The following is a 71,942-nucleotide window of genomic DNA, read 5'->3' as shown; positions in this document are numbered from 1 at the left end:
AGGTTTGAAACTCAGATGGGCAATCTAGCCTAAAAATCTAAAATTGGAAGTCATTAGAATCAAGAGAGTAAATAAAGCCATAAGAGTATATAACATTCTAAGAGAGAACTTGTAGAGTGAGAAAGGGTCAAAGAAAATATTTTTAAAACCGGAGGAACAACATTCAATAGAATAACAGAGCTCAAGCAGCCCTTAAAAGAGACTAAGAAAGAACATCCAGGAAGACAAGAAGAGAACCAGTGAAATTTGATGTGACAGAACAAAGGGACATGATCTAGTCAGGGTCAAGAATTTCAAACAATTAAGAAATGTCTACTGTAATAAAGATCAAAGCAGAGATAGAGCCGGGACACATTTACTGTTGCCCTTCTTGACAGCAGCTCTGATAAAATGGTGAAGGTAGGAGCAAAACAAACATGAACAAGAGGTAAGGAAGTGGACAGAGTAAGTGCAGACAATCTATGAAGGAATTTGCGTAGTAAGATAATTGCGGGAGGCCGGTAGAGGGAGGTTTTGTTTCATCTTTCTTCCTTCCTTCCTTCCTTCCTTCCTTCCTTCTTCTTCCCTTCCTCCCTCCCTCTCTCCCTGCCCTCCCTCCCCCCTCCCTCCCTCCCTCCTTCCCCTCTTCTTTCCTTCCTTCTTTCCTTCTTTCTTTCCTTCCTTCCTTCCTCTCTTCTTCCTCCCTTTCTTTCAAGTTAAGAGATATTTAATCATTAAATATTACCTAGAAATAAACAATAATCTAATTTTAATAAATCACCAGGAATTGACTTCTTCAGATGATTTCCATAAGTTTTATCCCTTTAGAAAAAAAATTAGTAACTCAACATGTTCTCTTTTTGTGTTTATTTTCCGAGAAGCCTAGTATCAAATTCAGTTCCCCCTAGATAACTGGTAGTATTTACTGCCACTTCCTTCACCTGTTTTCTGTTCTGTTTTATATCTCAATGTCTTATTTAGATATAATAATTATCATGATCAGTTAACAAGGACTTTCACACTGCTCTCTCACAGCAACCATCCTTCATTCAGTGCATATTTAATGAGTGCCCACTGTGGTCACACACTTTGCTCTGTGCAGCAGATACAACGGTAAGAAAGCAACACAGTTGCTGGTTTTACAGTCTAGTTGAGGAGACTGACGTTAACTGGACCATTATCTTAACAATGACAAACTGTGGTAAGTGGAGCAAAGGAGAGTCCTGGAAGCCATAAGAATCTCAGAGGTCAGGAAAAGCATCCTTGAGATCTGAAGGATAAACAGAGACTTGGAAATGGCAAGGGTAACCTTCAGTCAGAATGAATCTCCTCTATGGAAACCCCGTAAATGATTCAGTTCCTGCGTGGACACCTGCAGTGAAGGGAACCAAAGCTGCATTTCTAGACGGTGCTTATAGTCAATAAGGGGCAGAATTTGGCTCATGTAACCTCTATCTAGAGGTATGTACCTTGAGCCCACATAGAATAAGCTTAACTTCTCTCTAGCACAGACTTCACAACTGGATAACAACAGCAATTAATCTCCATGTATACATAGGTATAGACTTATCTGTTCTCTCATGGTAAAATGCATAGGTTTTCCAATGTTCTCTGTTTCCAAATAATGTCATGTTTATAGAGACTTCTAATTGTTTGCAAATATCTATTTTTAGCTTCTTCTATAGAAGTACGACCTGTTGCTCCTAAATACAGAATTGTTAGCTAGATATCTAGCTATCCGAAAAAAACAACAACGACTCTATGTTTCTACTTATTTTGTAGCTAGGTGAAGTGGATTGCTGATAGATGTTTAACAACCAGCTCTCATGGAAGAAAAATAAGATGTAGCACTTGCCAATTCTATGGTGTTAATTCTCCCATGGCAGATTTCAAGCTATCACATGACTCACAATCCACTCTCACACAACCCTAGGACAGGGCTCCAGCACACCACTGGGTAGGCAGGACCATAAGACAAAGTTCTCCATGGAATGTGAGTGGAAGCAATGCACACAACTGCCCAGTTGTGCCTGAAGTAGAAATAGGAGGCTCCACTTCCGCTTGTCCTCCTTCCAATGGACCGGAACACAGACATGGTGGAGAGTCCACTTTGTATCATGTAGATCATATAGGGCAACAAGTTAGGAGGAATTTCGCTTCCCCACACCTCAGAGCTACTCTATGAGCCCTTGTCTCCTTGTGGGTAATTTTTTAATGTAAACAGGAAAGAAATATCTAACTTGTTTCAGCCATTTTTATTTTGGGCCTCTGTTAGAACAGGTGAATCTGTTTTCTAACGGATAGAGTAATCTATCACAGAATGGCATCCTGACCACTGATCTAACATCACGCAAAAACCTGCTACTTACAAGGCGTAGTCCTAGCAGGTGAAGGAGACACGCTGCCAGCTCTCAGGGAGCCCAGCCCAGGGCAAAAGATGGCAAATACACAAATTGTTATTGCAAGGAAAGAGGTGATGAGTGCTCTGAGGCAGGCCAGATGGTCAACCACACAGACTTAAAGAAGAGACTCATTATTATTATTATGAATGAGGTAATATTAGAATTCGACCATCAAAGATGGTTAGAATTTTGACACGTAGAAATGAACAACAAAGCATTTCACTGGAGGGATTCTACTTTTCATTCAGATTTTGGATTCCAATCATTCTGAAAATGTGATCCTTCAGAAAGTTTCTAGACTTTTTTTAAAACACTTTTCTTCTATAATAGGACAAATTAATATTGTGAAACTATGACAAAAATGTTTCAAATATTTAAGAGAATCAATTGTTTTCCAAGTCTCTGATCCCTCCCATTTACAAAGAAGCCCTTGATTTGTTCATTTCAAAGAATTTCAGTGGATTAATTAAAGCATTCCTCTAAGTGCTTTCCTAAGCAGTGCTTTGTGGGCTTATTTTGAATTACTAAAAGTGCACAAAGACACTAAAACTGCATTTTTATAAAAAACTATAATGTCAACTTTTCACTAATGCAAACAGTTCTCTCTTTCCAATTAGTTTTTCTTAAGGGAAGAAATGATGTCTTATGTTTCTTTTTTATTGCTTCACTGTGCCCAGGACTTCTCAATGCTGAGAAGCAATAAAAGGAAATATTTATTGGTCAGTAAATATGTATTGATCTGAATGGGAATTGCAGAATTTGAGACTATAAAGGAGGGTGTTGGAATTGTAGGATGAAGAAGGGACTAGAAAAGGACCTGAGGTCGTGAAAAAAAGATCTGGTATGGGAATGAGCCTTTGAGATTCCCCATCAGATCCTGGCAGTAGGGCCCTCATCTCCTGTTTCCTTCATTTCACAGGTTAGAAAGCAGAGACTCTGAAGGAAAATGGCCTTGATGGAGGTGACAAGGCCACTGAGCTTTAGGGCTGGGTCTAGCTTGCACTAGCAAGCTTTTCAAAGCACCTGATCCTTGTTTTCATGCTTTTTATTTCAGAGTTGTGCTATCATAGACAAAAGAAAGAATCCTTTGAATTTTTAACATTTGAATATATACTGTATTCCTGCTTCAGTAAATAAATGCATGAGAAAATATAAAGTAATAGGAATAAAGTCACATTTGGAAATTCCAGGATTTGAAAATGGAACTCTTTTTTGTGAAGGAAATAAAACATTACAATTTGGGGGTCCTCCTGACCCATTAGAACATCGAGAAATTATTTGCTTAGCTTCTCCGTTTCTAGGAAGTGAGGGGATAAAACTATCAGGCAGAGTCCCAAAGAAAGAGCAGACAGAGGCAGGGCGCAATGGCTCACACCTGTAATCCCAGCACTCTGGGAGGCCGAGGCAGGCGGATCACAAGGTCAGGAGATTGAGACCATCCTGGCCAACATGGTGAAACCCCATCTCTACTAAAAATAATAATAAAAAAAAATAGCTGGGCATGGTGGCATATGCCTGTAGTCCCAGCTACTCGGGAGGCTGAGGCAGGAGAATCACTTGAACCCAGGAGGTGGAGGCTGCAGTGAGCCGAGATTGCATCACTGCACTCCAGCCTGGGTGACAGAGGGAGACTCCATCCCAAAAAAAAAAAAAAAAGAAGATAAAAGAAAGAGCAGACAGAGAAGAGCTTCCATTCCCACGGGGCTGTGTGAGGCAAAGTGTGAGACAGAGAGGAGTGCAAGGAAACAGGATGGTGAGACCAGACTAGGGTGCATGAGGAGTCCTTGTTAGGTGCTAAACAAATGGAGAAGATTGTGATTCTTAATGCCAGCAGCTCTAAATGATATACTTGAAACCCTCTAATATATCAGAAACAAAGCACATGTTGAGTATTTCTTATCCAAAATGCTTGGGACCAGAAGTGTTTCGGATTTCAATTTTTTTTTCTTCAGATTTTGAAATAGTTGCATATACATAATGAGCTATCTTGGGGATGGGACCCAAGTATAAATGCAAAATTCATTTATGTTTATACACATAACCTAAAGGTAATTTACACAATATATTCAGTAATTTTGCACATGAAACAAAGTTTTTGTTAAACACTTACGTGTTGGATTTTCCACTCACGGCATCATGTCAGTGCTCAAAAACTTTTGGATTTTGGAGCATTTCAGATTTCAGATTTTCAGATTAGGGCTGTTCAACTTGTGTATTTATGAAGAAAACTTCTAATGGAGAAGGCAAATCTGAAACTGAGAATCAGATTCTGGTCCAAACTCAATAACTTTCATGTAACTTGGACAGTTTATCTCCCTTGTGTGTCTCAGTTTCTTCACCTACAAAGTGGGATCTCTTCCAAGTTTAACAACCTCTGCTTCTTTCATAGGTTAAGATCATAATATTGATGTGGCTGAGAGAATTTCAGCTTTTCTGATTGTAACGTACTCTACCATTAACTTCTGTGAAGTCCTAAGGATTTTTTCTTTTGCTTCTCTTAACACTTAAGAATCAGCTAAATTATTTAGCTTACCTCTCACTTAATGATTCAAATCATTAAGAACTAAGAGAAGCTGGCTGGGTGCAGTGGCTCATGCCTGTAATCCCAGCACTTTAGAAGACCAAGGATGGAGGATTGCTTGAGCCCAGGAATTCAAAACCAGCCTGGACAGCAAAGCAAGACCCTGTCTCCACAAAAAGTAGAAAAAAAAAAAATTAGCTGAGTATGGTGGCGCACACTGGCTGAAGGGGGAGGATCCTTGAGCTCGAGAGTTCAAGACTGCAGTGAATTGTGATTGCACCTCAGCAACAGAGCGAGACCCCATCTCAAAATAAATAAATAAATAAAGGAAACAAAACAAAACAAAAAACTAAGAGACGTTATATGGAACATTATTTTCCACAGCTGGAAGGAAAAATTGCCTATATATTTATCAAAGATAATATTTATTTGTATTACTCTAGAGAGGTAGAAGCAACCACATAACTAAATTGAGTTTAAACTTCCATAAACTCTCTCTCTCATGAGTCAAGCCTTTAAGTTATCCCTAAACATATCCCAATGATTTCTCTTTACTTGGCGCCAACAGTATAGACTATTATGGTCCAATCCGCAGTCATTTCCAGCTTAAACTCTTGGACTGGCCTATTAATCCATCTCCCTTCTACTCACCCCATCCCACCCTCCTCCTCTGATCACTCCTGCAAGTCTGTTCTCCACAGAGCAGCCCGGGTGATCAGATTGAAACCCTCCAGTGCTCCCCACCTCCCTGAGAGTCAGAGCCACAGTCCCATCTAGATCCGTGAGGCCTGACAGGCCCTTTTGCTGCCTCCAGCCTCTCACCTCCCACTCTCTGCTCCAGTCACCCTGACCTCCTTTCTGTTCTAAAGACACCCCAAGCCTGGCCAGGCACAGTGGCTCACACCTGTAATCCCAGCACTCTGGGAGGCCGAGGCGGGCAGATCACGAGGTCAGGAGATCAAGACCATCCTGGCTAACACAGGGAAACCCCGTCTCTACTAAAAAATACAAAAACTTAGCCGGGCGTAGTGGCGGGCCCCTGTAGTCCCAGCTACTCGGAGAGGCTGAGGCAGGAGAATGGCGTGAACCCGGGAGGCGGAGCTTGCAGTGAGCAGAGATCGCGCCACTGCACTCCAGCCTGGGCGACAGAGCAAGACTCTGTCTCAAAAAAAAAAAAAAGACACCCAAGCCTACTCCAACCACAAGACCTTTTCAAACCATGTTCCCTCTGTCTGGGACACTTATTCCCAGATAGCCACAGGTGTGCTCCATCCTTCAGATCTCAACTCAAATATCACATATACTAAATATCACCCCCTCTGTCCCTTAGCTCTTTATCTCCTTTTCCTAAACTATTCTGCACAGCATTTAGCAGACCCTGTTCTATTTCCTATTCATGTCTTTCTTGTGTTTCCTCCCACTAGGATTAAGCTTTGTGAGTTCAGAGATTTTGTCCGTTTTTTGTCTCTAGTGCTTAGAAGTATGTGTGACATATCATAGGCATTCAATAAATATTTATTGAACGAATATTCAGAGTGAGATGCTTTTCTCACAGGATGACTCTATTTTTGAAATGTATCTTTTGTCCACTTTAACATTTATTTTTTAAAGGCAAATACTGCATATTTTTATACATAATTATTTTATTTTGGGAGGCAACATGTATGTTCTCTGATGGAATAACTCAAATTAGGAAACATTTATTGTTTTCTCAGATATAAAAATCATGACTTTAAAAATCAACTATCCCTTTGAGATCATAGTCAACATGGCACATTTCTGGGCACTGCCAAAGGGTCGACAGAGCAGTCAACTGGAAAAAGTACAGTAGACTTGAGGAGTCTTATCCTGTCACACCCTCATGGGGCCATTTCTACCAAGTTGTAGAGTCCAAATGACTTATGCTTTCTTTTTCTCCTGAGAAACTTAAACAATTCTACAGACAGAGGTGTTGAGTAACTATGTCATCCAACAGTAACTATACTCATGTAAAGCATTTTCTTTAGATTGTAAGGCTGTTATATTATCCCGACTCTATGAGTGTTAACAATACCAGATGGCTTGAGCTCAGGCAGGCAGCATTTCTATTTAGCTGGCTGAGATATTAGGAGGTGCCAGAGATGTACACAGACTAAGAACTCTGGGAACAGGGCCCAGAGCCTCGGTGGAAGATTTCAAATCCAGGCTCAACCACTCCACACTGGGTGAGCTCAAACAAGCCACTTAATTTCCTCAGACCACAGTCTTCTCTTCTGCAAAATATGAGTCACAAACAATTCCTGCTTAACCACCTCATGGCATAAGATAATCGGTTTGAGAGTTTCTCAAAGTGTATACAATTCCATGAAATTGCTCAATAAATGACTAAAAGCCTTTATCTGACTTCTTAGACTGATTCCTGAAAAGATGAGTGGTCATGTCTGGGTAGACAGTCCCAGCTACATCCTGCCCATCACCAAAAGAATGAAATCAGGGGAGAAAGAATTCCAGCTCTATAACATCTGACTTTAAGATATATTCTGGGACTGGACACGGTGGCTCATACCTGTAATCCCAGCAATTTGGGAGGCCGAGGCAGGTGGATCACCTGAGGTCAGGAGTTCAAGACCAGCCTGATCAACATGGAGAAACCCCATCTCTACTAAAAATATAAAAAATTAGCCAGGCATGGTGGCACATGCCTGTGATCCCAGCTACTTGGGAGGCTGAGGCAAAAGAATCGCTTGAACCCAGAAGGTGGAGGGTGCAGTGAGCTGAGATCATACCACTGTACTCCAGCCTGGGTGACAGAGTGAAACTTTATCTTAAAAAATAAAAAATCTATTTCTGCAGATATGCTCATTTGTCCAAAACACATCTACTGAGCACCTACTATGTGCAAGATTTTGAACCTCAGATTCTGCAGAGAGAAGAGGCCTGAATGTAACCCAGGTCTTATCCTCAGAGACCATCCACATGAACTCTTTTACAATACAGAAGGTGATATGTGAAAAGAAAATGAGTCAATTCATTTAGCCTATGGCAATCACTTCGGTTCTCTGGGCTTTTGTTTCCTCCTCTGCAATCGTGTAATAATTATGAGGTGTTTACAGGGATTAAGATGGGATACATTATTTCGCTTAGGTGCTTTGTTAATCATGAATTGCCATCCACGTCAATTCCTTCTTCCCTTTTTCTGTCTACTTTTTCTTCCTTCACCCCCTCCTCTCTTTTCCTTCTTGCTCCTTCTCTTCCTTTTCGCTCTTTGTTTTGATAGGAGCCCTGCTGTCTATCACTGAGACATTCTCATAATTAGCTGATCTAGTCTGATCATTAAAGTGACAGCACAGCTGGAAATCTTTTGATCCAACTTGTTCCCTTATTATGGCACAGGAAGGCTGAGAGTTGCTGGTAAATCCAACTCTTGCCTGATTTAGATGACATTTTTTCCAGTTTGTTGCTATACATAAGATATAGAATAGAATCAAGGTGAATAATAATGTTTATTTTCTTAGGGTTTGAATATAACTAAGGGGAAAAGTTGTTTAGACACAAAATTAAAGTATTTGATATTTCAAATCAATTAGCATTTATGAGCCAAAATAGACACACCCACAACTTCTGGGTTCAGCCCTTTTATGTCCCTAGCCAAACCTTGGTTTCCGGGAACCTGCGATAGAATATAAAGCCTGAAAGAAACCTTAGAGGTCAGATTCTCTGAGGCCCCCACCTTTTTTTTGGACGGTAAACTGAGGCTCAGAAAGCAGAGAAATCTGCTGTCACATGATTGAATTAGCAACACTATATCTAGAACTCATATCTCCTGATTCCCATTCTATTCTTCTCTCATACTCTGTGGTCTACTTTCCAGGTCCAATGGGCTGGCAAGCCACAGACTCCGATTCCTTCCATAAGCTCTCCTTCTTTCTGTTTACCTTGGTTTTCCTCCTTTCGAACATCCCTCTCTCCCAAAACACATACCTTCTTTCTGCATTGTACCTTCTGACAGTCACGACTCTTTAGCCCCAGGGCCATCAAAGCCACAGTCGGACTTGTAAACAGCCCAACATGCACAAGTGCCCAGTGTGCTACATGTCTGTCCACATAGTAAGCACTGTCTTGTTTAAACTTCACAATAATCAGTGAAGTGTCATTGTTCTATCTTATAGACTAGTCAGCTAAAGCTCAGAGAACTGTGTGACTTGCCTCAGGTCATGACACCTAGACAGCAGTAGGGCTAGGATTTAAATCAGCCCTATCTAGTGCCAGAGCTGGTTATTGCCTTATTCCCTCTTCAGCATAGCCTTGACCTTAGAAAAGAGAACTCAGTGGTTTAAGTGAATACCAAGAGGTAATTGAGTCCTAGCTCTTTTATTTGAGAGAGATAACACAGTGACCCTGGGCTCCTGAACATTTCTGCATCCCTTAACCACATATAAGCAGTGAGAAGTAGGAAAAGTCACTTCATTCCCTCTCAGATAGGATAAATGATAATACCTCCCTAATGTAGTTGTTGTGAAAATTAAGAATTAAAATAGATAATGTTTGGAAATACCTCAGGTAGTCTGTAAATGACTATATAAATATTAAGTTTCCATAATTGGCTTATGTTTTTACTAATCCAAATGTTGACTATAATATTGTTTATACTATTTTATTGTAAGCCTTCTCAACTATTTTAGTTAAATAAATAATCTATGTATAATAAATGCATGAATAATTAAAACATTTTGTTGGATTTTTATATCTGATCTCTTACCACAAGAGAGGAAGTTAATTTACAGCTTATAGTATTATCACATCATTTCTTTCATCTAGACAAAAAAGAATCACTATTGTCATCTTAACAAACATTTACTGAGCACTTGCCAGAGACTGGATAAGTATTTTATTTCTCATGATCTCATGTTAATTCTTCATTATTATCTCCATTTTAGAGATGAAGAAACTAAAGCCCAAAGCATCTGAGAAACTTGACTAAGATCTCATAACCGTTAAGTGAAAAATACAAATTTTTAGCATGTGTGATGTTCCTGCTATTTTATAGCACCTCTGTAAAAATAAAACTTTCAAAAGGTCTTAAATGGCCTTCAATCAAGGTATTCGGCACAATACAACACAGGCAAAATGTGAAAGCTAATGAGTGGATGTGTGTATATGTGTGTCTGTGTGTTTGTGTGTGTGTAGGGGGCAGAAGGTCAGAGGAGAACAGGCAGGAATGCATAAGAAAATTTAAGCTAAAGAAAACCATTGTAAGGGATCACAGCCTGTAGCTCTACACTTCATATAGAGAAACACATGCACAATTATTAACTGATTCATTTACCAAAAATGATTGGTCGCTTAATTTGTGCAAGAACTACTGTTCACACTTTAGACAACACAGAACACATAGTCACAGAGCCTCCTTTGTAGACCTCACAAATTTCCAGATAAATTGTTAGATAATTACCTATATATTTAAATTATTTTATGTAAATAATTTACACTCGAACAACTTGCCTGTGGGGGTATGCTTAAAAACTGGTTCTTATCCAAACTGCTCTTTTATGTAACTGCTTAAGGAGAGGAATAAGGAGAATGTCCAGCTTCAGGGGATATGAAATTAGGAGTTGGAGCAGAGGAAGATAAATTACTTAAATTGGTCAAGACACTGGGACATAGGATACTTTTACCTTCAGCAGAACTTTGAGCTCTTCACACACAAAAAAGTCTAGTGTCCTGAAATCTAAATAAAGCAAACTGGACCTCTGATTTCCCAAGGTTCACATTAAGAGCCCAGCTCATCCATGGAGGACAAAAGAAGTGAGAGACTGGATTTTCATCATAGCTAACTCCAAAGTTTAGTCAATAACAATTTCTTTTGAAGCCCTTTAAGAAACCTGGGTTATGGCCAGAGGAAAGGTACCCAGTAGGCCAACCAGGAGAGGAAGGAAATATCTATAGCTAATTTCATTTTGCATAGCACTCATTGCTGCAAATCGCAGCACAAGAGAGTAGCCAGTGGTGGCAGAAGCAACCCCAAGCTGGAGGGCCCTGTTGTCAAAATTTCTCTTCTTGGCACTAAGGAAACATGGCCTCAGCTTCCCTCTCTCAGTGGGCTTGCATCCCTCCACCTCAGAAATCAGAAAGGGTCTTAGAATCAAGAGCCATGAAATTCACACCCCAACGCATTCAAGTAACAGCTGTTGGCACAGATGGGTTATCTCACCTCTCCATGTGAGTTTCTTCATTGGTAAAATGGGCTCATCTCCACCATGAGCCTTCTTCATAGGGCTACTAATCGCTCAAGTGACATGATGGATGGTTAAACACATTGGGAGGTGATCAAATTCCCCAAACGTGAAGGAATAGATTACTTAAAATCTAAAGGTGAGAATACAGGTGTCACACCCATCCACAGTTGAAAACAAAAAAGAAACTAGTGAATAATGCACATAAATGTACAGCTACACACCTGGCCCATTTTGTATGGAACCCAAATTGCTCAACTAGTTTTCCTGGTGCTCACCAAGAGATTTCCAGCTCTTTTCTCTAGGATTGGCACAGTCTATCCCCTTTATGTCTCCTATACTTTTGTCAAATTAATCACCCAGTGACTCAGGAGTTCAGAACATGAACTTACTCTTTAATACCTCCACTTGTTTGCTGGGGCATCTTCACCTCCTGGAATGCCTGTCGTCTCCATGTCTGTGTGTGCAGACCTGCTCAAACGCAGCCTCCTTCTAAAAGGAAGTCTTCCTTGATTTTCTCTGTTGTAAGTCACCTCAACCTTAATCTGAGCATCACTTATCATTCTAAAAAAATCATTTATTTATTTATTTATTTATTTATTTATTTTAGAGACAGGTCTCACCCTGTCACCCAGGCTGGAGTGCAGTGGCATGATCATGGCTCACTGCTGCCTCAAACTCCTGGTCTCAAGTGATCCTCCCATCTCAGACTCCTGAGCATGTGAGACTATAGACATGCACCATCACGCTTGGCTAACATATATATATATATTTTAGAGATAGGGTCTCACTATGTTTCTCAGGCTGGTTTTAAACTCTTGGTCTCAAGCAATCCTCCCACCTCAGTCTCCCAAAGTTGAGATTACAGGTGTGAGTTACTGTGCCCAGCCCCTTATCATTTTTATTTGTACTTCATATTCTAATAATTTGTCTTCTCCTGAGTTTGTTGTTTCCTTGAGAACAAGGATTATGCCTGATACCTAATGGATGACATCTATCAAACACTTAACGTGTGTGATCTCTTTTAACCATCACAGCTAACTAAGGCTGTTGATACTGGTAGTTTTCATTTTGGAAATGAGGTAACAGGGGCCCAGAGAGGTTAAGAAAGTTGCCTGAGTTCACAGGTATTAGGTGAAGTCAAATTGGAAACCAGGGATTTCCAGTGTAAATCCTTAATTCTTAACATCCATGCCTCCACTTATTATAGGTGTTTGGCACAGGAAGTGCTTAATAAATGCTTCTTAATTGAGTGAATGAACAAATAGATGAATGAAGAAAGTGTGAATCTTCCAGTATGAATGTTCTCACTCCATGTGCAGGACCTCACATCCTCTTTCGATAGTGACTGCATAATGAATGTCTGCTGAGTTCAATGACTGAAAGGATCTATACTAGGGCAGATGTCTAGGGGACTGCTGAGACAAGGAAGGCTGCAGAGGTGAGTCATTTTTCAAAAGACGTGAGTCCTGTTCTTTGGGGGCTTACATTTTGGGAAGATGAGCATTGACTGGTATTTTTCAAGTTTAGGGAAGAGTAGATGTTGGCAGAGAAAAAATTATTCAACCTCAGGGAGTGATCAACAGAATATTCAGAGGTAACCAGTAAGACAAGTCTAATTCTGAGCATGAATAAGCTTCTCCTTAAAGAGGAAATTGAACTGAAGATCACGAAGAATAACTAGATGACTCACCCATCAAAATAGGAAGTTCTCTCTGGTAAGGAAGATGGTGGCATTGAGGTGGCAGAAACCACAAAGATCCTCCTCAAACACTTACCACATAGTAGACTTCACTCTTGCTACTTGGGCTACTGTCTCTGGAGTGGAAGAACTGTCCGCTGACCAGGACTTGATAGAGGCAGTGAAGCATTTTGTTAAAAGGACCCAGGGCCCTGGAGCCGCTGCCTCGCTCTGAACAAAGACTCCCTCATGTAGCAGCTGTACAAACTTGGGCATTTGTAAAAGTAGATATAATAACAGTTCCTTATGCACCGACTTATTATGAAGACTGAGCGTTAATAGCTGTAAGTGCATACAACAGTGCCTGGCTTGTACTAAGCACTCACTGGAGGTTAGCTATTTTTATTGTGCTTCTATTGCTGACTCTAATTGTATATTTGAACTGAAGAATTCTCAGCGAGTTTTAGAAGGAAGAGAAGATGCTTACATATCACTTGGGTATGAAACAAGAGTATAAATCATACATCTTACATCTCACAACAGCTTTATTCACAAGATGACCTTCTTTCATCAGCCCAAGGACTGGCTTCTCTAAACTGCCACATAACTGTCCTCTGCAGTAGAACTCCCCATGGACCATTATGTTTTATGTTTATGGACTTTCACCCAAGACTTTAACAGCAGCAATAGAAGGATTCTGCTAAAATCATATGTTTCATTTTCTTTTACTTTCAGACCATTGGAACTATTAGAACCCATGATCTATTGTTCGTATATAAATATTACTCTAACCTGGAAAGTAGCTCTTTCTTTATTAAGGCAAATATTTATTTAATCCATGTTTTCTATTTAAAACATCAAAATATATATTTTTAAAATATATACATTAAAGAAGAAAATTTATGCAAAGAATTTATAACCAAATGCTGGACTTAGCATTACTGCAAAAAACCCCACAAGTTCTGACTTTCAATTTTGCAAATAGTCTTTATTATAAACATGTTTAAGTATAAACAATTTTAAAAATTATGACCGGTAAATAAATATTTCAGGATGTTATTTACTTATTTAAGTTTATATATCAAACATTGCTGCTTAACACCAGATGCTACAGTTTTAATTTGCATTAATATTATTAACTTAATACATTAATAATATGCATTAAATATGAGGAACACACCAATAAATAAAGGAGATACTTCCTTAATTGACTGATGAGATAATTAAACTAATAGCCATGGAATTTTTAAAAAGTGTCAAGTTTTTTCCATACCAGCACTAGCCATATAAAATGTGTGGGCTTTGTTGGTGGATGGGACACAGAATGGGTTTGAGAAATCTAGAGAAGATGGTGGACATGGTGAAAAATAGCACAGATTTTAAGGCCAGAAGACTGGCCTCTAAATCTTATCTCTGCTACATTGGCGATCGGTCTTCTGAGCCTCAGTTTACTCACCTGAAAAACAAGCGTAATAACACCAATCTTACAGAGTCATTGGCAAGATTAGCGCTAATAATGTACGTAAAGTGGCTAGATCACAGTAGATGCTTAATAACTAGCATCTTATCGGGGGATCATTTTGATTTATTTGCATGCAGATACAATCAGACAGTGTTTGCATGTGTTTATTTGTTGTGTTTTGATCATGTAAAAGGCCTGTTAGCAATCCTCACTCCACAAGGTTGCCACCTGGGGAGACTACAGGGTTGACTCATTCCTCTCTTCCACAAAACTTTCTATAGTTCCTGCTCCAAAGCACATTAGAGAAACCATCACACCCTGTACATACTCAACATACTATCGTTGATAATAAGAGTAAAGCACTCCACTAGGAGCTGGGAGACTTATTTTAGTTCTGGCTTCATCTCAAAAGGGCTCTGTGAACTCAGGCTAGCTGCCTACCTTTTCCAGGCCCCAATTTTCTAGTTTCAGATAAGAAAATCAGATAAGACTTCTTCTGGGAAAATTTCAGTTCCAAAACTGTATTAGGAATTTAATTCTACGATTTTCTGACCTAGGGCATGGGTTCAAGACAAAAGAGAAGAGGAAAAAACCTGTAAAAATGACTAAGGAGCCAGGACATAATAACTGTCTATCTCATTTCCAAGAATGTGATATTGGCCTGGTTTTCACATGATCCCCTACAAGCCAGAATCAAAGTAGACCAGATCTAGCTTCCTTCTCTGTGACCAAGGAAAGATTCCCATATAAGCCTTTATCATCAATACCTAAATCTATGATTTATAAATATTCCTCTAGTCCTGTCAATAGATATGTACTATGTGCAGCATATAATTTTGTCTATCCATTTTGCTGACCAAAGACTTACATGTAAGTTGAGAGTGTGAGTATATTCTGTGGTCATAGACCCTGTTTGCATCCATTGAGGTCAGCAGCCACACCCATAGACCCCAGATACCATTGGTAAGTGCTAATTTGCTGTGGTAAATTTCTTCCTAAAATTGAACGAATAAATAAGTCCAGATTTAAACTGTTCAACTTCCAAATATGATCAACCATGGTATGAGCCACCTTGGAAGGTGGAGAGTTCTTTGCCCTGAGATATCTAAGAAAAATCTGGATAGACACTTTGGTAGGGGCATTATAAGTTGGAGATTCAGATATGGAGTAATCCAAAAATTTTATGGTTCTTTGGTTGCATTTACTTTTACCAGGCCAACTCTGGGAATGTGAGTAATGAGTTTTATTTTTGGATGTATTAAAAAACAACAAAAACAACAAGTTGTCCTACCCTTTTGGGGAAGAGAGAGAAGCCTGCTGTGCACATGGGCTAATTTAGTCTTTTAATACTAAAGACACTAATATTCCAGAATTCTGAGCCATGGAGTTCTGCATAATGCAATTTGATTAAATACAGATGGCAGCACTGGGGAAAAAAAAAAAAAGTGTAATAGAGGTAACTGACATGCCCAAACCTGGACCTGGCAAACAGGAGGGGCCAAGACCACCTTACTGGTATTTGCTGTGGTACCTGACAATTACCTGCTGGCTCTCTTCTCCTTGGATCCTCTGCGAATCTGTGAACCCTGCTTATTTTGTGCTCAATTCAGTGCCCACGGCTGAACGGATTGTTCTATGACTAGTCCAGTCCTTCTCTTGGCATGCTGCCTACTCCATGTCAGAAGTTAAAAGGTTGCACTTCCTTAAAATGCAGTATTTTCTAACAGAACCTGCATCAATCAGCCAATTAGTATAACTACGCATGCACTGCTCAAGGCTGCATACTGGCTAATGATCACTGGCTTTGTCTTATGCAAGGCTGGTCTTTCCTCGATCCAGCTAAGAAACAACCACTTGAAAGGAAGTGCATGGAGAGACTACAAATACAACAGGAAGAACATCGTGTCAAATTGCCATAGTCATACAAAAGGCAGCATTTGCAGCATCTGTCTATACCTGGTAAGAGCGATCGTTCTCAGTTTGAATGCTGGGGTGTGGAGGGTGACTCAGGAGTAAAAGAATGGCCCGGTGAAGGAGTGACTGAAGAGGCTTTCTGCCCTAACTCTCACTTCTTGGGCTCCTTAGCAGGCTCTGTACCTTCCTCATTTTCCCGATTTCTATGACTTACCCTGGGTCCATGCTGATTTGCTGCCTGGATGAAGGAGTAGCACAGACCAACATCGGTAGGCCTGAGAGTTGGGTCTGTGCACATAAAGAAGGGTTCAGAATCTGTACAGGACTCACCCTGGCTTCCGGCAGAACCTAAGACGGGGGAGAGAGGCCCATCCCTGGTGTACCTGAAAGGCCAGGTCCATGCTTGTTAATTAATGCAAGGCACAGTGCGAAGGCCTGGCTTGCCCCACTGTTCTCTCTCAGGAGCCACAAATGGATGATAACACCACTAGTTAGAGAACAGGGTTCACGTTTCTGCTCCTGCCTGCTCCTGTCTGGGTTTGCTATGACCGTCTCTGTTGGAAGAAAACTATTTGGCTCTAAACTAAAGTAAGTCTCATTAACCATCATCCTTTCAACGAACACAATTGTATCGCTCTCTTTCTACCCTCTCTCCTCTTGCTTTGTCTTTCTTTTGGTTGTTTCGGCTCTGGTACTTGTTTAAGTGGGGGATTTAAATGTTTGGCGTGGTCACTAGAGAAGCCCAGACGTAAGATCTTTGAAGCGGTTGGTGAAAAAAGGGAAGTGATACTATTGGGTGAGGGGTGACATCAAAGAGAAGCCTATGTTCTGTTCCCTACAGCGTGGCTGGGATTTTTTACTCCAAGAAAAGAGTTAAACAACAACGCTTTCCAGGAAAAGAGTGACTTTCCTTTTTTTGCTCCTCCCATCTTCTTTTCCTGATCCATTCAGACATACAAGCAATTTTGTTTTAAGGAGAAGCCTAATGCAGTTGAGCACTAATACTATAATTATAATTAATGAAAATAATAATACTCGAATATCTCATACCCTTCCTGTTTACCTTTGAACAACACAGTAGTAGTTACAAATGACAAATATGAATATTATCCCAGTTTTTCATGGAGGAAACCAGGGCCAGAAAGTCAAATGCCTTGCCAGGGTCATACACCTGATATTTAGCATCAAAATATAGTCTCCACTTTTTCGACTTTGGGCTCAGCATGTTTTTATCTACACCTTGCTGCCTCTTCCCACATAATCTTTTAAGATTAAGTCTTCAGATTCCAGAGTTGGGGCCATGGAGTTACTAAAAGGCTTAAGAAAAATGGGGCTTTGAAAAGGTCATATTCTCATCCTTCTTACTGTGCACTGTGCCTGAGTATTAAAAGGCTGCTTTGAAAATTCACTGGCCCATGATTACTTGACTAATGCCAGTAATAAAATGCATATATCAAAACTACACACTTTTATTTGATTTTTCTCGGCCCATTACTTGTCTTAGCTGAGTGGCCAGCTATGTGTAAGCCTGAATGGTAGGAAGATTTTCTGGGAGCAATGACCAGTTATGAAGTTTCTGTTGAGATCCAGGGAGCAACTTTAGGCCAGCATATGTTTGTTACCATTCAGAGGGACAAGAGATAGACCTTACATCCAGTTCATCAATGCCAGAAGGGAGCTTTGCCAACAGGGTCTCCTCTTTGATCACCACCTGGATTACCTCTGGAATCCTGGGAAGGAAAGTGATGGATGTTGATCAGAATGCTGCTGTGGGCAGGGTTTTGAAGAAAACTAACCAATTGAGTGTGCCTGGCTCTGGGAGAAATTTTGCAGTTCCTACAAATAAGGCCAAAATTATGGGACCATTTGTCTCCTCTTTCCTCCTCTTGATCATTATCAGCATCATAAAATCAACCATGGGTGTGACTCTAGAGAGATGGAAGTATGGCGAAGAGGGAACACTCAGCCAAGGGGTGTAGAGTCCCTGGTTCTCTCCAGGCTCTTTGTGGTCTTGGACAACAATTTGACTTTGTGCTGTTTAATGTTCCCATTTATTAAATGATGAGTTGGACGCTACTGCCTTTGACACTTCCAGGCCTGATATTCTCCTATTCCTATCTACCTTGTCTCTCTCCCATAATTAACTTTATAATTACAAGTGCCTGTAATACATTATTTTGAGTTTTCTAGAGGGAAAAAAATGCAAGGCAGATTAAGAAGTAAATTAACAATAAATATTAACAAATAATTTCTAGTTTGAGTACTTGCCTTTTTTTATTTTTATTTATTTATTTATTTGAGACAGAGTTTCACTCTTGTCACCCAGGCTGGAGTGCAGTGGCGCTATCTCAGCTCACTGCAACCTCCACCTCCCAGGTTCAAGTAATTCTCCTGCCTCAGCCTCCTGAGTAGCTGGGATTACAGGTGTGCGACACCACACCTGGCTAATTTTTGTATTTTTAGTAGACATAGAATTTCACCATGTTGGCCAGGCTGGTCTTGAACTCCTGACCTAAGGTGATTCACCCGCTTAGGCCCCCAAAGTTTTGGGATTACAGGCATGAGCCACTGCACCCAGCCTGAATACTTGTTTAGTGTACAAAATTAGAAAGCAAGTAAATGAAAATGAAAATAAAACCTCTCATTATCCCATCAATTGGAGATGTCCACTGTAAAGATTTTGGTAAGCTTTCTTCCAGTGTCTTTATATGTATATACATATATATATATGTATATATATACACATATACACATGCATTTTATATATAGATATACACATATATCTATGTGTATACATTTTGTATATAAAAATATTTTTCTTTTTTTTAAATCAAGAAAAGAGAATTTATTGTCTTATGTAAGTAAACAGACCAGGTAAGACTTGATCCAGGATTCAAACCATGTCCCAAGGAGCCAAATTTTTTTGTTCTCCAGTTTGAGACTCCACTTTCCCAGAGAGAGTCCAAATTTTACTCTGATTTGTTCTTCTTACACCATAAGTATATATAAAAATATTTTTCATTGAGATTTCAAGAGATTTTTTAGGACTTACTCTCACTATATACCTTTGGCCTCATATCAATTGTATAAGATCTAATTCCTATAATAAATCCATTGTTCTGTATTACTTGTGGTTCTGCCTTCCTGATTGAACCCTGCTGGTACAAAGAATGGTTGAAACTCCTAAGCCTTGACACGTCTGGGTTTTGGTATTGGGTTCTCCACCTAGACATTCTCCAAGAAAGGAGTTTGAAGCACTGAACAGTGTGTTCCAAAACAGCTACAGGGTTTAAAAGAATCAGCCGTTTCCTATTACATTTAACATTTATTGAACATATACTATACATGTCAGACCTGTGCTAAGTGATTTATTAGTACATGTATTATATTACTTAATCCTAACTCCCTGGGGGTAAGTACATCATTCCTAGTTACGGATAAAGAAACTGGGGTTCAGGGATGAGGCAAAGTTGCACAGCTAATAAGTGGCAAGGTCATGATTCAAACCTAGGCAGTTTGTTTATGAAGTCCACACTCTGTCTTCAAAGTTAAGTCATTCACTGACATACCAGGCTAGAGAGGCCTAATCTATTGGTGGGATGGCAGGGTATTGGTTAGTTGCTTGCACTGTGAGAGTGCATGAGCTTGTGAAATGAGTCCTGGTGAGGAAGGTAGCAGGTGTGCTGGAATAAGCACTAGACATGAAATCCAACAGACATGGGATTTTCCCATCACTTTCTTGTCTCAGCATCAATGCTTTCATCTGTAATAGAGAGATAATCATATCAGTCTTACAGGTGCAGATTGTGGTGAGGATAGAGAATAACATGTAAAAGCACCTGGCATGTTTCCAGGCATATAGTAAATGCTAGTAGCGTTTAATTGATTCTGAATCTGAGCAGAAAATTTTAAGTTGAGACCTGGTTTTTTAATCTTGGGTGGAGCACACTTGATATGTGACTTTGAATAAAATAAAAGGCCTTTCTAGGCTCAAGTTCCTCATCTTCCTAGGAGGTGATTAAACTGGATGATGGCTACCGTCCTGCCTAGGATTCTAGGCTTTTAGTTGGTATTAAGAGGAAGGAATGTGGCAGATGGTATTTTCCCTTCTCACATCAGCCTGAAATGAGGCCAAATTCTCAGAGTACAGTGTGTTTCTCCTTTGGCCCCTCTGCCCTGTAGATATTCTTGACTAGATCCAAGCCCTTGGAACTTTCTGAAAGGTTTGAGGTCTAATGAAAATCACAACCGTTTCTTAGAAGGAAGAGGCGAGGCCTGCATCTTTGACTGCCTGGATGCTGTTGCTTTTATTAGCTCTTCTAGGAAAGGAATGTCACAGCTTTATAGGTTTCCCAATGAAGAAAGAAAATAAGTCCTTTGACTTGCTCCAAAGAATTCGGTCAGGAAATCACAAATACAGATGATTTATTGGGTCCCTTATACTCTATTATTTTGTGATTCAGCTGTCAATTAACACATTAATTGAATGTAACTGAAGAGCTCTTGGACACTAAGCACTATGCAGCATAGAGAAGGGGCATGATTCTCCCTCTAAAGATACCTCTCTCTAATCTGCCTCCTTTAAGGAAATATAAACCAATAGTTGAAGAGGAGGTGCAAATTTTGGTCAGATTTTCCAGAAAGGATGGTGAAGATTTTCTCCTATCTCCCTGGCAATTTCTCATTCGCCTGTGCTAGTGCCTTCTCCTCTCCCAAACCTCTGAACAAGGAGTGGCCCAGGGCTTAGCCATTGAACCTCTTCTTGTTCTGTGCTCACTTCCTTGGAGATTTTATTCAGTTTCACAGGTTTAATAAAATCTTAGACCCTGAGAACTCCTAAATTTCTATCTCCAGCTTAGATTTCTCTTCAGAACTCTAGATTCAGAAATCCATGTGCCTGCTGAGTTATCTGCCTTTGAATGTCTATTAGGCCTCTCTAACTGAACATATACAAATGGGAGTTCCTGATATGCCCCTAACTCCTTCAAATCTGCTCTACCTAAAGTCTTTCCTATGTTAGTAAATAACAAGCCCATTTGTTACAATTGCTCAGGTCCAAGTACTGGGAGCCGTCTTTGACTCCTGTTTCTCCATAACCCACTTCAAATCTATCAGTAATACTATTGTCTCTGACTTGAAAATATGTGCAGGAATTCAAGCATTTCTCACTACCTCCCAGTCCAAGCCACCATTGTCTCTCTCCAGGATTATGATAATTTCTTCCTAAACAGCCTCTATGCTTCCACCTTGCCCTTCTCAACAGAGCACCCAGAGGGATTCTGTGAAAGTAAAATTTAAATGTTGTCTAAACCTTCAGTGGCTTTCCACCTCATCCAAATTGATAGGGCTTCCAAAGCCATATGAGGTGTCTTTTTTTTTTCTCTCCATCTTCATCTCCCCCTGCTCTGCCCTCCCTCACTGCCCCCACCACATCAGCCTTTCCGAACCCTCCAGGTATAATCTGGCCCAGGACCCGCGCACTCACACTTCCCTCTGCCTGATATTCTTACCTCGATATCCAAATGGTTCTCACCTTCACCTCTTCTCAGTCTTTAATCCAGTGTCCAATGCTCAGTGAAGCCTTTCCCAGCCATCTTATTTAGATTGCATTTGTCCCTTCATATATGTCTTATCCCCCTTTCCCTGCTTTTTTTTTTTTCCTTTTCAACATTTATTACCATCAAAAATATACAAGCCAGGCGTGGTGGCTCCTGACTGTAGTCCCAACACTTTGATCTCCTATGTTGCCCAGGTTGGTCTCACGCTTGAGCTCAGGAGTTCAAGACCAACCAACATAGGAAACTCCATTTTACAAAAAAAAATCAAGAAAATTAGCAGGGCATGGTGGCACACACCTGTAGTCCCAGCTACTTGGGAGGCTGAGGTGAGAGGATCGCTTGAGCCTGGGAGGGCGAGGCTGCAGTGAGCAGTGATTGTGCCACTGCACTCCAGTCTGGGTGACAGAGTGAGACCCCATTCTCAGAAACAAAACAAAACCAAACCATACATATTTACTATTGAGTTTATTGATTATTTCCTTCCACTAGAACAAAACTCCACATGGGCAGTGGAGCACAGTGGAGGGTATTCAGTAAATATTAATTGAAGAACTGGGTTGGATGGTTGGCCAACAGCTTCATGGAGAAACCTGGGTTTGAGCTATGTTACTGGCCATGGAGAGGATCTGAGCAAACAAATAGCCTGAGAAAGAAGTGCTTGGGAGAGAGGGACACTCAGCAAAGGCCTGGGTGGGAGCCCAGTGGGGATGGCTAGGGCTGGACTAACTAACCTGTTCTCCATCAGCCTTCACCTTCCTGGTTTTGTTTCTTCCAGAATATCTAGTGTCTTTTAGGATGTGGTAACAATCCTGTGGCTGCTTGGTATAATAGAAAGCTCATGGATGGAATTCAGAGTCATAGACCTGAATCTAGAAATCTAACAAGCCGCTTTACCTCTCTAACCCTCTGCTTGCCCATCTGTCAAAGAAGGATAACAACACTGGCTTGTGTTTCTCTTGGGGCTGTTGTGAAGATCAAATGAGTCAACAAATGGAAAAATGCTTCACACAGTGAAAGTTGGATGATTATAACGGGGATTAGTAAAACGCATCTGCGTATGGCTGAAATAATTACTCAGAGTCATGTACAGATTATTCACCATAGTGGTAAGGAAAGGGCTAGAGGATTCCAATTGGTGACTAGTTCAGAAATCCTTCATCATTCAGCTTTCATATATGGGAACTACATGGGAGGAGGAATTGGAAGGTGTACCTTCCTGGGGATGTGTCAGTGTGCAAATGAGATATTTATTCCTCGTGCACCAGGTTCTAGTGATTAATTCTTCTCCTTTCACCCTTATAAAAAATTTATGAGTTAAATATTAGTATCTCACTCCTCAGAAGTAGGAAAACCATGCTCAGAAAGGTTAAGTAACTTGCTTATTGTCATACAAGTATTTGGTGTCAGAGTCAGAAGAAACCATTTTGTCTCAAGAGCCTTGCTCTTTCAGTAGGCTACCTTTTCAGACACCTTGGTGCAAATAATTAAGCAGCAGCAGCAGCAGCAGCAGCGGCAGCACTATCCCAGTTACCTATATTTGGGCAAGTGAATAATACATAAGTCTAACATTGGGGGGCCCAAGCAGATAACAGACTGAGCTATTAAACACGATTCCGAAAGTGAAAAGGAAGGTCAGTGTGCATCTAAACCCGTGAATCCTAACCCTTGTCTAGGTCACTGCCTTGTGCTATGAATGCTTCCCTTCAGCAGTACCTGGTAACAATTTAGAAGAAACGAAGATTTTGAGTTAAAGTTTTAGTAAGAGTGTAAGAATAATGAAGCTGGATCAATGTCCACTGGTCTTTCTAAGCATCAGAATCTTTTTTTTTTTTAAGCGGTGGTATAAAGGCCAGGCATGGTGGCTCATATCTGTAATTCCAGCACTTTGGGAGGCCGAGGCGGGTGGATCACTTGAGGTCAGGAGTTTGAGGCCAGTCTGACCAACATGGTGAAACTCCATCTCTACCAAAAATACAAAAATTAGCCGGGCGTGGTGGCGGGCACCTGTCATCTCAACTACTCGGGAGGCTGAGGCAGAGAATCACTTGAAGCCGGGAGGTGGAGCTTGCAGTGAGCAGAGATCAAGCCATTGCACTCCAGCAGTCTGGGCAACAGAGTGAGACTCTGTCAAAAAAAAAAAAAAAAAAAGCAGTGGTATAAGAAATATGATTATTTTGAATGATTAGTAAACCTAGTCTAGATTTTAACTAGCAACACTTTTGCAGCAAGTTACCTGCTGTCTGTCACATAATGGGGCTTAATAGGCTGGGCGCGGTGGCTCACGCCTGTAATCCCAGCACTTTGGGAGGCCGAGGCGGGCGGATCACGAGGTCAGGAGATCGAGACCATCCTGGCTAACATGGTGAAACCCCATCTCTACTAAAAAATACAAAAAATTAGCCGGGCCTGGTTGCAGGTGCCTGTAGTCCCAGCTACTCGGGAGGCTGAGGCAGGAGAATGGCCTGAACCCGGGAGGCGGAGCTTGTGGTGAGCCGAGATCGCGCCACTGCACTCCAGCCTGGGCGACAGAGCAAGACTCAGTCTCAAAAAATAAATAAAATAAAATAAAATAAAATAAAATAAAAGTTCACTGAATATATGCATATATCTGTATGTATATATATAGCATGTATAGTAACAGTATTGTTTTGATAATTATGTATGTAAGTTCGTTTGTATAGATGATGAATGTACAGATGGATGGATACAGGGCCCAGATGTCAGAGAAATGTCTCCCAAAATAGCCTGTAATCATGTATAGGATGCTGACAGAATGCTTACTTTGAAAATGAATGCACCAGAAAATTTACAGGGTACCTACTGGGTGCTGATGAAAGGAAATAGAAGGCATATCTCTTTGCACTTGCCTCAGATAACCACAAAAGGCATATATACAATTTTAAATAAATCATTTGTATAGTTTAGAATTGCTCAAATTTGGAGGCAAAGGAGGACCATTTTCCCTTTGGTGTGACTCAACAATCACAGGATGTGAGGGGTGAAGGAGGCCTGGGTCATCTGGTGCATTTAGCCATTTTAGATTGAAGACTGAACTGCATAAAGGAAAGTTACACAGTGATTCATAGGCAGATGTTTAAAAAAAATAGAAATAAAAAACTCCCTCTCTAGCCGCCACTGTTTTCTGTAGGTGCTATGGACACCCTCAGAAATAGGTATTGGCAAAGATGCAGAAAATTTGGTAGGATGGTATAAAGTCAATTGCGTGCGCTCTGGAATTATTTCAACCTGGGTTTGAACCTCCTTCATCTGCTTATTGGCTCTTCATCTCAGGGAGTCTATTTGCATTTTGAACCTCTGGCTCCTGACTTATGAAATGAAGATACCTGACCTGCATGTCTCCTGTCGGGATGAAATGAGATTACACTGGAAGGGGCTCAGCAGGCTGAGTACCAGCTCACACTGTTTCTCAGTATTTCATTCTTCCTCATACCTACAAATTCTCCCTTTGTCTCTAACGTCCTGGGTACCCTTGGGCCAGGCACAGACTGCTTCCTCCCATCCTCATCTGCCACATTCAGGTGTTGGATCAGACAATATCTAAGATTCCATTCAATAAGTCTAACTGTCTAGTCCCATTTTTTTACCAGAAAGCTGGGATAGCTGGACAGTATATAAAACAGTCTACTTTGTACACATTTATGTTTACAAGACATTTACTATGCTTTGCCGCATTTAATCCTTAATACCTGCAAGGCAGTAGTTGCTTTCACCTTTTACAAATGAGCAAACCAAGGCAAGAGGCATAGAGGAAATAATCCCATACCTCTGGCTGTCAATTAGCACACAGGGAAGACTTTTAAAGGCTTGACAACAGCGTTCAAAAACGAGGCTCTTCATGATACACTTGGCCTTAAAAATCAAGTGTAAACTTCCCAAATTCACTCTGTCCCTTCTCCCTCCTCTTGAACTAAGAGCTTTAGTCGTCTTATCTTTCTTTTTTGTTGTCTCTTTTAAATATTGCCATTCCAGGCTGAGGTCATGACTCTCTCTCCTAAGAACCCTAATCAAATTCGGAAGACAACAGGATTGAACAGAGAGCCTTCCATACTTTGTTCCCCAACATGCATAAACAAAGCCGATGGTTGGGAATTCAGCCCTTGTTGCCTGAGGCTGTGGGGCTGGCTGTGAATTTTTACCCAGCTCCTACCTGACTGTCTTTCTTTAGCATTTGACGTGCTTGCTGCTGGATCCATGATAGAGCCATTCTCTCAAGACACTGATTTATATTCTCCCTTGGGGGCCTAGAACTATGCCCTACACAATGGGTGCTCACTGAGCTGGAGATGGTATTGCCGCCAGTGCAGTCCAGAATTGTGTCAAGTATTTTAGTAATTGCACCAAATTATCATCCAGTCTGAATCGTAGCCCTTCCCACATAGATTCATGAAGCCCACTTTCAGAAACTAGTTCCTAATAATGCAATCAGTTTTTGGAAACTGAAGCCAAGTTTCACATTTGAATGTTGACTTTCACCATGCAGGAAAGTTGGCCACATGCAGGAGTGACTGGAAGATTTTGGCAAAGACATTAATTGGGATTTTCCATTTTCAGAGAAGCTGCATGTGCTAATGCACAGGTAATACTCCATTCTCAGGGTTCCCAGTAGACGCAGAATTGAACTGTTTCCCCTTTTGAAACGCAATAACATCTACTTCTCAGGGCTATCATGGGAACGAAATTAGAAGATACAGGAAAAGGTTAGCACAGAGCTTTGCTCAGAGCATTGAGCAAATGCATTAGTTGTTGGGACTCTTGTTTGAAGTAAAAGGACCGGGTTTTGATCCTCATTCTGCTGCTCACTAGCCCAGTGCCTTCCCCATTCTGGGTCCAAATTCTCTTATCTTCTAATGAGAGTAACAATTGCCACATACTTCACAGAGTCATGATGAGAAACAATTAACAAATGGCTGAGAAAGTCCTTTGAAAACTAGATAGCTCAAACAAAATAAAACATTATTAGGTGTATGTCTAATCCCTGTGCCATGGTTTCAGCCCTTCTTTTTGTATGGAAAGGCTTCCCTCCCCATATTTCCTCTCTTTAACCTGCCTGTTGAAGTTCTATCCTTCATTCATAAGGCAGTAAAACATTAATAGCTAAGATTAAAGTCTTCTGATTGCTAGGGTTCAAATCCCAGCACTGCTTTTTATTAGTTGCTTGACTTTGGGCAAGCTACTTCACCTTGCTGTGCTTCAGTTTCCAGTCTGTAAAATGGGGATAAAACAATACCCATTTCATACGATTGTTGTAAGGATTAAATTAACAAGTGTAAAGTACTTAGAACAGTATATACTCCATACTATATAAAATGCTAGCCATAATTATTTCAAGGCTATGCTTATTGTTTTGATGTCTATTATTTCAAGAATATGTTTATCACTTTGCATTATTTTATTATTATGTTCAAATCCCACCCCTCCAAGAAACTTTCTTGTATCTCTGAAGCAATCACGTTCTCGCATTCAACCAAAGTATATTGATTGTAGCTCAGCGGTAGCTCTGGTCATTGCTTGTGTGTTTGTTTATATCTCCCTCCCCCACCAGCTTTGGGGCCCTAAGTGACAGAGGTTTGCTCTTTTACCTCTGTACACACGGTCAGTGTACATTAAATATTTGTTGAATTGGATGGAAGGTATGCCAAGCAAATGTATACACATGAATAAGCCTAAATATATTGTATAACAGCTAATAACACCCTCTACATAATAACTACATTTTCAAGACTGAACAAAATTACAACCTTTTGCACTCTCCCTGACACACAGTGTGTGCTAACTAAGTGTATTTACTTGAAAATATGGGAAGATAAATAAAGGTGCATAAACTCCAATAAAAGTCTCAGTCCATTGGGTCCCCTTCCTTCAACACATGTATGAGATGGGTAAGTTGCTTATCTCAGGCACCAGGTGAGGATTAAGATAACAAGGAGAAGAAACAAATAGCTACCGGCTTCCAGGCACTCACATTCAAGAGGAGAGACAGTGCAATTACTAAATAGTCACAGGGGGTCGTAGGTGCTAAGCTGAGTAGGATGAAACAGCACAGGGATGTGTGTTCAGCAGCTCAGTCATCTCTCTAAGATTTGGACCCTCTCAACATCAAATTGCCAAGGGATGTTCATTTGGGATGATTGTACCTTCTTTTTCAATAAGTAAGGAACCAGGGAAAAAGGTTCCAAGTTGACTAAAGGCAGAGGGGAACAAGTCAGTTATAAGAGTGTGGTAGTTCGCAATACAGCAGGTGAGAATATAAATGAGGAGGTAAAACCATAAGCCACGTCTCTAGAATGTATCTCATAGAAAGTGCTTCTCAGTCTCAACCATTTTGATGTCAAATGTGGTGAAAATATTGTGAAACAACAACAACTCTCCTGGGCCAGGAGAAGGGAGAGCTAGTTTCTTACCAACCCCATTTCCACCAGTGACTTTCCTCCCCAAAGCCCCAATTTCACTATCAATCAAGAAATGAGTTTGAACTTGAGTATTTCTAAGGACCATTCCACTTTCCCTGCTTTTTGGGTCTATTTTTTAACACCTGGTCTGTTATGAAAGCCAACTCTTTCTTCTAGCTTCAAATACTACCTCTATTTTGATGAATCGCAAATGCGTATCTCAAAGCCAGACATCTCTTTTGAATCCAAGTCTTGAATATCACCTTGCCTACTTTGACATCTACCTCAGTTGTTCAAAACAGAGTTTTCACCAATTTCTCCACCTCCAAAAGATTTCATTTTACAGTGGTTTTTTTTTTTTTTTTTTTTTTTTTTTTAACTCAGTAAGTGGAAACACGTTCGCCCAGCTGCCCAATTCAGAAACTTGGGATTCATTCTTGATACCTCTCTTTCTTTTACCACACACTCTGGCTCAATCTGATTCATTGTTAAATTTTGCCAGTTCTAACTTCAAAGTGTCTCTCAAATATTTCTACACCTCACCACCTATGTGTCAAAGATGTGTAGTCCAAGCTACCTTCATCTTTCACTAGGACTGCTACAATAGTCACTTAGAAAATTGCCTCTTGTCCATTTCTAATTCATCTTCTACACAATAGCTGGGATCGTTTTCCTTCTTATTTATTTATTTATTTATTGAGAGGGAGTTTCGCTCTTGTTGCCCAGGCTGGAGTGCAATGATGCGATCTCGGCTCACCACAGCCTCCGCCTCCCGGGTTCAAGCGATTCTCCTGCCTCAGCCTCCTGAGTAGCTGGTATTATAGGCATGTGTTACCACGCCCAGCTAATTTTGTATTTTTAGTAGAGATCGGGGTTTCTCCATGTTGGTCAGGCTGGTTTCAAATTCCTGACCTCAAGTGATCTGCCTGCCTCGGCCTCCCAAATTACAGGCGTGAACCACCTCACCCAGACTGATCCTTTTCTTAAAATGTAAAACAGATCATGTCAATCATGTCACCATCCTGCAAAAAACTCTTAAATGACTTCTTGATACACTTAAACTATAAATTCCTGACCATGGTCTATGAAGGTCTAAATGATCTTGATTCTCCCTCCAACTTCGTCTTCCACCGTGCTGGCCTCTTTCAGGTCTCTGAACATGTCACAATTTTACTCACTTTAGTGTTGTCTGGTCTCTGTTTCCTCTGCCTGGCACACTTTCCCCTCACTCTTGGCCTGACTAACCCATCTTCCTTTTTCAAATCCCAGTTTAAAGTTTACTAGAGAGCTCTGTACATGTAAGTAAATTATCTCCTTCCCCTGTCTTTTGTTTTGTTTTATTTTTTGAGATGGAATCTTGCTGTATCACCCAGGCTGGAGCGCAGTGGCATGATCCCGGCTCACTGCAACCTCCGCCTCCCAGATTCAAGCAATTCTCCTACCTCAGCCCCCTGAGTAGCTGAGATTACAGGTGCGCACCACCAGACCCAGCTAATTTTTGTATTTTTAGTAGAGACAAGGTTTCACCATGTTGGCCAGTATGGTCTCGATTTCCTGACCTCAGGTGATCCGCCTGCCTCAGCCTCCCAAAGTGCTGGGATTATGGGTGTGAGACACTACGCCCGGCCCTTCCCTTATCTTATAGCACCCGATTTCCTGTATCTCAGTTATCATACTTCATAATAAAATACTCACCTGTGGATTTGCTTGTGTAACGCTTGTCTACTCAACTATATTCAGAGCTCCCCTAGGAATGGGTCTGCATTGTTCTTTGCATCTGCAAAGTCTATCCCAGTGCTTAGCATAGAGTAGGTGCTCAATTCATGATCGGTGGTTAAGTTTGTAACCTTTGTGCCTGCATATTAGTAAGATCTAATGATATGAATACATGTTTATTCCATGCTGAAAAAGTGCAATCAAGTGGGCAATGAATGAGGAAATAGAGTTGACTATGTCCCGTTTCTCTAATTTTTTCAGTTCTTAACTCCTAGTATCTTGTAGCACTCCTCCATTCTCTTACTGAACCTTCCAGGCTTTCAGGGTTGAGTAGGGAAGTTTGGTATGATGTTCCCTGTGCTTTGCTCCCCCCAGCTATATTTAGCTTTGTGAAGGAATGTGGCTTCCACAGGTATGTTTGGGTGAGAGGTGTTGGGAACAGAATGGGTGGAAAAACGAAAAAAAAAAAAAGAAAAGAAAGAAACCATATAGAGGAGGTGCCTAGCCTCACTCAGCATGAACGTTACCCATGAACGTTCCTGATTTTGTCCCAGCTCATCCACTTTGGAATTTTTATGTTTATTTAAAAAAAGTTTTCATTAATTTATTTTAATCTTTAAGATTGCAGTTTTTATGCCATATACATCAGCATTCTCTCCCTCCCACCTCTAGGAATCCAAAAATAAATAAGCATGGGCTTGGTGCTGGCAAAATTGGCAAGTATGAGCAGACAGCTCCTGATTCCAGGAGTTTTCCTGTGCTACCACCACCCGCCGTGCCTGGTCTCTGTGGAAGTTGTCATGTACCTATTCCTGTTGAGTCTACTGGACTTCTTATTCCATTTAGTTACCTACTGTTACAGACTACAGAAAGTAGGAAATGGGTTTTGAGTAGTTTTTCTCTTGTTATTTTTTTCTTAAAACACTAATAAACGTATGTTGCTTCATCTGCCTGTTGGTTGCCTGATTCAGTTACTGGAATGAAAAGTCCTTACTACTTCTCTCCAGTCCCTATGCTCATCATTTTGGGTTTGCTGTCATTGTTTGAAGACAGGGTTTCATTCTGTCATTCAGGCTGAAGTGCAGTGGCATGATCATAGCTCACAGCAGCCTTGAACTTCAGGCCTCAAGAGATCCTCCCATCTCAGCCTCCTGAGTCACTGGAACTACAGGCGTGAGCCACCGTTGTCTGGCTTGTGCTCGTATTTTCTTTCATTCCTATCAAAACCAACTTGCTCCAAATCCCTTCTTATATTCACCTTGACATTCATGGGATCCACTCTGCATTTGTTGCAGAGGTTGAAAGAACAGATTTAGGAATTCTCTTAGCAGGACCAGGGCATTTCCTGTCTTTTAGGCTTTTGATAAGAAATTACCTAACTCTTTGTTTTGATAACTCACTCATCAACTCAATTGCTTAAGCAATTTATAAATAACCACCTTGTTGATCTTAGAAAACAGCCCTAATAAATTTGGCTTTTGCTTATACCTTTATCTAACACTGAAGTTAGCTCAAAACAACTGATTTTTTTTCCATTTGGGTAGAGGAGAGGGATGGGGAGGAGCTAAGGTAAAAAGAGGGGGAAGAAAGAGGAAGAAGGTACCAAAAAGGAGGATCTAATACTGGATTTCAGTTCCCACTACTGGGAAATGGTTCATTTCCAATTCTGCATTTCAAGAACAAGCAGGCTTTCTGGTGGTTTGTTTTTTTTTATTCTCTTTGGATCAGTATGAATCCTTAGTAGCAATATATGTCTTCCTATACTTAAAGGGTTAAAAGATTTTGGGAAGTGAAGTAATTGTATTTGAGGATGGTTACAAAGTCAAGACAGGACACTTTAAATACATTGTTCTCCAGATACAATCCAAGCCTCAGAATCTGTTACTTAATAATCTGATGGCTTTACTTAACTGCAATAGTTCACTCATTATTAGTCCATCCATTCATTCATCAGTCACTTAGAACTGTGCATTATGATTTTCAAAGTATTTTCTCCTCCATTGTGCTTGGTTCCCATGAAGATCCTGTAATGTACACCCTTTACAGAAAGTACCATTTTAGAGAACAAGAAACTGAGACCCACAAGAGTTAGTCAGTTGTGGAGATTTAACTGAAACCCGGATTCTCAGATCCCACATTGAATTCTATTTCAGTTTTACCTACTTTAGTTGAATCAACATTTTCTAAGTGAGCACCATGTAATGAACACAATTCTAAGAAAACGAAAACAAAGTATCTGTCCTTGAGAAGCTTATAGCTTAGCAAAGAAAGCCAGAGAGCAAGACTTGGGTTGGAGAGGAGAAAAGTGCATGGATCCTTGGAAAATGCTGAGGAATCTGGTGTAGAAAATTGTAGTAGGAGATAAGACTGGAAAGAAGTGAGAGGACCTGAAGGGCTTGATTGATTATCACCAAATCATCAAGTCTTCTTCATATGCCTTCCCAAATTGTGGCCTTCATTAGCATCATTACTAATATTTTTTCTGTCCCATTTCCTACTGAGCAGTTTGCTGGCATTTTAGTGCCAGTGCCTCCAAAGGGCAAGGTTGGTCTGAACAACTTGATGTTTAGATATTGAAAGCTGCTTGACTTCAGCTAATTGTAACATTGCTTAAATCTTGTCTGGTGGCATTATGCATGTGCCATTATGTCATCTTGCTCTTGCCTGGCCACAGAAAATAAGTGGTTACAACTTCTGGCAGACAGACCCAACCCTGAGGCAGGATGGGCCATGGAAATTAGGATGCTGTGGAAATTGGTCTGGGTGCAGACCTGGCACCTGGAGGTATTACCTGTTGTCAGTCTATCACCCAAAGGTGTGGAATGCCCAGAAGGCTGAGGTGAAGTTGGTTTCCGTTGGTAGGCATCAGGATCTACTATGTGTCAAGTCCCTACTAGGGGTGGTGTTTGGTTCTGGAGTCCAGACTGTGGACATTAATTGAGGTTGTGTGCTTTGGAATAGCATAATGCTGGGTGATCTGTCTGTTCATGGTAGAACCTGATGGGTACCAAACACAAGAAGCTATCGAAATCAGGACCAGGCTCTCCAATGAGAGGGCTGACAAAAGTTAAGCAGGAGTAGAGGCCTGCAGTCCAGTACAGGGCTCTAGTCTCACTGGGGGAATGAGCATTCTTGCAGTAAGGCTCTGGCCCGAAGGCTGAGACAACATGGTGATGATGGTGTAGAGAAAGCTGAGGTTCTGTTGTGTCCCAGGCTTTTGCAGATCTTCCTGCGTTAGGTGCTGGTCGCCATTCAATGGTATGTTGATGTGGCTGGGTTATCCATCATTCCAATAAATGCTAGATGAAGCACTCAAAGTGGCTGAACCTGCACAGGGAAGGACTCAATGCTTCACCCTGACGGGGGATTGGGGTCAGGGAACTGCCTCTGAGAAGGGGCTGTAGAGTTTTACTGGGAGCAGAATCCGGACATTTGGAGGCCAATCCTGGCTCAAGGACTACCTTTTGCATAACCTAAAGCAAGTTTCAGAACCTTTCTGGGCTGTTGTTTCCTCAGTAGACTATGTGCCCTGTGGAGTCAGGGGCCTGTATTTTATTCATATTTGTTTCACTAGCATCTAGCACAGTGTCTACCTCACAAGAAAGAGTCAGTGAAATGCATGTTGTTTGAAGGAGTGAATGTGAGAGTGAAGAGAATGAGCTGAGCATGCAGAATCCCATCAGCAGTTGAAGGGAGAAGGGCCTTATCAGGCCCATATGCTTCTTACCCTCACCCTTAGATTCTTTTGCCCTCTCCTCTCCTCTCCTCTCCTCTCCTCTCCTCTCCTCTCCTCTCTTCTCCTCCTCTTCCCTCTCCTCTCGTCCCCTCCCCTCTTCTTTTCTTTTCCTTTCGTTTTTTTCTTTTTCTTGCTCACACTTTTCTTTTACCATAGCCTTTAGATTCTGATGCCTACCCTTATGCCCTTCTTTAAGACCAGAGACCCAATGAATGGGTCTTCTTATCAGATCTGTGATTCTCTGATGAAAAAAACATTGAGATAGTTCATTTGAAATTTTTTTCCTCAGCATTCACTGGCCAAACATTATAAAAATGTTAAATAGTCACCTATAGTCCCCCAAAAAGTTCTATCTATAAGGAGAGCTCATGAGTGGCCTCATATAATAACCAGGAGAACCTTTAACATTTGCAAATGCCATGAAACACCAAAAAACAAGATAATCACAGTATGATCAAGGGTGCAAGACCTACAGAGTCTACTGCATCTTATTATGGTCAATGTGTTCAGAAAGAGTGACATTTTGTTGGCATGGAGACAAATGTCTCCTAAAGTGAAAGGTCTTCTCCAAGAGTGTGTGGATACTTTTGACTTTTGCTGCACTCACTAAAGATGTAGGTGGCTTCAACTTTAAGTCAGATATTCAAACCTGTGAATAACGGGACTAATTGCTTGCATTTAAAATACTTCAATTAGGGCTTTTTATTTCTTGAGTGTGTGTTTGTGGGATAGATAGATAGATAGATAGATAGGCAGATAATAGATATTAAGCATTTTGGAAGATAAAGAAAAGAATAAAGGCGAGAAAATCGTTAATAATCCTACTACTCTAAAAGAATTACTGTACATATTTTTGTCAATTGTGTACTATTATTTACATCCAGTCTATTTTCCACAAAGAATATATTTTTAAAAATTGATGTGAACATACTGTATACAAATATTATATAGATATATAATATGCATATATCTCTATATACATATTCTATTTCTTTCCACTTTACATATTACCATAAGTATTTTTCAGTTCTAATTTTTTGAAATTAGTTGTATTGTAATTTACTTAATCATTCTTCACCCAACATTCTTTCTTCCAACCTAGTCATGATAGGACATGTAGGCTGTTCAAATTTTTTGTTGTTAGATACTGCGCTAGGATGCATATACTCATTCATTGATTTTTCCTGTATGTTGAATAATGCATTAAAGATAGATTCCTAGAAGTGGAATCTCTGGGTCAAAGGGTCTGACTATATTTATGATTCTTGGTATATGTGGCCAATATATCTGAAAAAGTCATACTAATCAACACAGTAGGACCTAGTCTCACTGCACTTCACCAAGAGTTATTTAAATGTTGGCTTTCATAGTGAATATAAGTGTTAGTTCAAAGATCTTACAACTACTTGGCAGAGAGGCCGATAGATGTCAGAAAACATGAAGGGAAGAAGAGAAGAGACACTTAAAACTCAAGTGCAGCATTAGAACTAAAAGCCATTGATAACTGACAATTGGTTAGAAATTAAAAAAGCACTTTTGAAGTCATAATGTACATCAATACAATAACAGGCCTCAGTTTACCAAAGTGGATACTGCAACAAAATAAATGATTTGGGGTAAACTGGTGATGGGAATCAGCTCTACCACTAATTTGCTAAGTGGTCTTTGCAAATTGCTTTCCTCTCTGGACCTTTCTCAACTGTAGAACTGGTAAGCTGAAAGATGAAGATAGATGCTTTCAGAATTTAGAGTATTGGGTTGTACTCAGATAATGCAGACAAACTCATAGGGTTAAGAGGTCTGATAGGTGCTTCTCCTCTGTAGACACCCAGACTCACAACTCTGATGAGATCCACAGTTCTACTGGAGTTGTGCCATGAAATAGCAGACACTCTTGGAATCTCTTGGGGCTCCCCCAACTTCCTGAATGAATCTCTAAGTTCTATATGCCCCATATAAACTGATGACAAGATCTTTGAGAGCACTGTTTCCTTAGTGTGTTTCCACAGAGAAATTTTGAATACGGGGGTCCATGAAGTGGCTTGAGCCATCTACCCCAACAACATTTGGCCTTTGGTGCCTGTCTAGTATTCTCCAGTTAGTTATACAGATGGTGGCATACAGAAATTGAGTAAATTAGTAAACTAAAAGAATAAATGAGGTGCCCCATTTCTCTGACTCTATTCTAGGAAAATGAGTGAGAAGCAGGATCTCTCAGATTTCAGGAGAGATCTGGGTCACTTTTTGGAGGTTTCTGGTATATCCTCCAGGTGTGTATATATATATGATATGTATCTCTATAGATATATAGATAGATACATATATCATATATCTATGTGATATATAGTGATATAGATATAGATATCTCCTCCAGGTAATAGACTTAATTTTTAAGAACATGTTTCAATTAACAGAAAAATTGAGCAGATAGTACAGAGAATAACCCTGTGCCCAGTTTCCCCTATGATTAACATAATACATTATATGGTACACGTGTAACAGTGAAACAATATCAGTACATTATTATTAACTAAAGTTCATCATTGATTCAGATTTGTTTAGATTTATCTTATGTCTTTTTGTGGCCAATGATTCCATCTAAGATTCGACATTACATTATGTTGTCATGTCTCCTTATGCCAATCCTTGTCTGTGACAATTTCTCAGACTTTCCTTATTTCTGATGACCTTGATGGGTTTGAGGATTGCTGGCTTTTTGTAGGACGCCCCTCTACTAGAATTTGTCTGATGTTTTTCTTATGATTAGACTAGCATTATGAGAGCAGGACCACAGAGAGAAAGAACAATTTTCATCACATCATATCAAGAGTATATGCTATCAAGATGATTTATCATTGTTGATGTTGGACTTTTTTTTTTTTTTTTTTTGAGACGGAGTCTCGCTCTTTCACCCAGGCTGGAGTGCAGTGGCGCGATCTCGGCTCACTGCAGGCTCCGTCCCCCGGGGTTCACGCCATTCTCCTGCCTCAGCCTCCTGCGTAGCTGGGACTACAGGCACCCACCACCACACCCGGCTAATTTTTTGTATTTTTAGTAGAGACGGGGTTTCACCGTGTTAGCCAGGATGGTCTCGATCTCCTGACCTCGTGATCCGCCAGCCTCGGCCTCCCAAAGTGCTGGGATTACAGGCGTGAGCCACCGCGCCCGGCCTGATGTTGGTCTTAATCCCCTGGCTGAGAGAGTGTTTGTCAGGCTTCTCTTAAGCTATTTTCCCCTGACTACCTTTCCATACAGAATGTACTCCCAGGAGGAAGTTACTGTCTACAGCCCACAATTAAAGAGTGGCGGTTTCTGTTTCTCCTCCTTAAGGCTGGCACATGTGTATCAATTATTTGGAATCCCTGTGCACATCTATATAAATAAATTTGGAATTACAGGATGTTTGTCTTTTCTCTCTGGTTTATTAATTTACTTAATAATTTATTTATATTAGTATGGACTCATTACTTTTTTTTTTTTTTTTCGAAACGGAGCCTCACTCTGTTGCCCAGGCTGGAGTGCAGTGGCACGATCTCGGCTCACTGAACCTCCGCCTCCCGGGTTCAAGGGATTCTCTTGTCTCAGTCTCCCGAGTAGCTGGGATTACAGGCACATGACACCATGCCCAGATAATTTCTGTATTTTCAGTAGAGACGGGGTTTCACTATGTTGGCCAGGCTGGTCTCGAACTCCTGACCTCAAGTGATTTGCCCACCTCGGCCTCCCAAAGTGCTGGGATTACAGGTGTAAGCCACTGCACCCAGCCCTGGACTCATTAATATTTATTTTACACTTTGGGTTATAATGCAAAATACTATTCTATTTTGTTGCTCAAAGTGTTGCAGCTTTGGCCACTGGGAGCTCTTCAAGTAGCTCCTGTGTCTTTTTGAAATATCTCTCACCAATGTAGTTTTGTTTTTGAATAATTCCTTACTTTAAGGTGCTACAAGATCTTCCATTCTCATTTGTGTATTTCCTGCCCCAGTTTTAGAACTCAACCCTTTCTCCAAGAAGCCTTGGTTCCAGCTGCTGAGAGATGGAATTAAAACTGAGACCAGCCTGGCCAACATGGTGAAACACCATCTCTACTGAAAATACAAAAACTAGTCGGGCGTGGTGGCGCACAGCTGTAATCCCAGCTACTCGGGAGGCTGCGGCAAGAGAATCGCTTGAACCCGGGAGGCGGAGGTTACAGTGAGCTGAGATCGTGCCACTGCACTCCAGCCTGGGCAACAGAGTGAGGCTCTGTGTCAAAAACAAAAACAAACACAAAAACAAAACAAAACTGAGATCTGAACACCAGGTATACTTGTTGCTATGACAAATATATTTTAAATCTTATATTTTTAACACCAGCACCCACACAACTACAATACAATTGCACTATTCATAAAACAATTGTAGATTATTAACAACATTCAATCATGGTATCTTAGGAGCCTGTGGTCCTACACTGGATCCCACACACAAAACTTGCATATGATGGTTATCTTCTTTCAGTCCTGTTAGGATTGAAAGAGAGATGTATATAGCCTCAGTGGAGATAATATCAAATGTCTAATTTTATTTATTTATTTATTTATTTTGAGACAGGGTCTTACCCTGTGGCCCAGGCTGGAGTGTTGCCATCAAAGCTCACTGCAGCCTCAAACTCCTGGGTTCAAGCAATCCTCCTGCCTCAGCCTCCCAAGTGGCTATTATTACAAGTATGTGCCATCATGCCTGGCTATTTTTTTTTTCCTTTTTTTTAGAGACAGGGTCTATGTTGCCCAAGCTGGTCTTGAACCCCTGGTCTCAAGTGATCTTCCCACCTCAGCCTCACAAAGTATTGGGACTATAGTTGTGAGTCATTGTGTCTGGCCCAAAAGTCCAAATTTGAGGCCTTCTTTGGATGTGTGGCCACAACAAATGGCTCTTGCAAGGCTGCCAACCCCATACACTCTTTCCATAATATGCCATAAGAAAAGCATACCAGATTTAGAAATAGGGCATGAAAGTTCTGAATCCAGCTGTGTTAGTGTTATAGCATACATAGCAAGTGGATTCTGTCTGGGCCTCAATTTCCAATGATATAAAATCAGGAACATCAGATTGGATAATGGCTAAAGGCCCTCCCAGTTCTAGCACACTATAATTTTCAATAGACTTACACTGGGGAAATAGAATTGGCTCCACTAGTCTTTGTATACAGGCCTAATATTCCAGAAAGTCTAAACCAGTGGAGGCGTGGGGGTGCGGAGGTCACTGCTAATAAATCAGAGTCATTTTATTATTTTTGGGGAATGCCAAGGCCTGTTAAAGGCTTTAGATTGTCTAGACAATCGGGCCTGAGAAACTTTAGACCTTTCTTTTTAAAGAATGAAGATCAAAAAAGTATAAAAAATATTGATGGAAAGTATCTCTTTCATTGGTTTCATATTCTGATAGATCAAGACTTCTTCCTCTTTTTTTTTCCTTTAGTAAGGGAAAACTCCTCATCTGCTTTTTCCTCTGACTTCAAATAATTACCTTTAATGCAGTGATGGCTGAGCCACCTCTAAGTTTCTTACCAGGAATCTCTCTCTAGGTTTTTATTTTTTTCTTTTTCTCTTCCTTCCTTCTCTCCTCTCTCCCTCCCTCTCTTATGCTCTCCCTCCCTCCCTTCCTTCTCTTGAATGTTATGATGTGTTTTTTACATCCATATACTACCCAGTGTACAAATGTCATCTCCTTTCTATCATTGATGGGGACACTTTCCAAGAACAAATGGAAGGAAAATAGAAAAGGAAATACAGGGCAGAAAAGACACTTGGGAACTGTCACATTTGATTATGAATGCTGGAGATCAAAGGTGCAAGGTCTTATAACCTACTTCCTCCACCTCTTAACGTTTAAAATCTTCAATTGGCTTTTGAACTCATTCAGCAAAATCCCAGACTTTGGTCTACAATTGGTTAAAAATTGATAGAGTGAGGATTCTGGGACTGCCTTCTTTACTTAGAAGTTTACATTTTAACTCCTTCCCTAGCCCCAGGTACACATATACACACAGCTCCTTTCCACTCCTCTCGCACAGTTCTGTAAATATGTATTGAAATGTAAAGGTACAGAACTAAGCGCAGACCGGCATCCCGCAAATCATCGGGGCTATTCCTTCACACAGCTGAGGAAACGGAGTCCCCTCACAAGTGGCTTTGCTCAATGTCCCATAAAGAGTTTCAGGCAGAGCTGTAATTAGAAACCAAGGGTGTGTGCGTGTGCGTGTGTGTTTGCAACAAATACAGTGGTTTTTTTTTTCTTTCTCCCCACACTGTGCCTCCGTGGAGTCCCATTTGTGTGTCTGTGTCTCTGTACGTACATAAGTCACACAGACACTGACATGTAGGAAACGTGCACCAAAGTGTCTGTCGTCTGACCTCAGGTAACAGTATAATGACTTGAATTTCAGGCAGCTGAAAGGTTTCTGCCGGTGGAGGTTGAAATAAACAAGAAAATTCACCGTGGAGATGTGAATGGAAAAGTACCGAGCCCTCCCTCCCTCCGCACATTCTTCCGCTCTCCAGCTCTCCCTGCCATCGAGCTGGCTTCAGATAGGCTTCTGCATGGTCAGGTGTACAAGAGGGCGGTGGGGAGAAGAAAAAAAAATGCAGGCACAACACGCAAATCAAGTTTTTCCACTTCTAGCCTTAGGTAGTAGAGACAGCTAAGTACAGCAACCAGCAGCCCGGCAACGGCAGCGGGTGGACCAGCCACCCTGAGTTTACAAACATTCAAAGTGCTTTCCTTCCCTCATCCCTCTCAGAGTCCAGCTGCTGCTTTCCTTCATGCTAAGGTTTCATAGGAAGTGAAAACTCTGCTATTCAAAACAGCGATCGAATGCAATAAACAAATCATTTCACACCCCCTAACCCCCATCACTTCTCTATTTTAAGCTCCTGATATTTATTTCCATTTTAAATAAGTGAGAAAAGTGTGGAAAATTAGTATTTGGGGGTAAATTCTGAGCCAGGCTGAAAAGGTTTCTAAGGGGAAAAAAAAATCTCAGAACAATAAAGGCTAAAAGCGGGCAGCATATGGATGAAAATTAAACACTGATACTTCCTTTTCAGAAGGCTGGAAATTATACATATTTTTAATGTCTCAAAACTTTCTGCTCATCTTGCTATGTTAAAAACGCCTTTCTTTCTCCAAGGATACTACAAGAAGCTTGTTTACAACAGTTCTAAATGAAGGGTTTGAAATAAAATGAACAGGTAAAATTTAACAAGTCTGATAGATAATATCTCCCAAATCTATCAAAAGTAGTGCCAAGAACTTCAATGTAGCTGAGAGGCATAAATAAACCAAAATGACCATCAAAACTCATCATGACTTGGAGTTGGCTCTGAGTTTTGCAGTTTACAAAGAGACCATGGCAGCCTTGCTTCTCTCAGTTCTACAAGGACACAAGATACCCACCTACAGACTCAAGTTGTCAGATTACCCTGACCCTCTAAATCATGCAGACCCATTTTCAGTTGTGTTCCTGGGGTCACACATGCGCCTAGTGAAGACCCAGCCTGTAATCCTGAAAGAAGAAAGCCTAGAGAAGGTGATTGATTTGAAAAAGTCTTTCCAGTTTTAAAATCTATAGTCCTATGATGTGGTATCTTAAAGACCTACCAAGGTGCCAGAGGTTCCTGACAGGTGAAACCAACTTCCTCGTGTGAGCCCTCTTAGAAAGAGGACAGAACCATGTTTATTCCAAGGATAGGTTCTTTTTCGGCTATGACTGAATGGTGGGAAAGGTTTTGCAAGGGGGAATTGGATGTGAAGTCTGTTCTTTTCCTTAAGTAGATGTAATATTAGGACCAGGCTATTTTATTTTGTAGTAAAGCGTACATTTACCCAGCAGCAATGATCAGGGATCGATTCTTATGCCCAGTCCATGAGGCAAAGAGGTTGGCCTGGTCCTCTATTGAGTATTAGCAGCCAGTAACCATTAAATCATGGGACTAGTTGATATGTAGTGCCCCCAAGTCTGCAGAAATTATTCATACGACCCCAGACATCGAATCACTCTTTAGAGCTTCTTAAGGATGATTTAAAAGAATCAGAATACATTCAAGTCAGCCCTTTCTTTAATCCTGTAACACGGCACTGCGGGAGTGAGGGAGGCCCACATAGTGATGCCAACTGGATACTGAGGAGAGGTCAAGAATGAAAGAAGAAATGACATTCTGGAAGAAATTCAACTGGTATAATATTTGACAAAGTTACTTTCCTAGGAATTGAAAAGAGATTGAGAGGCGGGTGCACAATTTTCCTCACCTTTCATTCAGTTCAAAGTAAAAGAGACTCACTGAAAAGTAAGTGTCTATCTTTAGAAAATTTTCAATAATCATTTTCTCTTTCTTTCTAACTGATCTTCTGTTCCGGTCAATTTCTTTCAGTGTAAACACATTGATTTGGCAAAAAGCAGTAGGAAAATGTGGCACTCTGGCACTTGGTCCCAGAAATAATATGCTGGGAAGATTTGAGGTCCCTGGTGATGAGGTTAATTATATATGAACCAGCCCTGGTGGGTTCTCCCTCTAGGGGCTCACTGCAGAGAATTAAAGAGGGCTGAGGTATGAGAAGGGTGAATTCCTTCCCAGCCCCCACTCTGGCTGGTTCTACTACTGCCTTAGGGAGCAGATTTCCCTTTGCTCTGCAGCGCCCCCATGGGGCTAAGAGTGGAGTGGCAAAGGGAACACAGGAGGGACAAGCTGTGTTTCAGGTTGTGGGGAGCGGTGGATGAGGCTGAATGGCAGTTTTGACAAAGAAAAAAGTGACCAAAAATCATAAAAATAATCTTTTGAAGGACCAATAGTAGGGCAGAGCCATAGAATTCACATTCCAAACCATATAGATACATCTGAGAAATCCTAAAGTGCTAACTACTCATAAAAGAAAAAATTATCACACATATAAACACACAAAGAAAATCCCTTCCGCAAAATCGGGGTGTCATTTTGCATCCAGTGGGAATCATTTTAATTTCTTTGAAAATGAGAAGGAAGGAGACTCAAATGAAAAAGCAGATAGTCTGCCTTCTGGCAGAATAAATCCGAACTTGACAATATCATGTGTCTTTGGGGGTAAAATGTACATTTCAACAACAGTGACAGGATTAGGCCTATGTATATTTTTCAAAAACCCTTCACAAGACAGGCTTTTCTGCAGAGGCTGCAGTAATCCATCTGTCAATAAGTATTAAAATATTCAGATTTCACAGGGACAGACACTTTAACGCATATTTCCTAAGCTCCAGCCCTTGTGGAAAATAATCAACCTCTTTGCACCTTTCTGGGCTTTAAAACCTAAAATACAGCCTTTAAAAATGTGTGTGTGTTGTGGGGTAGGGGGGTGCATTGCCAACAACATTTTCAGTGATAGATGGAACTTCTTACGGGACTCTCAATGAAAGAGATTTTCCAAATATCCCAGCAAACAGCAATCTTTCACAGCTCTGATCACTGCTCCATTATAAACTCAAATTTTGGGTTGAGATAGGTAGATTATTTTAGACATATCTTTATTAGAAATTAACAAGTGACGAGATTTTGTGGAACCTTTAAGAATTCATCTGTAATTTAATAAGTCGCTTGAAGGACTCTCATAGCCAAGGCACAGAACAGCCTGACCTTTGAAAGCTGCTTCTGGTCCAAACATTTTGGGCTAATTCTTGAGGAATCTGAAATATTATTTTCCCCTCACACCCTTCTTTTAAGAGAGAGACATAAAAGAAACAAGAGTCTCCCTTATTCAGGGATGAGTAGGAGGGGAAAAAACCCGAACCAACATTTAAATAAGGAAACTAGCAGCTCTGAACAAACAAACTAGGACCCACAATGAAATGATTCTGCACTGCAATTGCCTTTAAAAAGAAAGTAATAGAGAAAAAGAGAAGGAAAGATTTTTCCCTTCTTCTCTCCCCCCCCTCCCACCCCGCCCCCCAACTCAGCTTCAAAGCTAAGAAGACTGTGCTGCGTGTAGTGCGTTGTAGTTGTGGCAGTCTGTTCTAAATACAGGCAGTATCTGTGATACTGGCACGGCAGGCCTTTAGAATTCCCTCCGGCTGATCTCTTAAACACAGGCTGAAGAGATTTTTTTACAACGACCTTGAAACGAGCCTCGAAAAAATAATCTCAAGACCTTAAGAGAAAACAAAACACAAACAGGTATTTGGCTCACAGAATTTTGTAGAAAACACACACATACCACCCCCACCCCCACCCTCCCCCCCCCACACGTTTCTTGCAACAAGAAATTTCCTAAGAGTCAACAATAACAGATTAAACCCACCACTTGCTGTCCTGGAAAGAAACAAACCAAACCAAAACAAATCCTTTGAACATTTCTCTCCAGTGCAGGAGAGACACACTTCAGCAAAAGTCCAAGGGGAAAAAGAAAATTGCACCAAAGGAAAAAAAAAAAAAAAAGTGGGGGCTGGGATTGTTACATATGGCCAAAAATTTAAGCTTCTTTCAATAGTATTAGTATTGAAATAATACATCTTTAAAACGCTTGAGGGATTAGATAGGGAAAGAAAAGGCACGTACAAAAAAATCCAACCGATGCCGATCCTGTGATTTACGTAACACCACAAACTTGCAAAAGGCAAAAAATCAGAAGCAAAAATCCATAAACCATCAAAATACAGAAACCAAAAATCCCAAGCCACCACACCAGAAAGAAAAAAAACCCAGAACAACAGGAAAAACCCCTATCCTAAATAAAAATAAAACAAATGAACCCACCGAAAACTGCTTGGCAAATATTTTTCTCGTGGTGCCTAATATTCTAGTTGGAAAGAGCTGTGGTGTTTATTTTTTTTTTCTCTTACTCGCCTCTCTAACCCTACTATATATAACATACTTTTCCCTGTGGCTCAAACCTCTCGCTCCCTTTTGTACATTTAGCTCGATCTGCTGAGTTTATGGGTAAGAAAGGAGGAATTAGCCCCAGACCCCGGGAAAGCAAAGCGCACTCCCCCTCTTATGTCACCGAATAGCAAATTAGTTCTCAGAATTCCAGAGGCCGAGCTTTGCTACAGCGAAGGCGCCGACGTCACAGAGGAGGAGCCCACGTGACGGTGGCGGAGCAGGCCATACCATCGTCATGGGCTCGGGGAGGGAGAGCCACCTTCAGGCCCCTCGAGTCTCGAACCGGAACCTCCAAATCCGAGAAGCTCTGCTTATGAGGACCTCGAAATATGCCTGCCAGTGAAAAAATCTTGTGGCTTTGAGGGCTTTTGATTGGCCAGAGGCAGTAAAAATCTCGGAGAGCTGACACCAAGTCCTCCCCTGCCACGTAGCAGTGGTAAAGTCCGAAGCTCAAATTCCGAGAATTGAGCTCTGTTGATTCTTAGAACTGGGGTTCTTAGAAGTGGTGATGCAAGAAGTTTCTAGGAAAGGCCGGACACCAGGTGATTATTGCTGTTGCTGCCGCCGCTGCTGCTGCTACTGCCGCCGCCGCCGCTGTTGCCGCTGGTGCCGCTGCCGCCGCCGCTGCTCATGATCATTATTTTACCTTTTAATTCTTTTTTTTCCGCTCTTGCCAAATGCTTTGGCTCCAAGTTTTCTATGTGTATCTATTGATATAAATGTATATATTTATTTATTCTAGCTGTCAGGTGTTAAAATAAATGCCGAAGATTAGTCCCACGTTTCTCCCACTCTAGGATATAGATTGTTATGTATTTATTATTATTATTGTTGTCTTTGAGTGAATCGGCCGGTTTGGGGAGGCTTTTGCCACCCTCCCTGGTGTTGTTTTGGTTTTTGGAAAGGAGGTGGAGGAGAGGAAGGAGGGGAATTAGGGGGCGGCCGGAGCAGAGAGGACGAGACAGTGCTTGGGGGGTGATTCGGGCTAGTCTGGGGGCTGTCTGGCCCCAGACCGCGGAGAGGACGCGCGCTCGCGCTCTCGCTCTTTCTGCTGCTGCTTGCGTACGGCTTGTGATCTCCCTGGATTCGTGCGGCTGTGTTTTTTCCCTCTTTTCTCGCTTGCAAACTGCTTTCCTTGCTCCGTCGCTCCTGGCCTCCCCTTCCCTCCCTCCTCTTTTTCCTCGCCTCTTCTTCCTTCCCTTCCCCTGTCCTTCTGGGTAACTCCGGGAGGCAAAAAGGGAGGCTGCCCGCTCGCTCGCCCCGCTGGCTCTCTTCCATCGGCCTCGGTCTTTTAGATTCCCTGCCTTCGATCCGAACCGAGATTTGGAAGGAAAAAATGCAAGCGAACTCCTCGGGTTTTTGTTTTTGTTTTTTTTTGGTCATAAATCCAGATGAGATGAAGTATCGTGTCTACTATTTCCTTTCAGAGCCGTGATCTTCCTAACGAGAGCCGAGTGTTTTGGTGTCCCCTGCCCCTGTGTTTTGGGGAGCTTGGGGGCGGGGATGTTGAACACTTTGAAAATTATTCTTTCTTGGTTGTAGTCGAAGGAGTCGGGAACCTCCGCGCGCTCTCCCTGCTCATCTCGAGGAGAGAGACTGATGGCGGGACAGGGCTTCTTGGGGTGGGTGGGAAAGGGGTGCGCACTGCACCTGCGATGCCTTTCAGTGTGCGGGGGGACTCAGAGAACCTCGACAGGACAGCCCGGGAGAACGAGAAAGGTGGCGGGATTTCTGGCCGCTGCGGTGTTTGTATTTTGGGCGCTGCGTGACTCTGTGTTGGCTCCCAATGGCTGTTGCCTCCCTTTCCTAAATTTTATTTTATTTTTTCCCATGGTGCAAGCTCTGTAAAAAGGGAACTGCGGGCCTGAGCGTAGTGGACGCCAGGCTTCAGATTCCGGAGGTCCTTACCTTGGGCGAGGAGAAAGACGAACAGAGCCCCAACCCGCGTTCCTTATGTGCAAGACTCAGGAGAGAAGGGCACTTTGTGGCTGTGGCTGGGGGGACCCGGCGCGGGAGGAGCGGGCGCGGGCGCTAAAGGGAGATCTTTGTGAGTGATTTTGCAAAAATAGATTGCGAGGTTGGTTGGATTTGCAACCTGTGGCTCTCCTCGAGGGAGTAAGAATGGGGGAAGCGCGGCGGCGGCGGCCCGGGGAGGGAGTGGGTAGAGTTGGAGCCTCAGAAATCGAGCTCCGGGGGCGGGCGAGGAGAAAGCGGGGCGGGGGGGGGCGGGCAGCAGGAGCTAGGGGCCACCCGGCTGCCGGATGTAGTGACCGTGGTAAATGTCTTGAGAACTGTGGGTTGCGTTGCCTTTATGATGCCGTGTTATTGGAACCCTGGCGAAAAATGGAACTAGTGTTGCAATAATGAGTTTTAAAGCTCCCCCATGGAAAACAAAAACACAACCAAACCGATTTTTTTAAAAAATGAAAAAAGACCCTCTGTGTTGTGTTCCCTCCTACGATGGTTGAGTTGGTGCCTGGGGTTTGGGGGTGGGGGGTCCTGACAGTTGAGCAGATAAATGACCCCGAACCAGGTGCTGAAAGTCCCAAGCTGTTACAGGGCCCCTGACCACCTCAAAGAGCCAATCTTCACTCCACTCCCCCCCACCCCACGCCGGCCCCCGCCACCCCACAACCCGCCAGGATTTAATCTTTTATGGATTTTTTTTTTTCAATCAGTTTATAGTTTCCAGGAGGAAAGTCTTGTAACGCTTTACTTTTTCTCTTCTTTTTTTAAAGTAAAGTGAGTGTCAGTAGATGTGTTTTTTACAGTCTGGATTTTAAAAAAAGTGGGGCAGGAGAGAGGGAACCAGGGAAAGGGCTGTTTAGAAATACAGTTTGTGGCTCTGAGCGATGCCACCGGCTTCCTCTACAGAGACTGCCAGTTTCCCTTTTTCTTTGCAAGGTGTGTGTGGTTTTAATAAATAACTTAAAAAAAAAAAAGAGGGGGCGGCAAGATCCATCAGGAGACAGGTATCTATTTTGCTCACTATTTACTACCAAGAGCCTTTGGCACTAGAACAGAACCTCGTAAATCTGCAGCCCAAGTTGAAGTTCATCTGGCCCTAGTCCACACGCTATTCCTGGAGGTAGCAAACATGAGCTCAAAGGAGAGAGATGAAATCACATTCTTGCTTTAAAATATATACTTTTTTAAAAAAGACGAAAAGATATTTGTCTCTGGGGGAGGAGGAAATGGCGAACAAGTACCAGGAGATGGGCATTCCTTTACTCTAATGACTGCAGCTGAGTCTTCAGGCCAAAATAGAAACCTGTAGATGGGAACTCTCTCTCCACCTCCCCGCCCCGCCCGCCACCCCAAGCTTATAAATAGAAGTTTCCAGTATCCTATTTGGAAGACTTTCCAATACTAGAGGCCGAAGCATTGGCTAGTTTTAAGGGTCTGTTGATAGTGACAGTAAGGCTAGATGCTGTTCATAAAAACTAGGCGACTTGAAGGAGACAGCCAGAAAAAGTGGGAATTCTCCAATTGCCCCTTTCCTCTTCTTTTCAGTTTTGAAGGGTTTTATCCCAATGCTTTCTTGAAAAGACTAACTTATTCTGGGTTTGGTGGATAGGGATGGGACTCTAAATTCTTAAGTTGTCGTTTGCTGAGGCCTTGAAGAGTTCCAGTTATTGGTTGAGTAAATGGTAGCCATGGCTAGATGTCAAAACCCTTCCTTCCCACTATCCCCTACAGGGTAATGACACTCACAACCCACTTTGTTGTGAAAAACTTAGAGATTTAGAGGAGGCGGTGCAGCAGCGCCACCCCTCGGTGGGTGAAACTATTGGCAAAAGTCAATTTTTGAAAAATGTTGGTAAGTGAACTTATGAAACATTTTTTCCCCCGGAGATCTAAAAAAAATAGGGGAGATAAAACTCTAACGGATAAAAAGGACTTTGAAGTTTATCAAGTAGGGAAGAAAAATGTTGCTTTCCAACTAGGATGGTGTTATAATAGGCAACGTGGTTCTAATATATTTATTTTTTTTTTGATGGGGGAAGGGTGCCTGGTTGATTTTAAGTAGAAGAGTTCTCCAGGCAGAGGTTGCCCGGCCTTCCCCTGGATTCACTTCTCAGGGCATCTTAATTCTGCTGCCTGTCTGATACCGAAATAGTGAGGGATGTTTTGGTGTAAAACACCATAGTGGCTGGAAATGCTGTAGTTTTGCCGGCGGTGGCAGGACGTATATGTAGGGAGTGTGTTGAGGAGGTTTGTGGATGGCGTGGAGCAATGGTAGGTAGCCCTCTGTGAGTCAGCATCGAATGGCGCGTGCGGGTTTCCAGCACTGCGCAACAAGTGGGACCGCCGCTGCCGCCGCGAGCACAGCGAGGGTGCAGCGTAGTGGCAGAACTGGCTGGTTTCTCTTTGCCCCAGTGGAAACCAGGAACGGCCCCTCCCACCCCTCCCGATGTCCACTCCGAGACCCACAACTTCACCAAAAGACCATACCCGACTCCCCATTCCCCCGCTTTGCCAGGCGCGGTGAGCCTGAGGGGGATCCCAGCACTCGGCCCCCAGCGCCCCTTTCCTCCGAGAAGATCAGTTTATTCCCGACTTTCTTTGCTGGATGACCAGTGTTTGGCAAGAATCTCTGCCAGTACCGTCGAGTGTCATTCTGCCTTTTGAAGACAAGTGCACCTTCTTTCCCTTCCCAGTACATAAAGCTTTTCGGAGGCTGGGGGGGAAATCAACTTATGATACATGAAACCAGCTCCAGATACCGCGTTGTGGTTGCTAGAGGCGGGAGCATCGGGAAGAACGGAATTACATCCACTAAATTGAATGTTTTCTAGCTTTGCTTTTAGAGGCAATCACACCCCCAACCCTCTTCCCCACCAGACAGAAAATAAAGAGGGGCGGTTAGGGGTCGGTGTGGAAGCTGCGGCCGCGCGGCGATTCTCGGACGGGCTGGCCTGCCACCTAGCGGTGGGCTGAGATCGAGTTCGCGGCCATGGGCGGTGGGCTCGCCGTTCCACCTCCCGGGCGGCGGTACCCTGACCAGATCTAGGACTGACAGAAGGAGGGCACCCTCCAACGGGGATGGCATACAACCTCCAAAGTTTTGACAAGAGGGATGAAAATCAGAAAGGCCTCGCCGCTCGCCCATCACTCAGCGATGAGCATCTATTTCCACTAAGAGAAACCACAAATAACCCGCTTCGAACACACCATCTTTCTGTCCCTGTGGCCCTTCTTAGGGGAAGTCGGTAGTGGAAGGATGCCATCTAGGAGCTCAGGGGCTTTGGGACGTACAACTCTGTTTTACAGTTGAGGAAACAGGCCCGACGAGGAGGCTTGTTAGTGGTGAGTTAGTGACTTAACCAGGACCAGATTTTAAGCTTCTGAATTTCATGTCAGTGACTGAAAGTCAAAGGCGGGTTTATCTCAGCTCCTTTGAAGTATTTATGAGAAAGGAGCGGCTGCCAGAACCATGAGTTTAACCTCTTAGGCCACCTTTGTTGCCAGTGTTCATTGGAAACCGCTCCCCAGGAGTCTTGGAGGATTTTTTTTTTTTTTAAAGAAAATATGGCCTAAGATTTCGGTAATAGACACGAAAAGCCTAGATGGTGCTGAAGGGTGTGGGTCTCAGAGCTCGGGGGTTTGCGTGTTAAGAGGGGGGTTAAGGCCTGGACCAAAGACTTGCAGGGGGAGCCTTGATTCTGAAATCGCTCTCTTCCCCTTCCTAACATCCTCTGCATAGCAGCCTGGCGAGAAACCGGGGGTGTGTGTGTGAGGGGGTGGGGGTCATGTGGATAGGCCAGAATTTGTGCCACAACAGTTCCTCCATAAAGTTTTCTTTCTCCGAGCTCGTGACTTAAGATGGCAAACGCGCGTCCGCATGCTGGCGGCCCCTAGCGGCAGCAGGCGCGTTCTGCAGCGGGAGACAGCGCCGTCTCCCCCGCCCGGGTCCGCGGGGATCGAGTTCGGCCTCTCCCACTGCGGGAGCCGGCAGAGGCCGCGTCGGAGAAACGCGCCTCTGTTCGGACTGGAAACGAATCTGGGAACGAGTTTGAAGCGCGGTCAAGTTTGACTCATCGCTTTCCAAGGACAGTTAGTGCCTTCCATCTTCATTAACGTGAATAAGGACCTTGGCTGACTTCTTTCCAGATCGGATTTTTAAAGGCATTGTTTGCTTGAGGAGATCATGCGTCTCCCCTCCCCCGCCAGCCTTTTTGCAAAGGCTGAGCCCAGTCCAGCCAGGACGGCCGAGGGATCTCTGCTCCGGGACGCGTTTTGCTGGCATTGTCTTCGGGCCCTTCTGGAAGGCTGTCTCGCGCTAAGCGGATGGGGAACGTCCCTTCTGCAACTCCTCTTCAGATCTTGATGATAAAACACATCCCTCTGTTTTATTGCATTTCCTAGAAGCTTGCAGGCTTGCAAGAGCACTGTTGGCAGGAAACGTGATAGAAATGAAAGTCAGGACATAATGTCCCCGAACACCTCGGTTATCCAAAGCGGCTGCCGAGGCCATCGCGTTATCAAATTCGCTTTTATTCACTGTCGTCTCCTGCACCCTCCCGTTCCCCAGCCAAGAGGGCGAAGAGTGTTTTCCCCCAAGAATAAAAACAGCTCCGCGATTTGACCTCACCCCCTGCCGCCGGACCACGGTGGTGTCTGCAGCCGTGCAGCTAGTTGGCTGAAACGCTGCTGAAACCGGGAGCCCCACGGCAGGGCCCCTGATGCGGGGTTCACTACGGCAGTTCCAGCCTTATTAAAATTCCTTGTCCTTGTCCCTAAACAGTGCTTTACACTTTCAGATTTCCCTTTGGATTTTTCAGCGGGTTATTGGAGTTATTAGATTACCAATAATCCAACAGCCGGCCTGGCTAGAGAGGAGGGGGAAGGGCGGAAGGCATTCTCCAAATCGGGAGGCTCTGGCCAAACTAGGTCAATGGGAAGGAGGGGAGGGGCGAGACGGGGTTGACGGTTTCAAACCTTGATGGAGGGCTCTCTCTAGCGTTAGGCAGCGGTAAAAACACCATTAGGTTTGAGCTCCCGGAACCACGGGACTCCTAATTTCCAATAAATGCACTTACTTAATTTTAACTTCCCAGATTCTCATCCCTACCCCCATATTAAATCCCAACCGTCTCTTTCACCTTTATCCCACCGGGCGAAGGGGTGAGAAAGCTTCAATGTAGGATTTTGAGGCCAAAGGCTCCGTCTTTGCAGACCGACTCTGACCCTTCCGCTTGCCGCAGAAGGGATGAGCGGCGCAGTGTGACGCCACTGGCTAGTTTTAGGACCAGACTGCGGCCTTTGTGGCTGAGTGTTTCGCTGTCCCCTGGCCTCCGAAAGCGCACCCCGGAGCCTGCTACCGAGACCAATTAGGACATGGCACCCGGGGGTTATAATTCCCGGGAGGGCTACAGGAAGGCGAGGCAACTTTGGAGAGTGCCAGTGCGCGCGCAGGGGTCGGGGCCCTGGCCTTTGCCGAGTCCAAGCTGTGTCTCTACGGTTTCGGGGAAATCGGATTCGGAAATCCTTACGGCTTGGCAGCTCCTATTCTAAAGACTCTGGGCGGAAACCAAGTGGAGCTGGGTTCCCGTTCTTGCCAACGTAGGCGGAAGGGGCTTTCTGTTTAGTTTTTCTCCAACCTTGCCTGGGGCGCCTATGATGGAGACCCTCGGCTCCTAGGGACTCCATCTTTTTGACCTTGAAGTCTCGCCCAAACATTCCCCTAAAAGAACGGGGATGAGGGAGAATGGAAGGCAAAAAGAGGGAAAAAAGCAAATAAACTTCGGAATCAGACAACTTAAAGTCTCGATATGAGCCTCGGATTGTATTCGAACTCCTGGGCTCCAGACCCAGCTCTGCTACTAACTTGTCTGACCTTCCATTTATAAACTGTTGTGGGTGAGAGGTTGGACTAGGTGAACTCTGAGAGCCCTGCACTCGGCGCGGACGAGGGATTTAGGGGAAAGTGTGCTGTATTCCCCGCGAGCCTTCCCCAGCGGCCCCGCCTCCCCGGGTGAATCCCCGGCGGCCAGCGCAGCGCAGGCAGCGATCCTGGCGGCTGCCAGGGCCCGGCAGCTTCCTGGAAAGTTACTTCTTGTTGGAGCCGGCGATAGGCAAAGTGTGTTCTGTGAAATCCGCAGGGCCGAGATTGACTACGTTCCGGGAATGAGAGGGCTGTGTCATTCCCCTCATTGCCCGCTGCCTTGACGGCGTAACAGGAAAAAAAAAAAAAAAAAAAAAAAGGCATACACACAATGTTAGCTACCGAGGTGCACGAAAAGTTTTATTTGAATGTAACTAAATTAAGGGCCGCCACGGTCATACCACAAAGCCTCCGTCGCGCCTTGCGGGGGGCTTCGAGGTGGATCGCCCACGGGCGGGCAGTCCCTGGAAGACAGGTACGGAGTCGTCGGGGTGGGGTAGCGAAGTCTGCCTAGGCTTGCCCCGGCGCGCAGGGCTGGTGTTTGTGCTATTATGTGTGAGCGAGAAAATGGGGCTTCCTGGTGCCAGCCCAGGGGAGGAGGGAGGAAAAGGATGGGGTCTTTCGTATTGGCTCGCTCTCTGGCTCTTAACCTCGCCTCTCGCTCTTCTCTCATTTTTTCTCTCTCTTTCTCTCTTTCTCTTTCTGTCGTTTCTGCTGTCTTCTCTCTCTCTTTGCTTTTTTTTTTTTTTGGTTCCTGTTTTCTTCCTCAATGGAAAGCTCTTTTAGCTCCTCTCAAGGAGCCTAGTTGGCTACGCACAAGGAAAGCGGCAAAAGAGCTAAAGGGAGGAAGGGGAGAGAAAACATTTAACTCTCCCATGGTGGTTACTGACCCAGCCTGGGTGCGGGGAGATTGGGATGGGAAGTCCAGGTCTGGGGGCAGCCAGCAGTTGTCAGTTTCTCATTGACAGCCCTGCTCCTTGGAGATTGTTTTTGTGGGTAGTCTTGTGTGTGGCATTGATGGAATGGCTGAATCTAGGAGACGCGGCATGTCCAGAACTTGCTGGAAATTGGCTTTGAGATTTTGGGCAAGGCTTCTCACATGGAGCCTCAGTTCCCTCCCTAATAAAGCAGGGCTGTTATAAGGATAAGATGCAATCGTGAGGTGTGGGAAAGGACCAAGAGCTCTGTAAAAATACAAACCAAATGCTGGTGGTGCTTCCACACCTGCGGCATTTGGGGTGGGGATGGTGACAACATTACCCACACTCAACCCACACACTCAGGAGTTGGGGGGGCTGGTTCTTAAGAAGAGTTGGCTTACAAAGGAGTGAACTTGGGAAGGACCTGCGCCTCGTGTATGTACATTTGTTTTTGGCCAGGCAGAGGCTTACGGTGAAAAGCCCAAGGCCTAGCTGACAGTGGACACAGGGGAATATGTTTGTTTGTTTCAATCCGCATCTGGAGTGAGTCATTGCCACTTGTCATGGTGAAATGGCAAATCTGGGCTTCCTGTGGTTCCAGAAGCCTGCGACTGGAAATCCACAAGTGAGCTGGTGGTTGAAGCTGGTTAAAGAACAGCCTAGGTATTCCAGAAGTGTTTGAGGATCCCTTCCATGAGGGAAGAGAGTAAAGTTTATAAGTAAACCTCCCACGTGTCTTCAGCTTTCTTTTGCAAAGGAGAAAATCCTTGAAGTTTGGTAAAGACCAAGTTAGTCTATCTCTCTTTGCCTATCTCGAGTTGGGCTGGGGAGAAGAGGAGATAGGTTCTTTTGTCTTTTTCTGTCTTCTCCCTTCCCCACTTCCTTCCCTTCAGTCCCCACTCGCTCACATGCACACACTAACCTTGGAGCCGATGGGATTGAGTGACTGGCACTTGGGACCACAGAATGTCAGAGTGTTTGGTTACAGACTCAAGGAAACCTCTCATTTTAGAGTGCTCATTTGGTAAGACTCAGCAGCCTGGAATGGGGCAAAGTGTTTGTGTGGGGGAAGGAACGTAAAAATGAGATTCACCCACATCAGGGTGCTGCCTTGCATGTTCTACAGCACGTAGGCTGATTTGGAAAGGGGACAGGAATTTGAGCCAGAAGACCTAGGGCCAGGTCACCAACCATGTACATGGCCCAACATGACCTTGTTGGCCTCAGGCCTCTTTACCCAGAAAATAGCTCTAAAGTTCTGCTTTTTTTTTTTTTTTTTTTAAAGGGGGAAGACAGTTCAAATATTGTTTTGTTTTGCAGCCCATATTTGATCATAAATGAGGGTCTTACACCTGTGCTTTTAATGATTTTGTTTTAGAGAAGCTGGTTTGGAAGGAGGTACATATTTCATTAAATCTCTTTAAGGTTTAGTGCTCCCTGGCCAGTTCTCAGCTAAATCACATAGTTAAGTCTTTTACCAGCAGGGAGAAGCACAAACTTAGAAGCAATAGCATTCTGTCTCGTCTTAGACCCAGTAGGGAAGGGAGAGAACACTTTGAAAAAGAAGACAAAGGTTTTCAAGGAATACGTAGACATGACATCTCAGGCTGTGTTCTGCAGAGTCTATATTCAGTCTTAACGTTTGAGATAGGCAGGAAATACTGCCTGTTTGTCTTGAGCAAGCCACTTGAACCCCTAAACCTCAGTTTCATCGCCAGTGAAATAAGGATAAAGATATTGGCCCTATCGTCCTTGGGGAATCATTCTAAGACTTGAAAGATAATATTTTAGCAGGTTTTGAATGACATCCAGTGGTTTTAGGCCACGGACGGATCATTATTGTTAATGTTGACAGAACCATTTTTCTTATTTTTTCTTTCCCATAAACTCTAGTGGCCTTTGGATGGTATAAATTTTTTCTTTGAAGAAGGAAATATATGTATGTATGTATGTATAACTAATTAATGTATGCAATTGTACTCCCAGTACTCAGGATAAAAACATTATTATCTCATAGCTTCGGGTGCCTGTTGTTTCCATAAGAGCAGAGCTGGAAAATGTTTGTTAGCTTGTGGTAAAGCCACACCAGCTGGCAAGCTGCAACTATCAAAGCAAAACTAAATGTGTATGTCCCAAAATAAGACTATAGTGGACAATCTTACATTCATTAAATCAATTTCTGTTTGCTTTCTTCTCTTCTCTGTAGGTTTTGAGCAAAATTTTGGACTGTGAAGCAAGGCATTGGGTAAGTAAATAAAATTATATGCTTTAAAATGTTGGGACAGAGTGTTTCTTTTGAATTTGCCAATACATGTGTTTCTGTGAACTTTGCCACTGTTCATTATATGAGACAAGGATAACCAATTCCCTCTATATCACTCCTAGTCCTCATCCTTCACCTCTGTATTAGACTGTCTTAACACTTGCATGGTCAATCATTCTGTTACTCTTTCTTTGTGTAAACTACTTTAGCCAGCTACTGTGCACCAACAATATGCTAGCTCCTCGAGGTACAAAAGTCAGGTAGCTCTAAAGCCTAACAGTAGAGAGAGACCGATGGTGACTGAGATGACGAAATAAGATACTTATGAGAATAGCTGTGAGTTTTGAGAACCTCCTATGAACGAGGAATGTATTTCTAACTTTTATAACCGCATAAGTATTACTACTTCCATTTGGGGCAAGCAAAGCCCCAAACCAGTAAACAACCTGCTTAAAGTCCCACAGCTAGCAAAAGGCAAGTCTAGCCTGATAATCTTAAAACACAGTGTCTCGACCGGGCGCGGTGGCTCATGCCTGTAATCCCAGCACTTTGGGAGGCCAAGTTGGGCTGATCACGAGGTCAGGAGTTTGAGACCTAGCCTGACCAACATAGTGAAACACCATCTCTACTAAAAATACAAAAAAATTAGCTGGGTGTGGTGGCAGGCACCTGTAATCCCAACTACTCGGGAGACCGAGGCAGGAGAATCACTTGAACAGGGAAGGCGGAGGTTGCAGTAAGCTGAGATTGCGCTATTGCACTTCAGCCTGGGTGACGGTGTGAGACTCCGTCTCAAAAAACAAAAAACACGGTGTCTCTCCATTGCAACATACTCACTGCCTCTCAGTGCTTGGCAGAGTATTTGGTATGTGGGAAAAACACTCAACAAATATTCATTCCCTTTGCTTTTCCCCTAAAGGGCTTTCTATCCCAACTTGTTGGATAAAAGTTATTCTCCCCATTTTAAAACTACGAAGAATAATGGCCAGAGGTGGGCTATGAATTGTTCAAAGATCAAACCCAAGGGACCTGAGTTGCATTCTGTACCACAGCAGGCTGAGCCACCTGCTCTGATACCCGTGGCAAGCAGGAAACAGGTTCTGGAGGACTAACAGGATTTTGGCCTCTTTTTTCAAGTGAAGACAAAATGGCCTCGCCGGCTGACAGCTGTATCCAGTTCACCCGCCATGCCAGTGATGTTCTTCTCAACCTTAATCGTCTCCGGAGTCGAGACATCTTGACTGATGTTGTCATTGTTGTGAGCCGTGAGCAGTTTAGAGCCCATAAAACGGTCCTCATGGCCTGCAGGTGAGGGATCTGAAAGGAAAGGGTGGGTGAGTCAAAGTGGGGTGATGGCGCTGGCAGCCGAGCAAGGCAGAACACGTAGGCCTTTTACTGCATCTGGGATGACATCTTGCTTTGTCTCCAGATCTCAGCACCATGGCCTGGCACAGTAGGATCCCAAGTGAATAAATGAATGAATCGATGAATGCACTTTTAGAAAAGAAAGAGTCATGTTCTGTGGGCATAGAAGGAGGAAGATTATATACTGCCCCAAGAAAGGATGTGTTTGGGGCAGACAATGGAGAATAACTTCAGTTAACCAGTGAATAAATGACAAAAGATTTCAAATGAACTTTCTTTGTCTTTAAGTAGCTTAAGCAAGTTAATTTGAAATAGTTTGCTCTTTTATGCTATAAATGTATTTATTTTATGCTACAACTGAATTTCCATGGGTGTTCAGAGTATACGTAAGACTTAGTGAGAGTAAACTAGCTGATTCTTCATGTTTATCAAGTATTTCGAGTTTTCAAAGCAATTTTATATTACATGATATCATCTCCCTGGATCTTTTTAGTAGCCTTCAGTGTTCTGCATTGCACTATTGCCTTCATTTTATAGATGGTAAAAGGAAAGCACAGGGAGGTTAAATGATACAGAATCAGGGATCTCTATTGCTGTTTGAAAACTTATCCAACATCTACTCTAAGCACCTGATTTTTAATAGTGGAAATAACAGAGGCTTATAGAGAGATAAAAATAATAGATAATCTTTAGTGAATGCTTACTATATGCCAGGCATCATTCTATATCCTTTACATTTTCATTCTTGCCACAACACTATAAGGTGGACACGACTGTTCCTCCTACTTTGAAGATGAGTAAAGCAAGATGCAGAGAAGCTAAATATCTTACCCAAAGTTGCATAGCTACTTGGTGGAAGTCTGGCTCGCTTCTGGCAACCCACTCAGAAAAAGTAGAATCAAGAATCAAGATGATAGCCCAGAATTCTTCCTTACAATTGAGTACTCTTTCCACCACCAGACAGCATGGCACCTGGAGGCATTGCTTGGGGTTTGACTTGGGTCTTCTAGGAGTAACAGACTCTCTGTTAATCTATGGACTTTGATAAAAGCAGTAGAGTATAGATGTAGGCATATGTTTATTTATTTGTCATTCATACCCAAATTCTAAAAAAAGATAGAATTTTAAAAATAAGTATAAATGCAGTGGAACAAGAGGGAATGCTTATACCAAAGATAGACTAAGAATAGTTACTGCAAATGGGGGCTAAATTTAACTCTGGTAATCCGTACAGTTAAGACTAAAAGGAAAACAGGCCCTGTGACTTTAAGAATATTCACTTAACCCCTCTGATCTTAGTTCCCCTATTTGTAAAGGTAGAGAATGATAGTACCTACCTTGCAGGGTTGTAAGGAGCAAAGGATAATGTATGTAAGGTGCTTAATGACTCTCTGACATTTGGTAAGCTCTCCATAAATAGCAGCTATTATTAGTTACCATAGAAGTTCTGGAGGTAGGCCCAGGGGAAAGGGGCTGAGTATCAGTGCTGACTGTAAGGGATCACAGATTCTATATGTCTACTATAGTGGAACATTTGTTTGTTTTACAGTGGCCTGTTCTATAGCATCTTTACAGACCAGTTGAAATGCAACCTTAGTGTGATCAATCTAGATCCCGAGATCAACCCTGAGGGGTTCTGCATCCTCCTGGACTTTATGTACACATCTCGGCTCAATTTGCGGGAGGGCAACATCATGGCTGTGATGGCCACAGCTATGTACCTGCAGATGGAGCATGTTGTGGACACTTGCCGGAAGTTTATCAAGGCCAGGTGAGTTGCTACCTGGGTGGAAGCCTTGGAGATGGAAGAGATAGTCCTCGATCCGAAACCTTTGATAATTCATGCATACAGAAAAAATACTCCTCTATGATTTGCTGCAACTCACATTTCCACTCTTGTTGCACACTTCTGCTGTTCTTAACTCTTGTGCCCCAGGCAGACTTAACTCCTGTGGCTGTACAGATATGTCCTATGCATTACTGCATCTTGCTTTCTTCCATTCACTTAATATACCCTCTCCTCCCACCCATCCTGCAAGGCCAATCTCGGATGCCAGCTCTTCCGTGGAAGTTTTTCTGATTACCACTTTTCCTCCCTCACCTCTTCCTCTGTGTTGTGAAGCATTTTGCCTGTGCTTTCAACTTTCCTTCTATTTTAATATTTGCATATGTATTTTAGTTCTCCTTTAGACTCCTATTATAACTATTTACATATGTGCCTCAGTTCCCTACCAGACTGTGGGCTGCTCAAGGTTATAGGGGCTATCTTACTCACCTTTTATGTCACGCTGCTCCTACTAGGCAGGACATTTATTGAATTGAATTGAGTTCACTGAGTTTAATCTCCTACCTGAGGGGTGATAAGGCATGACCTTCATTTAAAGGTGAGGAACTTGAGATCCAAAGAAGTGAAGAGCTTCACTGAGTGGAACAGAGACTCAGAGCTTAATTTCTTTAGAACCATTTGATCCAGCCATGCTAGGGTGATTGCATCCTCGCTCAGACAGAAGGGTTTTCCAGGCTGTGTTTGAAAACCTCCAGGAGCCAGGAACTCAGTGTTCCCAGAACCACACAGCATACCTTGGACCGTTAGAAAGCTTCTCTTTTTGGCTTCTCTTTAACCACCTTCTTGTTTCTAGCTCTGTTGACTGTGATCATGGTGAGCTTGCTTATTTATTTCACCCACTTGATGTTCCTTCAGGTATATACAGCTGGAGTTCTTTGTCTCCTGTGGGTGATGATGGTGGCAAGATCATCATTGCTGTCATTTACAAGTACTTTCAGTGGGTCAGGCCCTGTGCTTAGAATGTCTGAGTAACTTGCTCCATGTCACCTAGCTGCTAAGTGGCACAGCTAGGTTTGCAAACCAGGTCTGGCTGCTCTAGACCAGGGATTCATGCGTTGGCATTTGCCGCCTGTTCTCTATATAAACTTTCATCAGCATCTGGGACAAGTTCTTTCTTCAGTAGGTTACTCGTTTGTGTGTGATCCCCCAAAAGTGTCCTACCAACATTGTATAAATTCTTTTCCTGTTTCCCTATGTGTAAAATGGAGATAATAATAACCGCCTTTCCTTCCTTTGAGGATTTTGCATGGGTGAAATGAGATAAGGGCTTTGAAAGTTTTATGTGAGCTATAAAATTTTATAACATCAGAAGAGCTATAGATTCACACACATGCATAGACATGTGCCTTAAACATACAAGATTATGTCTAATCAGGCACAGATCATGCCGGTAACTCACTTCCCTTCTCTGGGCCTCAGTCTTCCCAATTGTAGGCTAGATTTCCAGGCTTCTAGCATAAATGCTTTGTAATTGTATTCACTGCCCCACAGCCACGTCACCTATGTCTAGCTAATTCAGACACAGATGTGGTTATGTAAGTGTCACTGGAAGGCCATCTATTTCACAGTTCTGATTTGGGGCCGGTGTCTTTCCTCTTTTTTTCTTTCACAGTGAAGCAGAGATGATTCCTGCCATCAAGCCCCCTCGTGAAGAGTTCCCCAACAGCCGGATGCTGATGCCCCACGACATCATGGCCTATCGGGGTCGTGAGGTGGTGGAGAACAACCTGCCACTGAGGAACGCCCCTGGGTGTGAGAGCAGAGCCTTTGCCCCCAGCCTGTACAGTGGCCTGTCCACACCGCCAGCCTCTTATTCCATGTACAGCCACCTCCCTGTCAGCAGCCTCCTCTTCTCCGATGAGGAGTTTCGGGATGTCCGGATGCCTATGGCCAACCCCTTTCCCAAGGAGCGGGCCCTCCCGTGTGATAGTGCCAGGCCAGTCCCCGGTGAGTACAGCCGGCCGGCCTTGGAGGTGTCCCCCAGTGTGTGCCACAGCAATATCTATTCACCCAAGGAAACAGTCCCAGAAGAGGCACGAAGTGATATGCACTACAGTGTGGCTGAGGGCCTCAAGCCTGCTGCCCCCTCAGCCCGAAATGCCCCCTACTTCCCTTGTGACAAGGCCAGCAAAGAAGAAGAGAGACCCTCTTCGGAAGATGAGATTGCCCTGCATTTCGAGCCCCCCAATGCACCCCTGAACCGGAAGGGTCTGGTTAGTCCACAGAGCCCCCAGAAATCTGACTGCCAGCCCAACTCACCCACAGAGTCCTGCAGCAGTAAGAATGCCTGCATCCTCCAGGCCTCTGGCTCCCCTCCAGCCAAGAGCCCCACTGACCCCAAAGCCTGCAACTGGAAGAAATACAAGTTCATCGTGCTCAACAGCCTCAACCAGAATGCCAAACCAGAGGGGCCTGAGCAGGCTGAGCTGGGCCGCCTTTCCCCACGAGCCTACACTGCCCCACCTGCCTGCCAGCCACCCATGGAGCCTGAGAACCTTGACCTCCAGTCCCCAACCAAGCTCAGTGCCAGCGGGGAGGACTCCACCATCCCACAAGCCAGCCGGCTCAATAGCATCGTGAACAGGTGACTTCAGAGAATGTCTGGGTCTGAGGTCAGGGGTTACCTGGGCAGGGTTCCGTGTCATTTCTTCTGATGGATGCAGGGGTTTCTTCTTTTCTTGCCTGAATTGCTGAGCCTATTAGAGGTGTGGAATCAGTGCCTATAGATTGAGTTAGTCTAAGTAAGGAAGTATATTACACTTAAGTAGTGTATATTTTTTCATAGCAAGAGAGATAATTCCCTTCTGGGGCAGAACAGCATTCTGTAAATCCCACAGGCACTTCCTGTGGTCTTGATGTGGCAGGGGACCATCCTACTACCCTTGGACTGAGAGAGATTGTGGGCTGCGGGGAAGCTCTGGCTCAGTTTGACCCTGGTCAGTGATCTTTCCGCAGATACTGTTTGGAGATAAACTTGAGGACAACGCTGGGGTCTCAGAGCCTGAGTGGGCAGCCCAGCTCTGGCCTCTGGGCTTGCCCGCACACAGGGAGGAGAGGGTGGTCTTGAGGCCCTGCCCCAGGTGCTGAGGCTGTCTTTACTTCTGCCCATAGGTCCATGACGGGCTCTCCCCGCAGCAGCAGCGAGAGCCACTCACCACTCTACATGCACCCCCCGAAGTGCACATCCTGCGGCTCTCAGTCCCCACAGCATGCAGAGATGTGCCTCCATACCGCTGGCCCCACGTTTCCTGAGGAGATGGGAGAGACCCAGTCTGAGTACTCAGACTCCAGCTGTGGTGAGTCCCTTTCCCTCCCTCTTCTTGTCAGGGAGGGGGAAGGCCCCTCTGCTCCATAGGTTTTGTGCTCCATTTTACTTATGCTGTTGTCTCTATTGGAGCAGTCCTCAATTGGAAGTCCACTGGCACTCCAAGTCGCCAGCCGTTCATCCCACGCTTCGCTTCTTAGGGACTGGACTAACCAAAGCAAGGGATGGGGTTTTAGAGCTGATCGGGGGTAATCAAGACTTACCATACAGTCTTTTTAGCTTCACGCCAGCAAAAGTAGCTTGTGGGGCTGGCTGTAACTCCCAGAGCTTTCTCCATTCCTCAATACCAGAACAACTAGGACTGTCCTGTGTGCATGTTATTCTGTGCCAGGCTGTACATTCTGTAAGGAGAAGCATCTGACCTTATTTATTCTTGTATCCCCCATAGGTAGTAGTAAGTCCCTAGCGTGGAGTAGGAACTCAGTAATATTAGTCGAGTTAAAAAGTTGAAGAGAATTATTAAATTGGAGTTCCTGGATAGTCGGTGGTTGGCATTTCCAGTTTTTACCAGACAAAAAAAGTCTAATTATTCACCCAGCTCTGGCTACAGTAATGGAGCCCAGTAGTACCTAATCAGGGTTAAATCACCGTGACTTGTCATTTTCAAATTGTTACAACAAAGGAAAAAATAAATCAGCTGCTTACACCCAGAGATTTGGCACAGGGTCGTGGACCCATAGATGGGAGAGCGAGGGCTGTCCCCTCCTGCCCCCTGGCTAGTTTGCCTTTGCTCTGCACTCCAGTTCTTTTCCTCTGGACCTCTGTTCCCACTTCCACCATCGCTTTGGTCTCCCAATCTCACAGGAGGATTCGGAGACATGAAATCCAAATAGGTGCAAGGGTGACCACAGAGTGTTCATCATTAATTCCTCCTTCAGTGATCTCAAAGCAGAATTGAATTTGACCTATATCTTACATTCCTGGAATGCTTTGTGTTTTATTTTGTGTAATATAATATCCTCCTGTGAGGTAGGCAGGACAGGGATTTATTATCTGACTTTGAAGACAGAGATACAGAGAGAGGCTCAGAAAAGGGTCTTGCCCTAGGGCTTCTGTGTATAAATGTAAGTAAAACTGTAAACTTATTTTTTAAAATCAATTCTCAGAGCTCTTGGGGAAAGAAAATCTCTGTTGAGCTTTCCTCAAACTGGTGCAGGCCCTCTGAGCACCTATTTGTTTGAGCTTCCCTTCTGTACCTTAATCCATCTCCTTTTTCCCTTCTCTATGGCTAAGACTCTAAATGCTAAGAAAAATAAAGTCCCCACAGATCCTTTGCTCTGAGCTCCCATGAATGTCGGGTGGGTGAGTGAGGGACTGAGGGTTCACTTTGGCACAGGGGGTAGCTACAGAGGAGAGCGGCCTTAGAGCCCTACCTCCCTTCCTCGTGCTGACTTTGGTGTCCCCCTACCACCCTCCAACAGAGAATGGGGCCTTCTTCTGCAATGAGTGTGACTGCCGCTTCTCTGAGGAGGCCTCACTCAAGAGGCACACGCTGCAGACCCACAGTGACAAACCCTACAAGTGTGACCGCTGCCAGGCCTCCTTCCGCTACAAGGGTAACCTCGCCAGCCACAAGACCGTCCATACCGGTATGGCCCTGCCCCACATGACCCGAACTCTCCACAGTTATTGGGGCAGGACAGGGAGAGGATCCCAGAGAAAGCTGTGTGGAGCCTGGAGACCTGGTGGGGCAAGGCAGGAGGCAGGCCCCATCCTGGCCCGAACGAGGGGCCTAGCCCTTTCTTGTCTTTGCTTAGTGACTTCACTCATCCACTCCCTGTATCTTTTGTCTTTCCTCTGAGATGCTCTATCCTGCTTTTCTGCCTCTGCTGGGGTCAGAAGTGTTAATCCCACTGTACAGGTGAAGAGACTACGTCTGGGAAAGACAAATAGATTCGATTTTCGTAAAGTCAGAAAAAAAAAAAGCCTGTTGATTTGTTTCAATGACTTGTTCCTTATCAACTCACATTCCTTTACCGGGTAGCTTCTCATGACCTGATTGTTGTTTACAATCTACTCTCTTCGTACTGTAAATGGCCCTCTTATCTCAGAAACTTGCCATGAAGGAAGGTTCAGCCATTCTATTGGTTTCCTCTGCCTGAGCATCTCCTCAGACCCAAGCCCCACCCCTCTTGCAAATGGAATCCAGCTGTGGTTGCCACAAGTGGAAAAATATGTTTGTTCTAAAAGAGAGAAACTAGAGCAGCCTGATTGTGTCTCCCTGGTGAATGAGCTGATGAGTGAATCTGTCTTATCCAAGGGAAAAACTGGAAGAAGCTTCCCAGGTAATCTGAAGTAGCCCCTCAGGTTCCAGAGAGGGAAACTGAGGCCCAGAGAAGGAGAGTGACTTGTCCAGGTTCCACAGGCAGATAATCCTAATGACAAAGCTGGTTCTAAAGCCCAGTATTCCTGGAACCTCCCCCTCTCCTATCTCACACCTGGCATTGTTGCTACTCCATGCCACCACTTGTTTCTTGGCCCTGGTCCCCTGCAAGGCATGCAGGTGTGTGTGTGAGAGAGGGCTGGCCGGCGTGGGGGCAGGCCCCTGGATTCTCTCTCTGACATTCCCTAAGGAAAAGGAAAACACAAGTGGCCTCAGGGAGGAGCAGCCTGCTTAGAAATCCAGGAGCCAGGGACTGCAGAGACCTTCCTTATTGAATCTGGCTTTTCTTTTTCCCTTTTTCTTGGTAATAGGTGAGAAACCCTATCGTTGCAACATTTGTGGGGCCCAGTTCAACCGGCCAGCCAACCTGAAAACCCACACTCGAATTCACTCTGGAGAGAAGCCCTACAAATGCGAAACCTGTGGAGCCAGATTTGTACAGGTGAGCAGAGTGGCCTGGAGAAAGGCCCACTCCGTCGCTGTGTGCTGATGAGGGGCTGCCCAGAGGCCTGCAGCCAACCCAGAAGACGTCTCACGCTTTCTTCTTCATTCAGGTGGCCCACCTCCGTGCCCACGTGCTCATCCACACTGGCGAGAAGCCCTATCCCTGTGAAATCTGTGGCACCCGTTTCCGGCACCTTCAGACTCTGAAGAGCCACCTGCGAATCCACACGGGAGAGAAACCTTACCATGTACGTAAGCCTCTTGAGGCCACTGTCTGGCCTGCGGGGATGTGGAGGGCAGGGAAGGAGGTGGAGCAGGGAGGCAGTGGAACTGTCTGCTCCCATCTCAAGCACACAGTGGGGCAACCACTACGCTAATGGTTGGAAGACCTAGATCTGGGCCCGATGGTCAGACACCCTGCTTGACCTTGGCCCAAGCCTTAGGGGACTCATCTTTAAAATAAGGGTATTGGACTAGGTGATCTGGGCCTTAGGAGAGGAGTCTAGACTGTGGATACATAGACTTGATTCACTCCACCTAGATTCATTCATTTCACAAATACTTATTGATTGCCTACTGGACACCCCATACTGGGCTAGATGCACATTTAAGAGGAGCTGAGGTGTTTGAGAAGGAACAGTCTTGGGAGGAGGAGAACAAAAAGAATGTTGTAAGAATTAATGATGTTACAAGAAAAAATTTTAAAAAAAAACATAGAGGTGGTCATTTTAAGAAAGAGGAGGCGGCCAGTCGTGCAGCCCGACACTGTGGATAGGTCACTGGGATTGGAGTGTTCTAGGGTGGGGTCTCGGCAGCTACAGCCTGTGTGCCAATGTTTGAATATTCCATGAACTAGGAATGGTTTTTACAATTAAAAAGTAAAAGAATATTTTGTGCCATATGCAAATTATATGAAATTTAAATTTCACTGTTCCTAAGTAAAAGGTTATTGGAACACAGCCACGCTCATTTGTGTAATTTTGCCTATGGTTGCTTTGAGGAGTTGATGACATCCTTCTAGGTGGTGATGAGACAAAGAAGTAATCAATGAATGTTAACCTACATACCAGAGGTTAACCTGCAAAACATGATTATTTTTGTTCCCTTGTTGATCAAGCCGTGAGTGAATATCTTCTTACTTGCTGTTTGGGCAAATTCGTTATCCTCTCAGTACCTTAATTTCCTAATCTGTAAAGCGAGTTTGATAGTAGTATCTACTTCATGGAGTTGTAGTATTAACTAATTATTAAAGTGTTGAGGATAGCACATAGTAATAGTAAAATAAATATCCGCTATTATGATGATTTGCTAGAATTTTAGATGCATAGGATATCGGAGTTGAGAATGACTTTCAGCTTGTATTGACCCAGGCCATTCAGAAGGGAGATCCAAGGCCCAGAGAGGGAAATGACATGCTGGGGACACACAGCGGTGAATGGCATAGATAAGTAGACCCTGTGTCCCCCAAGACCAGAGATTTTACACATGGCCCTGCTCATTTTTTATTTGTCTTCATCTATTTCCATTTTCACTTGAAAACATATACTCTATCTGAACATATTTTATTACCCTTTTTGTTTTAGAATAGTTTTAGATTTATAGAAAAGTTGCAAAGATTGTACTGAGGGCTCCTACATGCACCCATTTTATCCTATTGTTAACATCTTACGTTAGTTCCATACATTTGTCACAACTAATGAACCAGTACTGATCTATAATTATAAGCTAAAGTTCATACTTTACTTACATTTTCTTTGTTTTTATCCAAGAATGTCCTTTCTCATTCAAGATCTCATCTAGATTACCCCATTACATTTAGTCATCCGTTTTACTTTTAAGTAACTTTTATCTCTACTAAAGCGCTTATTACCCATTCATTGAATTAAATCAAGAAACGGCTCCACTTGCTAATGTTTAGTTAGCTTATCTAAGATATATACTCTAGGAAAGAATATAACTGCATTTAAAAAAAATTTACCCTAGACTCCAGAATTTCCGTGAATTCAGACTGATCTAGTCCATTTGTCCAGATGTGTTCAGATTAGTTGTATAATTTGAATAAGAGGTATATTCTGTTAAGTACTAGGAAGATTATAAAGTTTAGGAAAAAATAGCCACTGCCCTCAAAGTGTTACCCACTGAAGAAGGATCCATGCACACGGAGGGCTGTGTGGTAAAGGTAGAAATCTTACAGAGGCTCAAAGGAAAACAGGGATTATTTTCATCCTTGAGAGATTCAGAAATGCCTTAATAATTAGAGGAGTTTGCATCTGACTGCACTTTTGGATAAGACTTGAACTTGTGGAGTTAAGGCAGGGAAGGACATCTCTAGCAAGGGAGAGGCAGAAGCAGCACTTGGGAAAGCAGGGACCGGACATTTGCAGAACGCTAGCCTATCTGTTGGCAGAAGCCCGGATGCATATGGGTTCTTAACCTGGCCTTGGAGAGGCAAGAGCTGCCCCAGTCCCTTGGAGGGAGAATCTTTCCTCTCTGGGTCTTTGAGCAATGACACCTTTCTCGGGTTGATGACAGCTAACAGTTTGCTTCTGATATCCCTGCAGTGTGAGAAGTGTAACCTGCATTTCCGTCACAAAAGCCAGCTGCGACTTCACTTGCGCCAGAAGCATGGCGCCATCACCAACACCAAGGTGCAATACCGCGTGTCAGCCACTGACCTGCCTCCGGAGCTCCCCAAAGCCTGCTGAAGCATGGAGTGTTGTTGCTTTCGTCTCCAGCCCCTTCTCAGAATCTACCCAAAGGATACTGGAACACTTTACAATGTTCATCCCATGATGTAGTGCCTCTTTCATCCACTAGTGCAAATCATAGCTGGGGGTGGGGGGGGTGGGGGTCGGGGCCTGGGGGATCGGGAGCCGCAGCAGCTCCCCCTCCCCCACTGCCATAAAACATTAAGAAAATCATATTGCTTCTTCTCCTATGTGTAAGGTGAACCATGTCAGCAAAAAGCAAAATCATTTTATATGTCAAAGCAGGGGAGTATGCAAAAGTTCTGACTTGACTTTAGTCTGCAAAATGAGGAATGTATATGTTTTGTGGGAACAGATGTTTCTTTTGTATGTAAATGTGCATTCTTTTAAAAGACAAGACTTCAGTATGTTATCAAAGAGAGGGCTTTAATTTTTTTAACCAAAGGTGAAGGAATATATGGCAGAGTTGTAAATATATAAATATATATATATATAAAATAAATATATATAAACCTAAAAAAGATATATTAAAAATATAAAACTGCGTTAAAGGCTCGATTTTGTATCTGCAGGCAGACACGGATCTGAGAATCTTTATTGAGAAAGAGCACTTAAGAGAATATTTTAAGTATTGCATCTGTATAAGTAAGAAAATATTTTGTCTAAAATGCCTCGGTGTATTTGTATTTTTTTGCAAGTGAAGGTTTACAATTTACAAAGTGTGTATTAAAAAAAAAGAACAAAAAAATCTGCAGAAGGAAAAATGTGTAATTTTGTTGTAGTTTTCAGTTTGTATATACCCGTACAACGTGTCCTCACGGTGCCTTTTTTCACGGAAGTTTTCAATGATGGGCGAGCGTGCGCCATCCCTTTTTGAAGTGTAGGCAGACACAGGGACTTGAAGTTGTTACTAACTAAACTCTCTTTGGGAATGTTTGTCTCATCCCATTCTGCGTCATGCTTGTGTTATAACTACTCCGGAGACAGGGTTTGGCTGTGTCTAAACTGCATTACCGCGTTGTAAAATATAGCTGTACAAATATAAGAATAAAATGTTGAAAAGTCAAGCTGGCTTGGTCTGGAGGGCTTTCCTTGCGTTGGAATGGGGCCTGGCCTGCGTCTGGCTCCCTCAGCTCCTAACCTAGTGGAAAATGCTCTTGGAGGGAAGGGGCTGCTGACTGCTGCATTCTAAAAAAGGAGCGTCTTTTGAGATGAGGCTGGGTTCCTGGTACCTTGGCATGAATGCACATTTGGATCCCAGCACCAGGAGGGACTGCGGACTCCAGGCCCTTTCTGAAGAGCTCAGGTGGGAGATTTTGGAAGGACCTCCCACTCAGCTCTATGCTAAGCATTTTTGTTTTGTTTTGTTTTTTGTTTTTTGAGACAGAGACTCGCTTTGTCTCCTAGTCTGGAATGCAGTGGTGCGATCTCAGCTCACTGCAACCTCCGCCTCCTGGGTTCCAGTGATTCTCCTGCCTCAGCCTCCCAAGTAGGTGAGATTACAGATGCGCGCCACCATGCCCAGCTAATTTTTTGTGCTTTTAATAGAGACGGGGTTTTGCCATGTGGGCCAGGCTGGTCTCGAACTCCTGACCTCAGGCGATCTGCCTTTCTCAGCCTCCCAAAGTGCTGGGATTACAGGTGTGAGCTACCATGCCCGGCCTAGGCTAAGCATTTAATGACTTCCCTCCTAGCTCTGCTGACACATAGATAGGCATCTCTTCTTCCTCTGGACCTCAGTTTGCCCAGTCTTGGAATTGAGAAGGCCCATCTTGCTTTCTGGCTTCACGAACAATTTCTCTCCACTCGGCTCATGGGGCAGTATGAAGGCATGTGGCCCCAGAAATATATTTCTCAGCCTGAGTGCATCTGGGGCTTTTTGGTGTCTGCTGGGTGATTGGCAGACATCTGCAGACTCAGAAGCTTTATGAAGGGTTAGTGGCCAAGCAAACCTCCATCCCTGCAGAGGTGCTCTGTCCCAAGAGCCCTGCGGTAGAGCTCAGCCACCTCCTCCAGTGTGACTTGGGACAAGCACTTTCCCTCTGGGTCCCCTTTCCAACCTGCTATGAGAGTGAACTACACCATTTATGATTTCCCTGATTCAGATGCAAGTTCACCCTAGCTTGCTTTGGCACCTAGTTTTATTTTACCTCAAAAAACCCCAAGGATCAAGTTTGACCTGAGAACAGTGAGGACAAGTGTGGTTCTGGTCACTGGCCCAGAGGAGAAGCCTGCACACCCCATTTCCTGTTCCTGGGTGGCAGTGGGGAGAGCGTGTGGAGTTGAGCCTGTCCCCAGGGCCATGGGCCCACTTGTTGGGCAGTCGTGTCCCTTGGCAGTGCCTTTGCAGCAGGCTCCGAGCACGTGCTGGGAAGCTATGGGAGCTGACCACCCAGTGCCCCACAGAGAGCCTCAGAAAGGCACAGCACCCTCTGCCAGCTGCATGGCCTTTCAGCTCAGGTTTCCTTTGAAAATGACTTTAAAGGACTTGCCAGCTCGAGGCCTCAACTCACCCTGCTCTTTGAAAAGGGAGAAAATGATCCCTCTGCTCCCATAGAAACTTGGCAGAAGAACTTACAAAACAGACAGCTTCAGGAACGACAATTCACAGGCCTAAGGGAAGCTGGCCCCAGGGTCCCTTTGCTCCCAAAGTACCTCCAAGTTTGTTTGCATTTCATTACTGTTTAATAGAGAGATGGAGGGGTGAGGGCAGATAGTGTGGGTGGCCATTTAAACAAAAGGGAAGATCAAAGAGTGAGTAACTGCAGCCAATTGACAATCAATAATAACTAAAAAGAAAAGTCTCTAAGCAGATAAGCCAGGGCAAAGGGAATATAAAATGTTTACTAAAAAGCATGATGTAAACGCAACTTTTCACCAATACATGGAATATGCATGATGTTCTACGTTGTGAGATTTTTGGAGGATAAGTTTCTGAGGACCAGGGTGATGAGGATGTGTAAGGGGTGATTCCAGAGAAGTGGGGTGGTTAGAATTACGTAGAACTATTTAGAAGCTGGAAGAGATTGGGGTGGTAAGATCACCTAGCTCAAATCTTGCATCTGACCCACAAAAGGATTGAGGCAGGAGGGGTGAAGGCACTTTGCTACTGCCATCCATAGCCCGGGGTGGAGACCGGAGAACAGGCTCCTGCTTTTACACAACCCTAAGGGAAGGCAAACCAGAGGCAAATGTTCCATTTTAATTTTTAATATTTATTTATTTATTTATTTATTATTTTATTTTTCTTAGAGATGGAGCCTTGCTCTGTCACTCAGGCTGGGGTGCGGCAATGGCACGATCATACCTCACTTGAACTCCTGAGCTCAAGCAATCCTCCTGCCTCAACCTCCTGAGTAGCTGGGACTATAGGGACACGCCACCATGCCTGGTTACAAATGTTCCGTTTTAGACATGGGGAAATGGAGGCAGGAACTAGTCCAAGGTCATGCAGCTAAAAGTGTCCCGGTAGGCTGAGTTCACACAATGGTTGTCAGTAGAACTTTAATCAGTTCAATTCAATTGTTAGGCCTCAGGCTTCTTGGAGAAATGAGCTATTCCCTTTGGAATCTGGGTTTCCACTTTCTCTCTCTGTCTCACTCATAGTAATAATTAATAATAAGGCTGGTCGCGGTGGCTCACTCCTGTAATCCCAGCGCTTTGGGAGGCTGAAGCAGGTGGATGACTTGAGGTCAGGAGTTCGAGACCAGCCTGGCCAACATGGCGAAACCCCGTCTCTACTAAAAATACAAAAATTAGTCAGGCATGGTAGTGCATGCCTGTAATCCCAGCTACTAGGGAGGCTGAGGCAAGAGAAGTGCTTGAACTCAGGGGGTGGAGGTTGCAATGAGCCAAGATCATGCCACTGCACTCTAGCCTGGGCGACAGACAGAGTGAGACTCTGTCTCAAAAAAAAAATTTAATAATAATAATAAGTTGTCTTGTGTTCTACCAGAGATATGCACTGGTAAGCACTAAGAGAATTAGAATGAGGAAGAGAAGCAGAGAAAAGCTGATCCCTGAAGAGTAGTTGGGCCACCTTAACGGCAAAGCTCCAGAATGAGGTCGGCAGAACTAGGGTGACCTTTCAGAATCTAGTTCTGTGAAGCTTATAATTGCGTGGGGGTTTCTAGTCTTAGATTTCTAGGATAATCCATCCCTCTTATAACCACTCTATAATGGGGTCGCTGCTTCCATTTCTACACCACTGCCATTACTTGGACTGGCCTGTATGAGTCTATTTCCTGGAACCAAAAGAGCATAATTTACACACAGATAGCCATGCTTCTGGGGTGTTTGCCATTAGAAGGACACTTACACTTC

General features: G+C 43.3%; 1 protein-coding gene across 7 annotated transcripts; it reads left to right on the top strand.

Moving 5' to 3' along the window:
* The first annotated feature begins 44,741 nt into the window (after positions 1-44,741).
* On the top strand, positions 44,742-68,686 carry BCL6 (BCL6 transcription repressor). 7 transcript variants are annotated; one of them, XM_003256638.4, is made up of 10 exons: positions 44,742-45,019; positions 55,492-55,530; positions 56,686-56,856; positions 58,463-58,684; positions 60,372-61,343; positions 61,871-62,055; positions 63,506-63,673; positions 64,779-64,909; positions 65,022-65,159; positions 67,473-68,686. In XM_003256638.4, exons 3-10 carry the CDS (start codon positions 56,696-56,698, stop codon positions 67,614-67,616), a joined length of 2,121 nt encoding a protein of 706 aa, XP_003256686.1. In that variant the 5' UTR covers positions 44,742-45,019; positions 55,492-55,530; positions 56,686-56,695; the 3' UTR covers positions 67,617-68,686. The 7 variants fall into 7 exon arrangements, with proteins under 7 accessions (XP_003256686.1, XP_030678824.1, XP_030678826.1 ...); XM_030822963.1 differs by lacking the exon at positions 44,742-45,019 and adding an exon at positions 45,032-52,840; XM_030822962.1 differs by lacking the exon at positions 44,742-45,019 and adding an exon at positions 53,074-54,309 and having other exon boundaries at positions 67,473-68,383.
* Positions 68,687-71,942: the final 3,256 nt, after the last annotated feature.

Source organism: Nomascus leucogenys, chromosome 11, assembly GCF_006542625.1.
Source record: "Nomascus leucogenys isolate Asia chromosome 11, Asia_NLE_v1, whole genome shotgun sequence".
In the NCBI taxonomy this organism is placed as follows: domain Eukaryota; kingdom Metazoa; phylum Chordata; class Mammalia; order Primates; family Hylobatidae; genus Nomascus; species Nomascus leucogenys.
This window is presented reverse-complemented; position numbering and strand designations above follow the sequence as displayed.

Excerpts from the sequence above, each read along its gene's own strand:
- BCL6 (XM_003256638.4), top strand. The coding sequence starts at position 56,696 with ATGGCCTCGCCGGCTGACAGCTGTATCCAGTTCACCCGCCATGCCAGT. Across the intron at positions 61,344-61,870 it reads CTCAATAGCATCGTGAACAG|GTCCATGACGGGCTCTCCCC; the intron begins GTGACTTCAGAG and ends TTCTGCCCATAG. Across the intron at positions 64,910-65,021 it reads GTGGAGCCAGATTTGTACAG|GTGGCCCACCTCCGTGCCCA; the intron begins GTGAGCAGAGTG and ends TTCTTCATTCAG.